Source organism: Triticum urartu, chromosome 7A, assembly GCF_056163025.1.
Source record: "Triticum urartu cultivar PI428250 chromosome 7A, HENAU_Tu73, whole genome shotgun sequence".
In the NCBI taxonomy this organism is placed as follows: domain Eukaryota; kingdom Viridiplantae; phylum Streptophyta; class Magnoliopsida; order Poales; family Poaceae; genus Triticum; species Triticum urartu.
This window is the reverse complement of record NC_141879.1, coordinates 15,223,941-15,296,029: the sequence shown is the minus strand read 5'-3', so window position 1 is coordinate 15,296,029 and position 72,089 is coordinate 15,223,941. Positions and strand designations below refer to the sequence as shown.

Sequence of the window (72,089 nt, the reverse complement as noted above, 5' to 3'; positions counted from 1 at the left end):
AGATGTTCTCTTCTTCTTTATTTTACATGTTAAAGCATGGACCTTCTTGCTCAGGTTTCAGATTTCTCAATCCATAATGCAAAACATAATTTTGTTCGCACGAGCTCACATTTTGGTAGTTGCAAAACATAAACCATGATACTTTCGGGTTTCAGATTTTGTATGCTGAACCATGATGCTAGGCTGAATAATTTACTATCTTTTGTTCGCACGAGCTCACATTTTGGTAGTTGCAAAACATAAGCCGTGATGCTTTCTTGCCGCTGTTGTCTCTAATTAATGGCATTGTGAGAGACCGTAATTAATTTAAGGTTCTTCTGTTTAAATAAAACAGGCTTTGGTAACTGCATAAGTTTAACCATGATGCTTTATTTTTTTAGGGAAAAACCATAATGCTTTCTTGCTGCTGCTGTAGTCTCTATGGGATTCTAAGATAATTTAGTTAAGCTAATCTCATCGGTTTGCATTCAAAAATCACAGGAGCCATACAGAAAAAAGTAGGGTACTATTAGAAATTGGTCGTGTGATGTTCATATTCAGAGAATAGCGCATCTGTTGATTAAACTGAAAATGTATATGGTGCATTTCATTTCTGCTCATCCTGATCTAACCAAACTGACCCCATAGATTTGAGATTGTCGTGCCTATCAGGTTTGGACATGTTCTTATTTGTACTAAATCACTAAACTAAACTGTATAAATAAAATAGCCCCCCCCCCCCCTCCTTTCCATCAACTTATTTTACTTTTAGAGTGAGCAACGACATGTTATCATACTCTGTTCCTTGTGAGCAGTACTTCAGTTTAGATTGACGTATACTCTTTGGTATATAGCATTTTTGCCTACCTCTTGCCTATTTCACATCGAATAGATGATTTTCTTTGGAGAGGGATTAGATAAGGCCTATGAGTCCTAAGTAAGCGTGATAAGCATGTCCTGCACTTCTATTTACTATTAAGCACCAACTGAATTTCTGATAATGGTGTTTCAGGAATGATAGAATCAATCCAGCTGTTACCTTTGGGGTGCTTTTTGGATGGACTAATCTGAAGATGTTGGCTAGCTTGCACCGCCATCATATATCTAGAAGCAAGGGCAAGGATTATAGGGAAAATAAAGGTAATGCTCCCAGTATATTTTACTTTTGGGCGAAGTTTTGGTGCTTGCACAAGAAAATAACACCATCATTATAGCTACTGCATTTTTATCCCAGGCAATTCGCCAACCGGAGGAAATGCCAACCAATACATTTTTGTACTTCCTCTGTTACAGAGGTAAAATTACTACTACTTTTCGAAAGCTTTTTCTGTTGCATGTTCCCCTTTCTTAATCATCTATTTGTTCAAATGTACATACACGAGCTTATAATCCTTAGTGCACAATGCATCTCACCATACTATTGTTTTCCTGAAAATTTATACTCACATAGTTCCATTTTCTCTTCGTTCATGCACTAATGCATAAATCTTTTGGTATTGCCCTTATTATTTAATCTAGAGCTATGCAATGACAACCATGGCTTTAGTGTTCAGGTGAGTTCCATCACTGTCCACCAACAAGTTCAACTCTGACAACGGTTCACCGATAATGTGGGCCGGTGCACCACGTCAGCAACGTCGACGGCCTGACAGGCCATTTTCCAACTGGGCCTATTGTAAATGACGAGACCATGAGTTTCTCCTTTTGGAGTTTACTTTTACGAGTGCTCACTCCCTGCATCTTGTTCTATTTTTTGTTCTATTTTTCAGAAAATGAAGATGTACATTGCCGTTCCACTAATCTCGGCAAAAGAGTAGATTATGGTGCCCCTCGTGCTACAGTGGAATTGAATCACAAAAAATTCTATAGATTCATGAAACAATGAAGGAGGTTAGTTTTTACCTGAGGGGCAACGGGTGCTGGAGCCTCCCTTGCAGTCGAAGGTCATCAGCTTCAGGGAGTGCCAACACAGCCAAAATAGACGCCACCTTCGACGGGGAGCAACAGTAGCAACTGCGAGGATTTGGCTCGCCAATACGAGCAACGGCGGCGACATACCCGCTTCCGCAGCTCCAAGCTGCTGGTCCGCCGAGATGCACATGGAGCCGGCGAGCCGTTGCGCCTCCAAGCTGCCGGGCCACCGAGATGCAGATGTAGCCGCAGCGCCTCCGAGCTGCGGCGAGAGCCGCTCCGCCGCCAAGCTGCAGAGTGAGCTGCGGTGAAGATGGAGCTGTGCTTTCTCTCCAGTACGAGTAGAGTGGGGAGAGGGGAACGAATCCAATGAACTAGTCGATGGAACCAAGACCAACAGTCAACCACGTGGTGACTCTATGCTATATGCGCCACGCGTGTGTATAGGTGTCCAGAATGTGTGGTTCTCTGTCACAGTGTCACAATTGTAATTTTATCTTGGTGCTAATTTGTAGCACTTGTATGATCTGTACTGTTTTGTTTGATTTGTTCCAACTACTATTCTTAGAATATAAGAGCATATACAGCCACAAGTATCAAAATCTGGCCCCAACCGCCTGTGGACGCGCTGCTCGTCCGCGGATAGTGATTAGTCAGCGCAAAAAATATATATTCATGACCATCATTTGCAAATCATCAAATCCATATAATTATATGCAACTAAACTATAAATTTTCGCCGGCGACAGTCCTTATTGTTTCGGTCGTGTCCACGTTTAGCAGCCGGCTGCGCCCCTCGGAGTGAAAGTGCGGTCGTCGGGAAGGAAGAGTAGAACATGCGACACGCGGGCTCGTGGCGCCAACGTCTCCCATGCCCTACTTTCATGGCTTGAAAACTTGTATGCTATCGCCCTTCGCGTCATCCATCTAGCGTGGAGAAAGGTCAAGCATATGCTTTCGCCTTCAAATGCACTTTTAAGGAATTGCGTCTGATCGTCTACTCAATATAAGCAAGTTGCAAGAGCCCCTTGTTATATAACTTAGTATTAATATAGGTATGCCTACCAAGACTTCTACGTTTATCATCCTTCTGAATCTTATGTAATCACCTAAGATCATGCTATGCGTTTAACTGTCGGTCATTTGCTGCTTAGACTGTTGTGTGGTATGCTTTTGAAAAGGCTATGATGAAAGAAATATATGCTTTTGCCTTCAAGTGCACATCCAAGGGCCTCTGCATAATTATCTATCACTATCACTTGCTTGCTGCATGCAGTATCGTGAGCTGTGCTTTGGCAGCAACAATACTTTAAAATATTGTTCCTTTGTCTATTGCTCTGCTCATTGCAGGTATGCAAGCTCTGCTTTCTGAAATTCTTGATGTAAAGAAAAATATTTTTGTTTGCTCTATCAAGAATATTAGCTCGAATAAGTCCAAACGTATGCTAACTGAAAATGCTCTTATGCGTTTATTTCCATATGTTTCATTTTATATCTATATATTACAATGCATACTCTTCCAATACTTGACTACCGCTTGGCCTTTGCGCCATGGACGCAACGGGTCATCTAGTACAACGAAAAAGTGCCATAGCACCCGGGAGCCCCAGACTCCCTCTTATCTGGTGCGTTAACCGATCGTAAGATTCATGCTGTGGCTCGGCCAGCAGCAGGCCATGTGCGGCTTCAGGTTAATTAAGCAGGCAATTTACAGAGAGGGGCCGGTCGTAGGGTCTAGCAGTTAGTGTAGGTGGCAGGAGGTCACGCACGGGTAGGTGGGCCACAGTTGAAAGGACATCCTATAGACTGGTCAAATCATGCGGCCTGGTGCTGTCCATGTGTGTGATGATGTTGCTTGTTTTTCTATTCTCTTGTTCGTCGTCTGCCGTGGACTCCTCTGCCGTTCCTTCTTTTTCTGTTTGAGGACGACGGCTGGCTGCAAGGCGAAAGACCTTTTCGTTTTGTTTTGAGAAACAGGCGAGACGTCTTTTCCTTCTTTTTGAGAGCAAGCCAACATGTCAATCCTGGTGCAGACTGGCCGGTAACAGGCGAGGTGAAATCTACCTACGATGGGCTATGATGAACAATGCGAGTATAGGCTCAGATTTGTTTTAAATATTTCCAGCCTGCGGCTTAGCGAACTCCCAGGCTTGCTAAACAAATTTGTGGTACAGGGTGATGGGTGCCTAGACACCGGGGTACTAAAAAAAGCCTATCTCTAAATACAAGGGAGGCAAATTTGGTTACACCGTCTAGAGATAACTATAAGTAACAATGAACATGATAAAACTTCCAGCTGAGCTTTATTTAAATGACGTAAACATGTCAAGCAGATTGCTTACTTCTCTTCTTTTTTGCGGCAAGATTCCTTACTCCTCCTGAGGACATCTCTTGAGGTTAACCGTGCCGAAGTCTCTGGAAGTCTGCTGCATTGTCCAAAAATAAATAAATTCAGAGGACAAACGATCTTCTTCTGTCATAATATTATTTCTCAAGGCAGTTGGGTGGTACCTAGAGTGTGCGATGCTCTCACCAGGAACCTGAAAAGAGGTGTTCCTCTGCCTGCCTGGCTTGTTGCCGCCTGCAACAAAATTGACATATATGACGGCAGTGTTCCTAGCTTCTATTCGTGTTGTTAAATATTTGCTGCCATTTCACGTAGGAAGGTCTTGTCTTCAGGATTCCGCTTCGGATCCAAGGAGCTGAGGAAATTACACTGGTAGAAAAAAAAAACAAAGACCACTAGGCCAAGATTATGTATGAATGCTACTAGTAGTTGGGATTTAATCCTCTGCTCCACTGCTCCAGCTCCCGCGGCTACCCTCGCCTCCCGCCGCACCGACCCACGACCTCGGCCCGCATCCGCGTCGGTCGCGACGGCGGCGACCACTCCTGCCGGGCCGAGCGCCGGCTCCCCGCCGCCCACCGCTCCAGCTCCCGCGTCCGCTCTCGCCGCGGCCGCCCTCGCCTCCCGCCGCTCCGACCCAGCCGTCCAAGGGCGAAGGGTGGCACATACGCTCCTCGAGAAGGAGGCGATGACATCGACTTCGACAGAGACCTCCGCTCCTGCTACAGCTGGTGCGGCCTCCGTCCTTCCACCGTCGTCTCCGGTAGCACTCGTCACCGACTCGTCCCCGACAGCGCCCGTCTCCGACGCGTCCCCGGCAGTGGCCCGTCTCCATCTGGAGCTCGACTCACCTCTGCTCCAGTGCGCACCATGTCCTTCAGATATGGCAACCGTCGCCTTAGACATGGGGTGGCCTGTGTCTTGGGCTCCCCTCGCTGACGAGGATGTCGAGGATGAGGAAGAGGAGTTGGCCCCGTTGACACCACCGGCTGCCAAAAGCTCTGTCCCGGCAGCTCCGACGACTGAGCCCTGTGTGATGCACGAGACAGAGGCGAGTGAAGGATGGCAAGAGGTGCTGCCTCGGCGCGGTCGGTGCTGTCCAGCCTCACCAACTCCGGCATTGCCCCCTCGTCCCATTCCGGCTTGGCTCTTTGGTAGGTGTTGCAGATGTCTTGTTCCTGGGCATCGTGCGGCTGTTTGCAGAGATCCCTTGAGGTGCTCCCGCTATTTGGAGAACGGCCACTGGGCGCGTGGGTGTCGCAATGCTTGGCGTCCATTCATCTCACTTGCATGCCTTGCCATGCCGCCACGGTCTCGCCTCAGCAGCGAGCATTGTGCAGCTCTAGCTACTTGTGAGGGTCCGATGAAATCCCAGCTCCCCTCCAAGGTGCTTCACCGCAGGTCCTGGGCATCGGTCGTTTCCGCTCACGTTGAGTCGGCAACCCCATCCGATGTACTGCTCCGGTCCACTATAGCAGCGCAGGCAGAGCTCCTGGTGCGCGTTGGGAGCTTTCTGGAGCGAGCAGAGGCTGCTCTGGGAAAGCTCTCTCTTGTCCCGGCTGTGTTGCAATCCGCTCCTATGCCACGTCCTCCTAGTGAGGTTGATGTTGATGGCTCAGTGGAGAACAGTGTTGCGGAGCTCTATGGTTGTTTCTCCCCTAGAGCTATGGACAACTCGTCACCTTCGTCTGCCTTGCCCACTGTGTTGTCTACCGCTGAGGGCGGAACCATTGCCGTGGTTGTGCCTCCGGTGCTTCAGGTGATGCCCGAGCTTCAAGTGGTATGTGCGAGCTCTGATTTTTCCCTATCAATGGAGCAAACGATGGTGGACACGCAAGCAACCATGAGTGAGGGACATGATTCAACCGTGACATGTGAGCAGAGTGAGGTGAACTCGCCTGGGCGCTCACATGTGATTTTGGCACCCGTTCCACCTCCGCCGACGGATAATTCGAATGCTCTCTTTGCAAAAGAACTTTGTGACTTGCTCGCTAGTGTGGAGGCTATTAGTCTTGTAACTGGAAGGGCGATTGCTTGCCTCCTGACGGGATCGACATTCAAGGGCAAATGCAAGAAGGCGAATGATTGCCCTCGGACCGGTTTAGTGCAGGAGAAGTCACTAAGGTGTAAAAGCAAGAAGAGTGGCGTCATATGTAAGGCGCCCGCAGCTGCTTAGTGGATGATTCTCGGTCCCTCGGCTCATCCTCACGATCGGCTCGTCCTCACGGGTTGGGTCGTCATTGTGGTTTTGGTGTGGTACACTATCTTTTGTTGAGATGTTCTTGTCGGGTTTGATTGTGGTGTACAAGCGTCCGGAGTTACGTTTGTAGTATGTTGGGAGGGTTTGGCGGGTTGCAGGTGTACTCATGGGGTCTCATGATTGGTGAGTAGTCCAATTATGATCTGATTGTATTGGTTTTAGCCCGGTTTTCCGTAAATTAACTGAGCAATTCTCTTCTTCTTAATTAATCGATGAGGCAATTTTTTTGCCTCCGTTTCGAAAAAAAAAATCCTCTGCTCACTATGGCAAGTGTGCATGCTGGCAAACGAATGGTCAGCTCTTTATGGATAAAAAACTGTTGCAGATATGGGTCACTTGTACAAACTTCTGTGATCCAAGTCAGATCATAAAAGCAAAATTTCAGTCTGTGAAAACCCCTATTCAACCGGGTTAACAGTTTCAGGAAATTGCATGTCCGCCAAGCAACCCTTCAACAGATATCATGATCCCTACAACACTCTAATTATCTCTGTCTATATCAAGAAGTCTGGTGTATTTGACTGCATGCTGTCCCAATCAGAAAACTATCGTGTACAACACCGAGTATCTTCACCAGTTTTGCTAGTCACCTTGAATGGAAAAAAAGGGGTGCGCTTTTGGACCATGAAGCTGGGATTCAATCCTCTGCCCTGGCTCTGGCTACCACGGCCGCGCGCTCTCCAGGGTCATCGGCGCCGTCGTGGCAGGGCGACGCCAAGCCAGCCAGCCAGTCGTTTGATATGAGGTGGATTACATAGGAAGCGGAGGATGTAGGTGATATGTGCTGCACGACTAGCTTTGAGGCTTAATCTTGCTAATTCCACTCTCCTCATGGATTCTCTGTCTTTAGCCTCTTTTGCTGCCTTAAGAAATATTTCGGCCACTCCTTGGAATATTAGGAATAATCTTGCTCATTTCTTCAAAGTCACATCTAATTTGAATGCCCAAGTGTTCCACATATTCAGGGATATAAATGGTATTGCTCACAATCTTGCACAACAGGTTTTTAGATCTAATACTACCACTCAAATCTGTTGCTTTGCTCATGCTCATTCCCATCAGTCTTGCCCTATGGTTTCTCTTCTGTCTAACTTTCAGATTCAGGGCATAAATCTGCATACTATTCACTGTTATTAGCTCTCATGCGCCTGTGGGCAGGTTTTTCTCTTTATCTTTTGCAGAAAGCGCTGGTCTTCTTCCTCTTTTAATGTTCCTTGCAGGTTTGCTTTCTGTACAGGATAAGCTATGGCCATAAGGATGTGATATGTAGGTTCAAGGAGCTTGCTGCCAAACTATATTTCTTCTTCAAAGCTTTCTTCAAGATTGTTGGGGCACCTTCACGCTACTTCTTACATTCAAGATAGATCTCCTAAGTGCATGTGGCTGTATCTTCACAACTTTTAGCTGCAGATCAACTGGTTGACTTGTTTTCAACCTATCGTTGCTATTCCATTCAGCTTCTTTTCCTGGCTGTTTCTTCTGCTCTGTATTCTCTGGCCTCTGAACATTGTAATGACTCTTTAAGCTGTCAATGGAAATTGGGCACCTTCTAGGTGCCTTGCTTTGTTCAAAAAAAAAAGACAGAGGAGCAGAACCAGCGGCTGGGTGATGAGGATAAGAAGCAGTGGGCTTGCTATTGCCGGTGGGTGGTGGGTGGACTCGATCGAGAAGAAAACGCGGATGGGCCGGGGGCGGTGGGTGGGTCCCATGAAGCACGTAACAGCCAGTTGACGTGTGCGCGAGTCGAGAGACGTCGTGATCCAGCGGGATGGGATGTGTCGCGGTGCAGTTGATGCAAAAGAAAAATCAGTTCGAACAAACACTATATGAAACGAAATCCCACCGAGTGGGAGCTGGTGGATGGCTATGCATGCACTGATTAAATAAAATCGGAAGAACACCAATTATAATTTGCTGTCGTAGTACTGTGTTACTTGTTGTTGTTTTTTACATTATTATAGATGTACTTCCTCTGTTTCTAAATATACGTCTTTAATTTGTAGAAATTTCACTATGAACCACATACGGATGTATATAGATGTATTTTGGAGTGTATTTCTTTATTTTGCTCCGTATGTAGTTTATAGTGTATAAAAAAATATATTTATGAACAGCAGGTAATTAAGAGTGAATGAAACGTTGAAAGCACTATTTGTTAAGGAAGAAGATATTTGATGCACACCAGTACTTGCTGGCTACGAAGATATCCCGAACTTTCAATTTTATTGATGTCGTTGGTGAGATAGGGAGGGATGAATAGTAGAGAAAGTGCAATAACGATACATCTTCCTCGCGTCCTGTTTCACCCCTCACAGCAATTGGGATTGCGAGATATAGAAATTAATATACTATGATCTATTTGAAGCTGCTACCGGTATGCAGATGATATATAATTACTTTCGCACCAAAGGAGTAGCCGCTAATGGATTAATGTTTAGATTTCTGTAATATTTTTAGACATGATTATTGAATATCAACATCTTATTACACATAATTCAAGTTCTTTAGAGCGAGTTGAAGTAGTATCTTTGATTAGCAGAGAAGAAATTACGAGCTTTCGGAATACAATGGGATCTTCATAAAGTGGATCCTTATGCGAATACCACACGAACTCTTAGATTTATGATTTAAAGTGGATCTTCGTAAATTATGAGTAAAAGTCAAACGGAGTGTCGAGGATTAGGGCAGCGACGGCGGCCAGTGAGGATTCGCTTATCACACGAACGAAGGAAGACTGGCGAAGGGTTTAGTTGAGTTGGCAAAAAACAAATACTCCCGACATATCTCTCTTTCCTGTAATGTTTTGGTCCTCACCAAAAACTCTCAACTCTCCCTATAATAATATCTCTACTGTATTAAAAAGGAGGATCTGCCCTCGTTTTCATTGGACCTCCCCTCCTACGTAAATTTCTCCCCTCAACAGATGGTTTATTTGCTTCCTATGGTTTGTAACAATGTCGAATAATTGTAAACACTAGATTTGCTTGTTATATCATGGAATGATAACCGCTGCATTTGTTTGATTGTAATAAGTTGTGAAGAAGTCTCTACCAATTCCACTCAATCACAATAAATCAGAGTACAAGCTTGGATTGCAAGAGGAGGAACCAGAAGAAGGCAGGAGACAGAGGAGGAAGACGAGCTACAGGGAGAAAGAGGAACTCGCACGCGCCAAGCCTAGGCCGAAGCCCATCCGTCCAAGCCGCATTCTGCGTAGATGATGCTTCCCCTCATATTGGGCTGGTCTGGATACTTGTTGGAGGCCCAGGTCGCTCACATAATTTTGGATGATGAACACTGAAGCTATCTGTTTATTTCCAATAAATGATGACCTATGGTATCATGGAACGATGTTTGTGTTGTTTCCAGATTCCACATGTCTGTAAAGCTAGTATTGCGGACTGATAGATGCTGGTTCTGTTTCTGGTTGTTGTGCTTCCATACACACAGCAGTTTTCTGATGATCTTGTTGCTCTGCGCCCAGATGTGTACTTCTTATAAATGTGTAGAACTTGTAGTCCTCTTTTTTTTTGAGCGGAATTGGCAGGTGTTCTGCCTTTTTCATTATAGTAGGGGGAAAACTGTACAGTGTTGCCAGTAGAGGATCGACAACCAGATAAGAGGGGGGGCATAACGAGATTAGAGCGTAATAACAAAAAAGCTAATATTGGTAGCCTAGTGCTGCTAACAGCCCCGCTACCCAATCAGCTACTACTCCCATGCCTCCATCAGGAGGCTCAACTCATCTTTCGCTCTAAGGAGTACAGCCGAACTGGATTGATTGATGGCCTTAAATATCCTTCTGTTTCGCTCAAGCCAAATATTCCAAGCAATATATGCAGCCGCTGTGCACTCATCAACCGGTTGGCCTTTTTTCTTTAGCTTCGCCACTTTGTTCCACCAGGAGGAAATAGAGGTGGCACTCATTGAAGCCTGGGCTGCTAGTGGATAAGTGTGGTTTGCCTCATGCCAAATCTGTTTTGCAAAAGGGCACTCGAGAACCAAATGATGTGCAGATTCCAAAATTTGATCACAGCCAACGCATAACTCAGTGTGATCCCAATTCTTTGCATTCAACCGATCAGCAGTCCAGAGCCTATTTTGAAGGAGTAACCAGATGAAGAATTTGACTTTCTTTTCCGCTCTGATTCTCCACGCGTTCTGAAGGTGTGGTTGAGGAATGCGAGTTAGGAACTGCACATGGTAAGCCGATTTTGCGGAGTACTCCCCATTGGCTGTCAGCTTCCACATAATCTTGTCGGGTGTAGGCAGCAACGAAATGGACTGCTCTTTTGTCCAGAGATCAATAAAGGAGTCCAGCATAACAGAAGAGCTGATAACCTGAAGGCCTCTCATCCAAGCACCTCCACTAAGGGCCTGATTAACAGAAAGTCTTTTGGACCTAGCCATCTGGAATAGTTCAGGGGCCAATTCCTTGGGTGCTCGGCCCTGTAACCATCTATGCTTCCAAAAATTCACTAGATTACCATCTCCGAGCGAAATCGAAGTGCAGGCCGCAAATAAATTCAGGTCCGTTTGATTGCAAGGAATCGGGGTCCCTTTCCATGGCCTGTCCAGATTGTCCCATTCATACGATGGCCATCGCAGTCTTAGCGCCCGACCAAAAGCGTGTATTTCCTTGATTCCCAGGCCACCCACGCTTAGTGGCGCGCAGATTCGCTTCCAGTTGACAAGGCACTTTCCTCCGTGTGCTTCCTCTTTTGTGCTCCATAGAAAATTTCTTCTCAACTTGTCAAATTTCTTGGTGAACCAGCTATTGGGAGAGAAAGCAGTGAGAAAATATGTGATGGTGGCTGTGAGGGCCGAATTGATCAGATCTAGTCTGCCTGTTCTGTTCATCAGCTTCCCTTTCCAGATAGCTAATCTGGATTTACCCTTGTCCAATAAAGGTTGCAGCTCTGTTTGTCTCAAGTTTCTCATGGACAGAGGTAGTCCCAGGTATTTGCAGGGAAAAGAACCCACTGAACCTCCAAAGTTGGTTATCAGATTTTGTACACTACTTTGCTAACACTGAATGGGGTAAATCACACATTTATTGGGGTTGATCGTAAGACCCGAGATGCTCCCAAATACATCAAGAATTCTGATAGTAGTCCTCTTAAATTGACACAGAAAAAATAAGCGACCATGTTTAAGACATACGGAGTATATAGCAAAACTTCAGAAAGATGTATGGCAATTTGGTCAGCAAATCAGTGCTGCAAAAGCATCAGCAGAAAGACCCCTGACACATTGCAAATGCATCAACATTCAGTCAGCAAACAGGGTTGCAGAAAACAATATGAAAACAAATATAGAGGATGATAAGTTGGAGCATTATTTCGGTCTGCCAAGCCTTCATGCTTCTTGCATCAGCATATTTCTCCCCTGGAACACACCAAGAGCCAGCTCGGCGGATGGAAAGTAAGAGTTCAGAAGGATCAAATAGTTACTTCAGGCATGCTAGGAACAGCCGAACAGTGGTGGTGGTGGTGGCGGCGGCGGTACTAGTAGTAGCAGCAGCAGGCTAATAGCCATAAACCAGAATGCTTCGACAGGGAAGTGCATAGTTAACTAGTCAACAGGGAAGCGCATCCAGATCTCAAACAATGATACTCTTGTAACCATGGCCAATTTTTTTCTGACAAAAGGTAATATATCCACTTGAATTCGTTCAGTTAATGCCTGGACAGCATCATAGGACAGGTGCAGAAACAATCAATTGATAAATAAAGTTGCATTTTCACTAATTTACACAAGTTCTGTCAAATGAGGTTGGAAAATTATAAGCTAACAGGGCTGACAAGTTAAGGTGCAAAACTGCAAATGCATGGGCAGTACTTCGGTGGCCGAAACAAGCAGAAATAAGGTTGCACTCATTCTCTTACTGTGAAATAAGATTGCAGACAAAGTTGTTATGCATGCAGAGAACGAAGCTGAAGTCGAAATGTTTTGGGCAAAAGGCAGGGTGGAACAACTTTTCAGTTCAGTTTACAAACAGGAGCGCCCATATAGTGCATTGGAGAGGCATTTGCTATCAACTAAAACAAAAGAACTGTCGAAAGGCACAGCCATTCGAAAGTTCAGAAACGAACTGGTCTGATCCCCCGCTCCCCCTCCCTCCCCTGACCCCGTGCCCGCGCTGCCTCCCCGGGGGGCGGCCGGGGCGTCTCCCCCCGCTCTCTTCTCCTCCCCCCTCCCCCGTGCCCCTCCCCCCCCTCCCCCCCCCCGCCGCCGCCAGCGGAGCCCCCGGATATGGGCGGGCGGGCTGGCGGCGGCGGGTCCTCCCTTACCCCGCGCGCGCTCCTCCTGACCCGGGATCAGGGCTGGCGGCGGGTGCCCCTCGGCTGACGGCGGCCCAGCGGTCTGTTGGCGGCTGGCGGCGGCTCGTCGCGGTGGTAGCGCCGTCCTTTGGCGGCGGGGCGGCCTGGTGGCGCAGGTTGGTCGGCGACGCGTCCACAACCTAGATCTGGGCCCTTAGGGCCCCATCTGGGTCCTAGCGGGCCGGTCCCCGGGCGTGGCCTCGTTGTCTGCGACGCGGTGAGGAGGAGGAGCGGCTTGGATTTGGGGCGACGGCACCGACGGCGTGCCGGCAGCAGCGCGAAGGCGGGAGCTTTACGGGCCCACAAGGGCTCGGCCGGGCCTGTGGGCCCACGGGCCTGGTGTGCTCCTGCTATTGCGTCCGGACGGCTACCGTCGCGGACGGTGGAGGTGGGGCCCTCCTGCGTGCCGACGGTGCTGATGCCCTTGTCCCGGCTCCGATTCTTCGCCGTGCTGTCCTCACTTCGCGGTGCCGTGGTGAGACAGCAGGGGGCCTCATGACCGCGTTGGCGCACGGTGGTGGTTGGTTTGGCGGCAAGCTCCAGGGCGCCCGAGGTGCGGGTTGGGATCGGGGGAAACCCCTGTCGGCATGGCCAACACCGGCGCGGTGGCGCCTGTGGGTGCCACCTGACCTTCCGGGAGGGCGTCGGGGCTACCCTTCCTCTCGCCTTGTCGTGCACCGGGGGAAACCCTTGGCAGCAGCGTCGTCATCGCTGCGATCCTTCTTGGAGGTGTTAATAGGTGCGGGCGCTTCGGAGTCTTGGAGTCTAGTTGAAGATCCTGGTGGGCGCTGCGATCGCGAGGCTTCTTCGTTTTTGTTGATCCGCCGTTGTCGGCATTTGTTTCTTTTGCTTTTCTCTTTCATTTCTTTTGGGAGTGATTGTGCTGCTTCCGCCCCAACACCTATGCATGTATGGTTCGGTTGGTTGCTTTGTATACAAAGCGGGGGAAACCCTTTTTCAGTAAAGGCACAGCCAATGGCAAATCATGGCCATGGTTGTTGCCTGTAGAAGTACTCCAACCACTGCTGAATTTTAGTTGATCATCTTCTAGGCCTGAAAAAACCATCTGAAAAGCCACGCACAACTTACTTTTTCAGTATATAAACATCATCAAATGCAACTAGAACAATAGAGCGAACCATGGGATCTGGGACTAGACATTAGTCGTACACCCCACGCATTCCACATGCAAAAAAGATCAAAGCTGGTCCAGGACCCCTCTGGCTTATGACACTAGCCGGGAGAGATGGTACGTATCAGTGATGGATATTACTGTATGTATTATTGTGTTAATTCATTTCAGAGCGAAGTGATTTTAATACTATCACAAGACTACCATGTTTCTTTTTCCAGCATTCCCCAGACAAATCAAACAATTAATCCTACACCCAACGCATGCCACATGCAAAAATGATTAAATCTGTTTCAGGGCCCCTCTTGCATATATGGCTCTAGCCAGGAGGGATGGTATGTATAGGGTGACGGATATTACTCTCGTCAGTGATATCGAATAGTATACACATTTATGATGTGAAAATATTGGAATACACAACCATGAATTGCTCAAATGAATGACTCCTAGCTAAAAGCAACATACCATGAACAGGAGTATCACACATTCAGGAAGACTCGCGATTAATGCACTGCAGCAAATTGAATCAACCTAATCCATCAGCTATTGATTTCTTGCCACCACCAACATGGACACCCAAGATGTTATCTTAGTGCTTGTGGACTATTATCCATTACTGCAACTTAATTAGAAAACACGACGAATGGAAGATAGTAAATGCTGCTATTTGTTACGAGTACGCCCGTACCTTGACAAGAGAGGAGCAGCTTCAGAAAGAGAAACTTGGACCGAAACCTCAGAAATAGTCAGATCTGCTTCTTCTACGCTGCTACTGCACCTGAAATTATAGCAGAAATGGAGATAATACAAGAGTATGTGGTTCTTCCTCTCTAAGTAAGGGATGAGCATTCCGTTGCACAAGCTCATATGATATGTACAAAATGCGCATACAACCAGAATGGGAACTTTTCATCAAAGCTTGCAATTTTATTTAATTTTGAGCTCTACTGAATTCATTAGATACAGCAGACATAAATAAACAGGCCTTGCTCAAATGCAGTACCCTACCAAAATACTGAATGAATAAGGTCAACTAGACATCGCGACAGTAACCAGCCTGATTGAATCATTTAGTACACTAGCAGGTTGACATCTGCACTAAGATTTAGGATTAGCACAATAACTGAGTACTATGGAAAAGAGGGCCGATTACAGTAGAATTTAGCCCAAGAACATGTCTGAAACAACATCGAATGCTAGGCAAATAAGAACAAGGGTAACATCCTTCTTTCAGAATGACATGATGCTTAATCTGTAGGTTTACCAGGGGTTGCTCTGAGCTGGAAATCAATCAATCAGGATTTTAAGCACCAGCAAACTGAGCAGCATGATTCAAATAGATTCCAAAGTACACAGACAAATTCTTCGGCCCACAGAAGAGCCATTTCTTCGAGGAAGCACAAGGGTGGTCTGAAGGTAAAAGAAACTACTGCCCATCTGCATCTGCTAATGGCTCTGAGAATAGAGGAACACATGGTAGAAATCATTGTATATTGTTTTTCTCAACATTAAGGATACAACCAACTCTCTGACGTTGCATATCATACTCTACCAAGGTATCACGTCGACGTGAAACCAGGAAAATGGTGTCGCAATCTGGATGAATCTCAGCAACCCTGTACTCCAGCCCCGTTGTGCTCATAAGCTTATCAATGCTGGCAGTGTGCTTCAGGACCAATTCTTTACTGTCGTGATCCTTGAGGCACCAGAATGATATCTCAGAATCCAGGATCTTATTGTTATCATCGACGGAAGCAATAGCATAGTGTAAGCAACCCTGCGATGATCCAATAGTACCAAATCTCGACCAATAGGGCACGCGAATAGTCTTCCACACTTTCCCCTCCGTGTCCACCCCTACCAGAACAAACTCCTCCAGGATGCCAAACACGTACTCCCTCCGTTTCCAAAGTAGATGACCCAACTTTGTACTAACTTTGTATTAAAGTTGGCTCATCTATTTTGGAACGGAGGGAGTACATCATACCGCCAACAAAGACAAACTTACCAGAGCAGAACAGGCCTACTTTCTCAGGCATCCCACTATCGCTGCGACTCCAGGCTCCTGTCCGCGACGAGTAGATGCTCACTGCTGTCATGGTTGACGTGTATGTCTCCTCGAAATGAATAACGTGGAAATGAGATGAGACTGCCGGATCAAAGGCCAGACCTGCAGTGCGGCTATATCTGTTTGACGGCGCCGGCGCCGGCCGAGGGGGCAGCTCTACCCACCTCCCAGTGGTGGGATCGCACACTGCAATACGGAAATAATCCCAATCCCAACTCGCCATCTTCTTCTTGAAGCCACGATAGAGAAGGAGGCCACTGCAGGCGTCCACCTGGGTGATGCACTCGTCCTTGTTTTCGTGAAGGTAAGGAAGGGAAGGGTTGAACGGGGTGGCGGCGCCGTAGAGGCTGGTGAAGTGGTGGTGGATCCTATTGTTGCTGACGGTTATGTAGAGGAAGCCGGCGACGGCCTGGGGCAGCTTCTTGCGGTTGGCGGGGTCAGCGATGAGGTGGCGCCAGGGCACGGAGACGCACTTGAAGCGGTGGACGGATCTTGCAGGGAGGCGGGAGAGGATATCCAGGATGAGGTCGTCGGTGAGCAGGCTGGCCACCTCCGCCGTCGCCCCCTGATGGCTACCCAGCCCCGACTTGGTCTTCTTCTCGAGGCTCCTCTCCGCCTCCGCCTCCATGGAGCTGAATCTGGAGGGCTTGGGCAGGGGGTCTGCAAAAGGAGAGAGGGACTCATCGATCTAGTTGGCAAAAATCTCCCCGGGTAGTCGGTGAGTCGGGATGGGATGGGTGCCTTGGATTCGTCTAGGGCGGCGACGGGCGGCGCGATTAACGGGGACGCCGGCGGTGGCGCTTCCCTTCTCGGAGGACAGTGGTTAGGGTAACACACGAAGGCCGCTGAACTTTATTCCTAGACTAGAGGAAGAGGAAATGGGGATGCGGCCGCTGAACCTTTTTCCAGGAAATGAGGAAAGGAAATGGAAAGTGTGCGTTGTTTTTGTTTTTCAGGGAAGTGTGCGTTGGTTGTCTCTAGATTTCAGGATTTATTGTTTTCCAAATACTATGATATTTTTTTCAGCGACGACACAATTTAAGACGGTGGTTTGCGAGCAAATAGTTCCAACATGATATCATAGTATTTGCACCTATCTTCTCTGATGAGGATTGAGGAGGCACCGAATCAATCCTCTAAGAGTCTAAGAGACACTATGCATCTAGGCATGGAAGAGGATTGGTGGCGAAGTCGCATGACACATCCATGCCCCACAATGATTTTGGATACACTACTTTTCTATTTTTATTTATCGCATTGTTTTCCCTGCATTTGTCAAAGGGATAAGATTAAATTTTGGTCAACAGAATAATCTATAGTGAAGTAATGACGGTATGATATAATAAGGCTTCCAAAGAGGCGGGGGGGGGGGGGGGGGGGATGTCAACCCCGAATCACTTTCTAGGGTTTGAGCGTAAAGTGGCATGTGGGAGATTCCTGATCACCTTGGCGTGAGCTTGCACTACCTCGCTCCGTTCACAGGCGACGACCGGTCCATGGATCGAGCTCTACTTCAACCAGGGGAGGAACCTTGCGTCTTTGTCTTCCCTTGGCGCGGGGAGATGGCAAACAAAGGCCGTGATGAGACAAATGTAAATTAGGCGGATGAGGCAAGGAAATATCTTGCTTTTGGTATCGTTGAGATGTTGTAGTCCCTCAATCTCAGAGAGGCGAAGAAGCACATCACAGTGATCAATGATCTGGATGATGCTGGTTAGGCGCACAAATTCTCTATTTTGCAAGGCGTTGTCAGACATCGACTTCCATGTCCAGACGATCAACGACACACACATGCTTGCCTGTTGTCAGAGCCAAATCCAGCAGATCCCTCGGTAAGTTATCCTGGCTAGACGATTTGGCTAGATGACAAGAGGAGGCACATATTTACCTAGGGTCTTGCTCTCATGATTGAGATAATACCTTAGTTTTACTCATGTATATTGCTATAGGAGTGTGTACAAAGTACATGTGAATACCAAGTGATTATATAACATAGCAAGACTGGTAGGGTTACATATCCTAGTCGGCTAAGTTCATGCCCTTTGAGATCCAGTTAGCAGAAAGTTCCTGTGCCTTTTCCAAAGTGACCCTGATTTATCGAACCCACGAAAGGATGTGCACTGCGACAAAACCTCTAACAAGTTATTGCTAACGAATTAAATTTTAAATTTTATCCGGACCTTTAACAACATTATGGGTGTAAACACTAGGCTATGAGGTTTTACTTTCACAACCTTATATTTGTTTCCGGGATCATAATGATATTAAACTATGCTCTGGAAGACAACAATATGATGTGCTTGCAACGCGAAGATGTAGGGGATGTGTTCAAAGTATGTCTTGACGGGTGTGCGGCCTAAATCAAGAGTCGGCTGTGCAAGGTACGCCTTGATCGGTGTACGTCTTATTTTAATTATGTTTTTTCCTTTTTATCATATTTATCGAAACCTTTGACAATGGAAATTCCGCGGTGACATGTTAGAAAAAACCTGCCTGAGGTGATCCCAACTATCACCCTCAGTATCAAGATCACTATTTTTATCATTAGTCAGCAAATCGTGTAAGGCATGTTCTCCTATTTCAATTACACTACTACTGCATTTAACAAATGTTGCATACTAACTTGTATCCCAAGATCAAGTCCAATTTGTTCTATAGGTTTAATAAGGTCTGTTTAGTATAATCAATCATGTCTGGAGAGCATCCCAAATTCACTCACACACATGAAGCCTTATAAGCAAGACTACTATTACTTGAGTATGTCACAATTTTAGGAATGTGAGACTCACAATAATCATATTCTTAGTTGGAACTATTTCCTTGGCAATATCTTCCACTATGTGGTCCTTTTTATCCTTCAATCGGCAGCATCTCCTGGGCTGTTCCTCCATATTATTCCTAGTGTCTAATTCCTCTGTCTCCAAAAAGTCACTTTGGAACCCGGGTGCATTGGAGCCCTATTTTCTGAACTGTGCCAAATACTATTTTGAAGTTTCAAAAAATTCTGAAAACAAATGAACATGTTTATATAAATGTATATTACACATGTGTAAATTTTGATGCTGAAATAAGTAACCATGTGAGTTACATAAAAATGACAAAATCGTGATTTTGGAAAGATGAACAGTGCATGCATTTATTCACTATTTGGAAATCACCATTTTGTCATTTTTGTATAGGTCGCATATTTACTCATTTCATCACCAAACTTTACACATGTGTAAAATACATCCATATGATCATGTAGAAATTTTTTCAGAATTTTTTGAAACCTTAAATGTGATTTTTAAAGTATTTAAAATATGGTCCTCCAATACACCTGGGTTTCAAAAATCCACTCTCCTTTGTCTCGTCCTTCCCTTGATCTCCATTACTTTCCTTTAGATTATTTCTAACTGCAGTCAGTTTGAAGCCTAAACAGTTTACCTTTTTTTTCAGGTGGATGGTTCGCTCTGCTCCGCTTGTCGCAGATAATGTCTTTGATATTCAGGAAGGCGGCGGAAGGGACTCTCATGGCGGTAGGTAGGGTTTCTAGCGCATGTGCCCGAGAGAAAACTACTGGCAAACCCTAGATGATTATGTTAAGGCGAGAACTATCATCTAGTTGTGAACTAGCTAGTGGAGTACTTTTCCTTCATACATATGTAGACCTAAAATAATTTCTTTGATATTCTCCGTTCTGTCTCTTCCAGACGGATCGTTCGCTCTGCTCCCCCTGTCGCAGATAATGTCTTTGATATTCAGGAAGGCGGCGGAAGGGACACTCCTGGCGGCAGGTAGGGTTTCTAGCGCATGTGCCTGAGAGAAAACTACTCACGAACCCTAGACGATTACTTCAAGCCGAGAGCTATCATCTAGTTGTGAACTGGTGGAGTACTTTTCCTTCATACATATATGACTTAAAGTAATGTCTTTGAAATTCTCCGTTCTGTCTCTTCCGGGCGGATCGTTCGCTCTATTCCCCCTATCACACATAATGTCTTTGATAATGTCTTTGATATTTAGGAAGGCGGCGGAAGGAACTCTCTTGTGGCAGGTAGGGTTTCTAGCACATGTGCCCGAGAGAAAACTACTGGCGCACCCTAGACGATTACTTTAAGCCATGAGCTATCATCTAGTTATGAACTGGTGGAGTACTTTTCCTTCATATATATGTATGTAGACATAAAGTAATGTCTTTCCGAGCAGATCGTTCGTCACAGATAATGTTCCGTTCTACTTCCTCTGTCCCATAATATAAGTATTTTTTATACTAATATAGTGTTAAAAACGTTTTTATATTATAAGACGGAGGGAGTATGTCGCAGTGCTATGCTCACTATGGAATACCATCGCCCCAGCGGCTGTGATTCCGCCGTGCGCGCTATCAGGCGAGGGTACGAGACACGAGATTTGATGGCAACAGGTACATATCCTATTCCTAGTCGTTGACCAGTTGCTCTCCAAGCTGGTTGCTTCCAACACACATGTGCACGGTTTATTGACCTCATCTTTTTTTCGTACTAACTAACGAACACTGCCAACTTAAAAAAAAACGAACACTGGCCAGGCGCACCTGACCGGCCTCAGTCGATCGACAGGCGCACCTGACCTGCCTCCCTCTACCGACACATGCACGGTCGTCGATCGACCCACCCCACCCCACCGATGATTAACAATGCATTAATCTCGACGGTAGACATATTTTCTTTTTAGAACGAAGGCTCTAGAGGAGTCTGGCTTTGAATTAACAAAGACATCAACCGGCCAGGAATAGTAATACAAACGCGAAACCAACATAAGAAAACAGAAAAACGATAAGGTACAAAGACGCTGGACAGCAGCTCACAAGCCTCACACACACCAAGCTAAATAAGATCGAACATGGAGACACGCAGCTCGGAGATGTGTAGGTCCTCAATCGCGTACGGGTCACCAAGGAAGTAGGAGAATGTTAGCACAGGAGTAGCACTTACGACGGTGAGGAAGGGCACGCCGTCGCCAAATCGCCAGCGGCCCCGACATGCCATGTCCTCCCAGCTCCACTGTCAAAGAAAGCCCCTGCCTCCTCGCCTGGATCGAAGGCGCCGAACCGTTGACAGTGACGCGGTTTACCCTAGAACCTGGGAGGAAGGACACCGGCAGGCTGCATATGGAAAAGGAACCGAGCGCACCCGACAAGCCATGGAGTGCTCATCTGGAGCAGAGCACCACCAAATCCACGGACTGGACATGAATGAGAAAGAGATGCCGGAACGGGCGAAGAAGAGCAGTAGCGGCCAACTACCTCCGCCGCTGCACACCCACCACATCACCGAGCAAACCCAATGCCCACCTAGCTCCCAAAGACGGCGCCTTCAGGAAGGAACGCGACGCCAAGGGCGCCGCCACCGCCCAATAGAGTTGTGGTTTTCACCCGGGAGACTAGAGGGGAAGGGGGCGGCGGATCTGACCTGAACGGCGCCTCCAAGGAGGGGAGCGGCGCCCTCGAGCGTCGCCGCCGCCAAGACCGGCGAGGCCGTCCTGGGATTTCTCCCGGTCTTCGAATCCCCGCCACCCTTACCCCAACGGCGCGAGACCTGGCGGCCCGCAGAGGAGCAGGCCGGATCCGGCCGGGGAGGAGCTCGCCAAACAGGGGAGGCAGGGGCGGCCAGATCTGGCGCTGCCAATCTGCCGCTGCACCACGCCACCCGTCCCCCGGTTCACCCGCCGTCCACACGGCCAGGTTCGCCGGCCCACGCCCCCGCCACCGCCTGTCGCAGGGCCGGTGACGTCTCTCCGACAGGGCCGCTGCCCCGGGGACCTCGGCCCCCCCGCAGAAGAGGCAGGGCAGCCAGGGCCCCGCCGCCACCTTCCTCGGCGGCGCCCCGGGCTTGCCTGGCGGCAGCCTCAGGCGGCGACGAGGGGGGAAGGGAGGGGAAATGGAGGCGGCGGCGCTAGGGTTTGGACCCCCGAGTCGCCCGAGCAGGGGCGACGTGAGGGGAGGGCGCCAGAGGTTGAATTGAATCCTACAGAATCTGAACCCCCGGTGGACATATTATGCCCAGTCACTCCTCAACATCTCATCAGTTAAGCACGTGTCTGTGTCTGTCGACTGTACGGTACATGTCTAGCTGCTGTGCACCTAAAGCTATTCTACATTATTTCTCTGTCCATGTCTAGTTGCTCGCTCTGCTTCTCCTTATAAAGGCCAGAGCAATCTTTGTGTACCACTGACATGCATCTCTCTCTAGCTCGGTTGCACGATCGAGACCAGCTAGCTAATGGGTTTCCCTCCGGCGGTGCCGAGGCTGCTGCCCAACCTCCTCTTCCTGCTTGCCCACCTCCGCCGCCTCTCCTCCTGGCTGCTCGGCCCCGGCATCGACCACCCAAACAACTCTGACTTCGCCAACCACCACCACCAGGGGCAGTACCACGATGACCACGACCTCAATGAGCTGGAGGAGCACTGCCCGGCCGTGCGCTTCGACGAGCTCTCCGTATCCAACGCCAGCACCAACACCCTCCCAGAGGAATGCGTGGCACTAGTAGAAAAAGGGTCAAATGTCAAGCACATTAGTGCCGGTTTGCTTTTGAGCCGGCACTAATGTGTGCATTAGTGCCGATTCCAACGGCTAGCCGGCCGCTTTCATTAGTACCGGTTCGTGGCCGACCTTTAGCACCGGTTCGTGCCACGTACCGGTACTAAAGTGAGTGGTGGCAGGATGTTGTCAGTCCGGGGCCCCTCCAGCATCTTTAGTACCGGTTCGTGGCATGAACCGGTGCTAAAGGTCGTCCTACATAAACCCTTTGTCCACCCGAGCTTGCTCTGTTCTTCCCCTTTCCCCTCTCCTCTCTGTTCTTCCCCTCTTCCTCTCGAGCTCATCACACATTTTGCCCAAAATTTATCAAGATTTGAAGGCCCCCATCCATTCAAATGATCATAAAGGCTAGCAACTTTGTCCTTTCATCTCTCATTTCTAGATTAGCTCTTGCAATGCTTTGTATAGTGATTAATTTATGAGTTTAGTAATTTGGGAGGAAATATATGTGCTAGTATTTGATTTATATGCAATTTGATGTCAAAAATAACACTTAGTTTGCATATGTAGGTGTGGTTTACTTAGTGCCTTCTAAATCTCCGTCATAATAACAGTCGATCGCCGGCACCGTTCCGTCGCCGGCACCACCTTGTGGTGAGCCTCTTATTCATGAATGTTTTACATTACCAAATTGATGTTTGTGTGATTTGGATATATAGTTACTCGTATAATTATCTTATCCGTACGTTGTTTGTTATACATAGTGCCATGGTTTTGATATCCGTCCCCGTCAGCCCTCGTCCTTGTTATGATTCGGATGTGGTATATTCTCTTTTAAAACTAGTTGCTGCATTTCGTGTTTATGACAAATTATGCCCATCAAGTTGACATAGATATTTTTGTCTAGGAGGTTTGTCAACCGGAAATTCCAACCGACCCTATTGTCGAGAGGTTAAATTTAGTTGAAAGAGAAAACGAGTATTTGAAATAAAAATTGAAAAGAATTGAGGGGGAGAAGATGGAATTGGAGTTGCATGTTGCCGATGTCGTTGATGATCACAAGATCAAGATGGAGAAAATGCGCTTAAAGATTAGAAAGATTAGAAAATATGCCATTGATAGTGAGGCTTGGTATCATTATGCTGTTGGATCAATTGTTACCTTAGTTCCGATCTTGATCGCATTTGTTTCTGCATTTAAATGCTTTAGTTAGAGAGTTATTTATTTGTTGCATTTAAGTCTTGTATGAACTTTATGTATGAACTTGTATTAATTTGGTCTTTTCGGTGTTGTGTAATGAAGATGAGCCGACAATGGATGTACAATGACCGATGCTCTCCCGAGTTCATTAATGGAATGAAAACTTTTCTGCTTGCGACTGAGGCAAACAAGCGAGCGGATGGTTTTATGCCTTGTCCATGTTTAGTCTGTAAGAATGATCACAATTACTCTACGTCAAGAACCATTCACGTCCATCTGTTTAAGTCCAGTTTCATGCCCCACTATAATGTTTGGACCAAGCACGGAGAAAGAGGGGTTATATATGATGGAAGACAATGAAGAAGAAGAGGACGACGACAGCTAGCCTGGCCATGGGTTCCCTGAATATGATGATACAATAATAGGGGAAGAAGCTGAGCCGGCAATGCGGGAAGAAGCTGAAGAAGAGGCATCAGATGAGCCCGCTGATGATCTAGGTCGGGCCATTGCCGATGCAAAGAGAAACTGCGCAAGTGATTTGGAGAAGAAGAAGTTGCAGCGCATGTTAGAGGATCACTAGAAATTGTTGTACCCGAATTGCGAAGCTCAAAAGAAAAAGTTGGGCACCACACTGGAATTGCTGCAATGGAAGGCAGAGAATGGTGTATCTGACAAGGGATTTGGAAAGTTGCTGGTAATGATAAAGAATATGCTTCCATTAGGGTTAGAGGCAAAGAAGGCTGTCTGCCCTCTAGGGTTAGAGGTGCAGAAGATACATGCATGCCCTAATGACTGCATCCTCTACCGCGGTGAGTACGAGGATTTGGACGCTTGCCCGGTATGCGGTGCATTGCGCTATAAGACTAGGCGCGATGACCCTGGTGATGTCGAGGGCGAGCGCCCTAGGAAGAAGATTCCTGCCAAGGTGATGTGGTATGCTCCTATAATACCACAGTTGAAACGTTTGTTCCAAAACAAAGAGCATGCCAAGGCGATGCAATGGCACAGAGAAGACCGTAAGAAAGACGGAAAGTGGAGAGTACCCGCTGATGGGTCGCAGTGGAGAAAAACCGAGAGAAAGTACGGGAAGGAGTTTACAGATGACGCAAGGAACATATGGTTTGGTCTAAGCGTAGATGGCATTAATCCTTTTGGGGAGCAGAGCAGCAACCATAACACCTGGCCTGTGACTCTATGTTTGTATAACCTTCCTCCTTGGTTGTGCATGAAGCGGAAGTTCATTATGATGTCAGTGCTCATCCAAGGCCCTAAGCAACCCGGCAACAACATTGATGTGTACCTAAGGCCATTAGTTGAAGAACTCTTACAGCTGTGGAATGGAACAGGTGTACGTGCGTGGGATGAGCACATGGGGGAAGAATTTGACCTAAAGGCCTTGGTGTCCGTGACCATCAATGATTGGCCTGCTCTCAGTAACCTTTCAGGACAGACAAACAAGGGATACCGTGCATGCACACACTGTTTGGATGATACCGACAGTATATATTTGGACAAATGTAGGAAGAATGTGTACCTAGGACATCGTCGATTTCTTTCGAGCAGGCATCCCGGAAGAAAGAAAGGCAATCATTTCAAAGGTGAGACGGATCACCGGACGAAGCCTCGCCACCGTACTGGTGCTGATGTACATGATATGGTCAAGGATTTGAAGGTAGCCTTTGGAAAGGGTCCTAACGGACAACCTATTCCGAATGACGCTGACGGACGCGCACCCATATGGAAGAAGAAATCTATATTTTGGGACCTGCCCTATTGGAAAGACCTAGAGGTCCGCTCTGCAATCGACATGATGCACGTGATGAAGAATCTTTGCGTGACCCTGCTTGGCTTCTTGGGCGTGTATGGGAAAACAAAAGATACACCTGAGGCACAGGAGGACCAGCAACGTATGCATGGAAAAGACGGCATACATCAGGGTCATGCCAGCTACGCTCTTACCAAAGAAGAGAAGGAAATATTCTTTCAATGCCTGCTCAGTATTAAGGTACCGTCTGACTTCTCGTCGAATATAAAGGGAATAATAAACATGGCAGAGAAAAAGTTCCAGAATCTAAAGTCTCATGACTGCCACGTGATTATGACGCAACTACTTTCGGTTGCATTGAGGGGGCTTCTACCGGATAACGTTCGATTAGCCATTGTGAAGCTATGTGCATTCCTCAATGCAATCTCTCAGAAGGTAATCGATCCAGAAATCATACCAAGGTTAGAGAATGATTTGATGCAATGTCTTGTCAGCTTCGAGTTGGTGTTCCCACCATCCTTCTTCAACATCATGACACACGTCCTAGTTCACCTATGCGAAGAGATTAATGTTTTGGGTCCTATATTTCTACACAATACGTTCCCCTTTGAGAGGTTCATGGGAGTCTTAAAGAAATATGTTCATAACCGTGCTAGGCCAGAAGGAAGCATCTCCAAGGGCCATGAAAATGAGGAGGTCATTGAGTTTTGTATTGACTTTATTCCTAACCTTAAGCCGATTGGTGTTCCTGAATCGCGGCATAAGGACAGACTGGATGGAAAAGGCACGCTAGGAGGGAATCAAATAATATGTATGGACGGACATTCTCTCACTGAAGCACACTACGCAGTTCTACAAAATTCCGCCTTGGTGGCTCCGTATATGGACGAACACAAGAATTTTCTATGCTCCAAACACCCGGAGCGGTCTGATGACTGGATTACACGTGAACAAACCAGGAGTTTCGCCGGCTGGTTGCAGACACGTACCATGCATGACGCCTCTATTGAAGATGACATGTACTCGCTGTCCCAGTTACCACCTTCGAATATAATGACTTTCAAAGGGTACGAGATAAATGGTAATACATTTTACACGGTCGCCCAAGATAAGAAGAGCACCAACCAAAACAGTGGTGTCCGCTTTGATGCAACAACCAAGATGGGAAAGGAAACATAATATGGTTACATAGAGGAGATATGGGAACTTGACTATGGACGTGATTCGAAGGTCCCTTTGTTTCGGTGCAAATGGGTCAATATGACACGAGGCGGGGTAACGGAAGACCCGAAGTATGGAATGACAACAGTGGATCTCAACAATCTTGCGTATGCAGACGAACCATTCGTCCTAGCTAATGATGTGGCACAGGTTTTCTATGTGAAGGATATGTCTACAAAGCCGAGAAAAAGAAAAGATAAGGAAGTGAATGCATCATACGATGAGCCAAAGCGCCACATAGTTCTTTCTGGGAATAGAAACATCGTGGGAGTGGATGACAAGACAGACATGTCAGAAGATTATGAAAAGTTTGATGAAATTGCTCCATTCACAGCGAATATTGACCCGAGCATCCAGTTAAATGATGAAAATTTTCCATGGCTACAGCGCAAAGGGACACACACGAAGAAAAAGTTTCACACCCAAAGATCTGGGATGTGATCGGCTTCACTATCATTATTTTCTTCTGTGTTTCACACCCAGGAGGGAATCTCTGTAATAGTTAGGGTAGTTATGTGTTTTGGCATTTGAAACACGAAGAAATTTTATGTGCAAACAAATTCTTTCATGCATTTACTGATTCTTTCAGCTAAATGGCCCTGAAATTGAAAAGCATTTCAAATGAACTCAGAAAAGATTGAAAGTTGGCATGGTATCATAATTTCACCCACATAGCATGTGCAAAAAAGTAGAGAGGATTACCGCAAAAACGGGATGCACTTCATGTACAAAATGGACAATCTCTTTCGAAGTATCAGGGTTTCGGACGAAAACTCATCCGTTACAAAGGCATTTCATTTTTTAAATAACCTAAGCATTACCAAATTGAATATAATGATAAAACACACTAATATTAAACATAAAAAAAAGAATCACTGAAAAATCTATTTTCAAAGTTAAGTTATTCACAAACTAGTGATTCACACAAATTTCAAATAATTCAAAATGTAAACTATTCAAATTTGTAAACTACCGGCACTAACAAAAAGTTTGTAATTTTTTGTACCTAAAGCAAAAATATTCCCAAAGAAACTCTAAATACAGTAAAAAAACAACTCAAAAATAAATTAACCAAAAATAAATAAAGCAAAAAAATAAGAAAATAAAAAAGCCCACCTACTGGGCCAGAGCGGCCCGCATACGACTAGAAACCCAACCTGTAGTTGGGCCAGGATGCAGGCCCGCAAGCCTAGTAGGCCCACAGGTAGAGTAGGAGAGGTAGGCCCAGAAGGCCTGCTATTGAGAGGAGCTCAATGCAGTGCCCGCGCCGGGGCTTATAAACTGGTCCTGGCGCTCCTCAACTAGCAAGGTGGGACTAAACTTCTGTGCCCCTCGCCTGGCAGCGCACACCCTTTAGTACCGCGTCGTGGCTCCAACCAGTACTAAAGGGGGGAGGTCTTTAGTACCGCTAGGTGCCACCACCTGGTACTAAAGGTGGGCGCTTCCCGCCACTTGGCCTTGCCAAAACAGACCTTTAATACCGGTTGGTGGCTTCAACCGGTATTAAAGGTTATTCTATATAAGAAAACACTTCAAAAAAATTCAGTTTCTCATCTCTCCCTCTGCTTATTTCTCCTCTACCCCGTCGCCGCTGCCCCCGTCGCCGTCCCCGTCCCCGTCGTCCCCGTTGCCGCACCCCGCCCGTCGTCCCCGCCCGACCCGTCCCTGTCCCCGTCGTCGCCGCCCCGTCCCCATCCCCGTCGTCACCGCCCGTCTCCATCCCCGTCGCCGCCTCCCGTCACCGCGCCTCGCCGGTGAGCTCCTGCCCCGGCCGCCATGTCCACACACACACACATTGTTATAGAAATGTTAGCAATTTTTCTGTTTTTTAGTTATAGAAATATTAGAAATGTTAGTTATATAGAAATGTTATAAATTTTTCTGTTTTTTAGTTATAGAAATATTTATAGAAATTTTAGCAATTTTTCTGTTTTTTAGTTATAGAAATATTAGAAATGTTAGTTATATATATAGAAATGTTAGAAATTTTAGAGTTAGTTTTAGCTAGATGAATTAGATTAATGTCAAATTGTTAGAATTTGCATATAGAATTTTAGTTATCACAATCCAATCATTTTAAAAAAGTTACTTTTTGCGGGCATATAGTATTTGTTCTTGACGATGCCCGGCCTGCATCCTCGCCGTGGACCCGTTCGCTACGACGTCTGGCTGACCCATGTCTGGGACTGGGCTCCGCCGGGCTGGCACTGGGAGGTGCTACCTGGAGGGGCGCGCCGCTTGGTGAGGAACCCGGCCTCGGGTCCCGTCGTCGACCCTGATCTCCTTTGGTGGCCCTCGTGTGGGCCACATTCAGTGCAGAGCGAGCCAGCCCCCTCCGAAGGTGGTGCGTCGTCGTGTCAGGGAGGAGGACGAGCACGTCCATCGCTACATGGCTGCTATGGACGTCAGGTTCTCCAATACCTGGCAGGTTCTTTGGGTAGATGACCGGAGATATGGTCCTGTGATGGTTCCTTTGTTGGAAATATGCCCTAGAGGCAATAATAAAAGGATTATTATTATATTTCCTTGTTCATGATAATTGTCTTTTATTCATCCTATAATTGTGTTATCCGGAAATCGTAATACATGTGTGAATACATAGACACCAATATGTCCCTAGTAAGCCTCTAGTTGACTAGCTCGTTGATCAACAGATAGTCATGGTTTCCTGACTATAGACATTGGATGTCACTGATAACGAGATCAAATCATTAGGAGAATGATGTGATGGACAAGACCCAGTACTAAACATAGCACAAGATCGTATAGTTCGTTTGCTAGAGTTTTTCCAATGTCAAGTATCTTTTCCTTAGACCATGAGATCGTGTAACTCCCGGATACCGAAGGAGTGCTTTGGGTGTGCCAAACGTCACAACGTAACTGGGTGACTATAAAGGTATACTACCGGTATCTCCGAAAATGTCTGTTGGGTTGACATGGATCGAGACTGGGATTTGTCACTCCGTATGACGGAGAGGTATCACTGGGCCCACTCGGTAATGCATCATCATAATGAGCTCAATGTGATCAAGTGGTTGGTCACGGGATCATGCATTACGGTACGAGTAAAGTGACTTGCCGGTAACGAGATTGAACGAGGTATTGGGATACCGACGATCGAATCTCGGGCAAGTATAATACCGATTGACAAAGGGAATTGTATACGGGATTGATTGAATCCTCGACATCGTGGTTCATCCGATGAGATCATCGTGGAGCATGTGGGAGCCAACATGGGTATCCAGATCCCGCCGTTGGTTATTGGCCGGAGAGCCATCTCGGTCATGTCTACGTGTCTCCCGAACCCGTAGGGTCTACACACTTAAGGTTCGGTGACGCTAGGGTTGTAGAGATATGAGTATGCAGTAACCCGAAAGTTGTTCGGAGTCCCGGATGAGATCCCGGACGTCAGGAGGAGTTCTGGAATGGTCCGGAGGTAAAGAATTATATATAGGAAGTGCAGTTTCGGCCATCGGGAAAGATTCAGGGGTCACCGGTATTGTACCGGGACCACCAGATGGGTCCCGGGGGTCCACCCGGTGGGGCCACCCATCTCGGAGGGTCCCATGGGCTGAAGTGGGAAGGGGAACCAGCCCATAGTGGGCTGGTGCGCCCCCCTAGGCCCACCCCTTGCGCCTAGGGTTGAAACCCTAGGGTGGGGGGGGGGGGGCTCCCCACTTGCCTTGGGGGGTACTCCACCCCCCTTGGCCGCCCCCCCCCCTAGGATATTGGATCTCCTAGGGCCGGCGCCCCCCTAGGCCCCCTATATATAGTGGGGGGGAGGGAGGGCTGCACATCCATGCCTTTGGTGCCTCCGTCTCCCTCTCCAACACCTCCTCCTCCTCCATAGAGCTTGGCGAAGCCCTACCGGAGTACTGCTGCGCCCACCACCACGCCGTCGTGCTGCTGGATCTTCATCAACCTCTCCTTCCCCCTTGCTGGATCAAGAAGGAGGAGACGTCATCCACTCCGTACATGTGTTAAACGCGGAGGTGCCGTCCGTTCGGCGCTAGGATCTCCGGTGATTTGGATCACAACGAGTACGACTCCCTCATCCCCGTTCTTTGAACGCTTCCGCTCGCGATCTACAAGGGTATGTAGATGCACTCCCGTCTCGTTGCTAGATGACTCCATAGATAGATCTTGGTGAAACGTAGAGAAATTTTTTTGTTTTCTGCAACGTTCCCCAACAGTGGTATCAGAGCTAGGTCTATGCATAGTTCTCTTTGCACGAGTAGAACACAATTTGTTGTGGGCGTAAATGTTGTCAACTTTCTTGCCGCTACTAGTCTTATTTTGCTTCAGCGGTATTGTGGGATGAAGCGGCCCGGACCGACCTTACACGTACACTTACGTGAGACAGGTTCCACCGACTGACATGCACTAGTTGCATAAGGTGGCTAGCGGGTGTCTGTCTCTCCCACTTTAGTTGGAGCGGATTCGACGAAAAGGGTCCTTATGAAGGGTAAATAGAAGTTGACAAATCACGTTGTGGATTTAACGTAGGTAAGAAAATATTCTTGCTAGAACCCTATTGCAGCCACGTAAAACTTGCAACAACAATTAGAGGACGTCTAACTTGTTTTTGCAGCAAGTGTTTTGTGATGTGATATGACCAAAGTTGTGATGAATGATGAATGATATATATGTGATGTATGAGATCATGTTCTTGTAATAGGAATCACGACTTGCATGTCGATGAGTATGACAACCGGCAGGAGCCATAGGAGTTGTCTTTATTTTTTGTATGACCTGCGTGTCATTGAGAAACGCCATATAAATTACTTTACTTTATTGCTAAACGCGTTAGCCATAGTGGTAGAAGTAATAGTTGGCGAGCAACTTCATGGAGACACGATGATGGAGATCATGATGATGGAGATCATGGTGTCATGCCGGTGACAAGATGATCATGGAGCCCCAAGATGGAGATCAAAGGAGCTTTATGATATTGGCCATATCATGTCACTATTATTATTTGATTGCATGTGATGTTTATCATGTTTTTGCATCTTGTTTACTTAGAACGACGGTAGTAAATAAGATGATCCCTCATAATAATTTCAAGAAAGTGTTCCCCCTAACTGTGCGCCGTTGCGACAGTTCGTTGTTTCGAAGCACCACGTGATGATCAGGTGTTAGATTCCAACGTTCACATACAACGGGTGTAAGACAGATTTACACATGCAAACACTTAGGTTGACTTGACGAGCCTAGCATGTACAGACATGGCCTTGGAACACAGAAGACCGAAAGGTCAAACATGAGTCGTATAGAAGATACGATCAACATGAAGATGTTCACCGATGTTGACTAGTCCGTCTCACGTGATGATCAGACACGGCCTAGCTAACTCGGATCATGTTATACTTAGATGACTGGAGGGATGTCTATCTGAGTGGGAGTTCATTGAATAATTTGATTAGATGAACTTAATTATCATGAACTTAGTCTAAAATCTTTACAATATGTCTTGTAGATCAAATGGCCAACGTTGTCCTCAACTTCAACGCGTTCCTAGAGAAAACCAAGCTGAAAAACGATGGCAGCAATTATACGGACTGGGTCCGGAACCTGAGGATCATCATCATAGCTGCAAAGAGAGATTATGTCCTAGAAGCACCGCTAGGTGATGCACCCGTCCCACAGAACCAAGACGTTATGAACGCTTGGCAGACACGTGCTGATGATTACTCCCTCGTTCAGTGTGGTATGCTTTACAGCTTAGAACCGGGGCTCCAAAAGCGTTTTGAGAGACACGGAGCATATGAGATGTTCGAAGAGCTGAAAATGGTTTTTCAAGCTCATGCCCGGGTCGAGAGATATGAGGTCTCCGACAAGTTCTTCAGCTGTAAGATGGAGGAAAATAGTTCTGTCAGTGAGCACATACTCACTATGTCTGGGTTACATAACCGCTTGACTCAGGTGGGAGTTAATCTCTCGGATGACGCGGTCATTGACAGAATCCTTCAGTCGCTTCCACCGAGCTACAAGAGCTTTGTGATGAACTTCAATACGCAGGGGATGGAAAAGACCATACCTGAGGTATATTCAATGCTGAAATCAGCAGAGGTAGAAGTCAAAAAGGAACATCAAGTGTTGATGGTGAATAAAACCACTAAGTTCAAGAAAGGCAAGGGTAAAAAGAACTTCAAGAAGGACGGCAAGGGAGTTGCCGCGCCCGGTAAGCAAGCTGCCGGGAAGAAGCCAAAGAATGGACCCAAGCCCGAGACTGAGTGCTTTTATTGCAAGGGAAGTGGTCACTGGAAGCGGAACTGCCCCAAATACTTAGCGGACAAGAAGGCCGGCAACACGAAAGGTACATGTGATATACATGTAATTGATGTGTACCTTAGCAGTACTCGTAGTAGCTCCTGGGTATTTGATACCAGTGCCGTTGCTCATATTTGTAACTCAAAGCAGGAGCTGCGGAATAAGCGGAGGCTGGCGAAGGACGAGGTGACGATGCGCGTCGGGAATGGTTCCAAGGTCTATGTGATCTCCGTCGGCACGCTACCTCTACATTTACCTACGGGATTAGTTTTAAATCTCAATAATTGTTATTTAGTGCTAGCTTTGAGCATGAACATTGTATCAGGATCTCGTTTAATTCGAGATGGCTACTCATTTAAATCCGAGAATAATGGTTGTTCTATTTATATGAGAGATATGTTTTATGGTCATGCTCCGATGGTGAATGGTTTATTCTTAATGAATCTCGAGCGTAATGCTACACATATTCATAGTGTGAATACCAAAAGATGTAAGGTTGATAATGATAGTCCCACATACTTGTGGCACTGCCGCCTTGGTCACATAGGTGTCAAACGCATGAAGAAGCTCCATGCAGATGGACTTTTAGAGTCTCTTCATTACGAATCATTTGACACATGCGAACCATGCCTCATGGGTAAGATGACCAAGACTCCGTTCTCAGGAACAATGGAGCGAGCAACCAACTTATTAGAAATCATACATACTGATGTGTGCGGTCCAATGAGTGTTGAGGCTCGCGGTGGCTATCGTTATGTTCTCACTCTCACTGATGACTTGAGTAGATATGGGTATGTCTACTTAATGAAACACAAGTCTGAGACCTTTGAAAAGTTTAAGGAATTTCAGAGTGAGGTTGAGAATCAACGTGACAGGAAAATCAAGTTCTTGCGATCAGATCGTGGGGGAGAATACTTGAGTCACGAATTTGGCACACACTTAAGAAAATGTGGAATAGTTTCACAACTCACGCCGCCTGGAACACCTCAGCGTAATGGTGTGTCCGAACGTCGTAATCGCACTCTATTAGATATGGTGTGATCTATGACGTCTCTTGCCGATTTACCGCTATCATTTTAGGGCTATGCTTTAGGGACTGCCGCATTCACTTTAAATAGGGCTCCGTCGAAATCCGTTGAGATGACACCGTATGAATTATGGTTTGGGAAGAAACCTAAGCTGTCATTTCTAAAAGTTTGGGGATGTGATGCTTATGTCAAGAAACTTCAACCTGAAAAGCTCGAACCCAAGTCGGAAAAATGCGTCTTCGTAGGATACCCTAAAGAAACTATTGGGTATACCTTCTACCTCAGATCTGAAGGCAAGATCTTTGTTGCCAAGAATGGATCCTTTCTAGAGAAAGAGTTTCTCTCGAAAGAAATAAGTGGGAGGAAAGTAGAACTTGATGAAGTATTACCTCTTGAACCGGTAAGTAGCGTAGCTCAAGAAAATGTTCCTGAGGTGCCTGCACCGACTAGAGAGGAAGTTAATGATGATGATCATGAAACTTCAGATCAAGTTGCTACTGAACTTCGTAGGTCCACAAGGACACGTTCCGCACCAGAGTGGTACGGCAACCCTGTCTTGGAAATCATGTTGTTGGACAACGGTGAACCTTCGAACTATGAAGAAGCGATGGCGGGCCCGGATTCCGACAAATGGCTGGAAGCCATGAAATCCGAGATAGGATCCATGTATGGAAACGAAGTATGGACTTTGACTGACTTGCCCAATGATCGGCGAGCCATAGAAAATAAATGGATCTTTAAGAAGAAGACAGACGCGGATGGTAATGTGACCATCTATAAAGCTAGGCTTGTCGCTAAGGATTATCGACAAGTTCAAGGGGTTGACTACGATGAGACTTTCTCTCCCGTAGCGAAGCTGAAGTCCGTCCGAATCATGTTAGCAATTGCCGCATACTATGATTATGAGATATGGCAAATGGAAGTCAAAACGGCATTCCTTAACGGTTATCTTAAGGAAGAACTGTATATGATGCAGCCGGAAGGTTTTGTCGACCCTAAGAATGCTAACAAGGTATGCAAGCTCCAGCGATCCATTTATGGGCTGGTGCAAGCATCTCGGAGTTGGAACATTCGCTTTGATGAGATGATCAAAGCGTTTGGGTTTATGCAGACTTATGGAGAAGCCTGCGTTTACAAGAAAGTGAGTGGGAGCTCTGTAGCATTTCTCATATTATATGTAGATGACATACTTTTGATGGGAAATGATATAGAACTTTTGGACAGCATTAAGGCCTATTTGAATAAGATTTTTTCAATGAAGGACCTTGGAGAAGCTGCTTATATATTAGGCATCAAGATCTATAGAGATAGATCAAGACGCCTCATAGGTCTTTCACAAAGCACATACCTTGATAAGATATTGAATAAGTTCAATATGGATCAGTCTAAGAAGGGGTTCTTGCCTGTGTTGCAAGGTGTGAAATTGAGCTCAGCTCAATGTCCGACCACGGCAGAAGATATAGAAGAGATGAGTGTCATCCCCCATGCCTCAGCCATAGGGTTTATTATGTATGCCATGTTGTGTACCAGACCTGATGTAAACCTTGCCGTGAGTTTGGTAGGAAGGTACCAAAGTAATCCCGGCAAGGAACGCTGGACAGCGGTCAAGAATATCCTGAAGTACCTGAAAAGGACTAAGGACATGTTTCTCATTTATGAAGGTGACGAAGAGCTTGTCATAAAGGGTTACGTCAACGCTAGCTTCGACACAGATCTGGATGACTCTAAGTCACAAACCAGATACATGTATATGTTGAATGGTGGAGCAGTAAGCTGGTGCAGCTGCAAGCAGAGCCTCGTGGCAGGATCTACATGTGAAGCGGAGTACATGGCAGCCTCGGAGGCAGCGCATGAAGCAATTTGGGTGAAGGAGTTCATCACCGACCTAGGAGTCATACTAAATGCGTCGGGGCCGATCAAACTCTTCTGTGACAACACTGGAGCTATTGCACTTGCCAAGGAGCCCAGGTTTCACAAGAAGACCAGGCACATCAAGCGTCGCTTCAACTCCATTCGTGAAAATGTTCAAGATGAAGACATAGAAATTTGTAAAGTGCATACGGATCTGAATGTCACAGGTCCATTGACTAAACCTCTTCCGCGAGCAAAACATGATCAACATCAGAACTCTATGGGTGTTCGATTCATCACAATGTAACTAGATTATTGACTCTAGTGCAAGTGGGAGACTGTTGGAAATATGCCCTAGAGGCAATAATAAAAGGATTATTATTATATTTCCTTGTTCATGATAATTGTCTTTTATTCATGCTATAATTGTGTTATCCGGAAATCGTAATACATGTGTGAATACATAGACACCAATATGTCCCTAGTAAGCCTCTAGTTGACTAGCTCGTTGATCAACAGATAATCATGGTTTCCTGACTATAGACATTGGATGTCACTGATAACGAGATCACATCATTAGGAGAATGATGTGATGGACAAGACCCAATACTAAACATAGCACAAGATCGTATAGTTCGTTTGCTAGAGTTTTTCCAATGTCAAGTATCTTTTCCTTAGACCATGAGATCGTGTAACTCCCGGATACCGTAGGAGTGCTTTGGGTGTGCCAAACGTCACAACGTAACTGGGCGACTATAAAGGTATACTACGGGTATCTCCGAAAGTGTCTGTTGGGTTGACACGGATCGAGACTGGGATTTGTCACTCCGTATGACGGAGAGGTATCACTGGGCCCACTCGGTAATGCATCATCATAATGAGCTCAATGTGATCAAGTGGTTTGTCACGGGATCATGCATTACGGTACAAGTAAAGTGACTTGCCGGTAATAAGATTGAACGAGGTATTCGGATACCGACGATCGAATCTCGGGCAAGTATAATACCGATTGACAAAGGGAATTGTATACGGGATTGATTGAATCCTCGACATCATGGTTCATCCGATGAGATCATCATGGAGCATGTGGGAGCCAACATGGGTATCCAGATCCCGCTGTTGGTTATTGGCCGGAGAGCCGTCTCGGTCATGTCTACGTGTCTCCCGAACCCGTAGGGTCTACACACTTAAGGTTCGGTGATGCTAGGGTTGTAGAGATATGAGTATGCAGTAACCCGAAAGTTGTTCGGAGTCCCCGATGAGATCCCGGACATCACGGGGAGTTCCGGAATGGTCCGGAGGTAAAGAATTATATATAGGAAGTGCAGTTTCGGCCATCGGGAAAGATTCGGGGGTCACCGGTATTGTACCGGGACCACCGGATGGGTCCCGGGGGTCCACCGGGTGGGGCCACCCATCCCGGAGGGCCCCATGGGCTGAAGTGGGGAGGGGAACCAGCCCATAGTGAGCTGGTGCGCCCCCCTAGGCCCACCCCTTGCGCCTAGGGTTGAAACCCTAGGGTGGGGGGGCTCCCCACTTGCCTTGGGGGGTACTCCACCCCCCTTGGCCGCCGCCCCCCTAGGAGATTGGATCTCCTAGGGCCAACGCCCCCTAGGCCCCCTATATATAGTGGGGGGGAGAGGGAGGGCTGCACATCCATGCCTTTGGTGCCTCCCTCTCCCTCTCCAACACCTCCTCCTCCTCCATAGAGCTTGGCGAAGCCTTGCCGGAGTACTGCTGCATCCACCACCACGCCGTCGTGCTGCTGGATCTTCATCAACCTCTCCTTCCTCCTTGCTGGATCAAGAAGGAGGAGACGTCATCCGCTCCGTACGTGTGTTGAACGCGGAGGTGCCGTCCATTCGGCGCTAGGATCTCCGGTGATTTGGATCACGACGAGTACGACTCCCTCATCCTCGTTCTTTGAACGCTTCCGCTCGCGATCTACAAGGGTATGTAGATGCACTCCCCTCTCGTTGCTAGATGACTCCATAGATAGATCTTGGTGAAACGTAGAGAATTTTTTTTCTGCAACGTTCCCCAACATCCTTGTCTTTGGGTGTCCACCGCCCGCGCCCCAGGAACCGCGAGTGGCCTAGATTCTTCTGTAGTATTCGATCTTTGTTAGCAACCTAGCCAGTGATGTATTCGAGATTATATATTATTCGAGACGATGTATTCGAGATCATATATTATTCGAGACGATGCATATTATGTACTATATGATTCAGTTTTTCCTTATTGATTGCATCCATGCATTGTAATTTGATTACTAAATTGTTTTATATTTCTTCTGTATTAGTTAAATAAAAGCTATGGCGGACAATACCAGCAGAGAGGGAGAAGATGCCCTGTTCAATATCATACGCAGCCCTAAAGTTGACAAAGGAAAAGTTGAAGTACTGGACTCACTACTTAAAAAAGAAAGTGACTACACCATCTTGTTTGGGATAGTCAACAGGTAATTTCAATCATTATTAACTATATCTCGGCCTATTTAGTTCGTCATTTTCCTGATATGAACTATTTAATAACCCCTTTATTAATTTTCTTTGCCGGCGGGCAGGGCTTGGGCAAAGTTCATCAAGGTGACTCCAGGCAAATGGCCAAAAAAGATGTTTGGCATCGACCCAAGGTAAGTAATTAGTACTAGCTAGCTAGCTACCATCTCTTTAATTCTTGTTTCAATAGCATTAATTAATTATATCATGCTTGATTAATCATTATATGATTCAATTCCATTCTCGTAAAGGCCCTGAAGCAGGCCTCGGGGACTGATCTGTGTGCATACTACGTTTGCGAGAACATTCGCATGATGGCGTCCGAAAGGAGCAGATCTGATAGACAGCAATGGATACGTTTCACAAAACACTATTCACAATTTTTACATGATTATCGATATTGATCTCCTTCTTAACAGTTCCATGACGTGCGGGAGAAGCTCCTAACAACGGAGCGCATACAAGCACTTCAAGAGGAAATAGCCGGATTTTTGCTCGACCAGGTCATAGATCCCAAAGAAGAATACTATTACTCGCTACCGCCTCCATGAACCACTTGTCATCGTGCTCCGAAGGCACCAAGGCAACATGTAGGAGAAATTGTATATATATACATGTGTAGTATGTGTGAATAATTAATGGTGGTGGTTGTGAGACATTCGATGATATATATTATATATATGCGGTTCTACGAGAAAATCTATTTATATATATGCATAACGTGTACAATATGTAGTATCGTAAAATACCAGCAAACAAAAAAGAGTTAAATGGAAAACACAAAATTAATGGAAAAATAAAAAATAAAACCAACCCCCCCAAACATTTAGTACCGGTTGATGTTACCAACCGGTACTAATGGTCTACCAGCACCCGGGCATAGCTCGTGCCACGTGGTGGCACTTTAGCGCCGGTTCGTGCCGAACCAGTAATAAAAGGGTGGGACCTTCAATCTCCACTCTTTAGTGCCGGTTGTAGAACCGGCACTAAAGGGCCTTACGAACCGGCGTTAAAGCCCGGTTCTGCACTAGTGTGGTGTGCCTAAGTGACTTCCACGGCGCTGCGCCGGCCGCGGGGGTGCCAGCACATCTTCCACTTTGGCTGCCTTGACCACTGGGCCGCTCACGGCCACCGCACCTGTCCGCTCTGCCGGGCTCCGTTCCTCCCGCCCTTCCTCCTGCCCATGTCGTTCCCGACGTCGTGATTCACGCCGGGTGTTATTTGCGTAATTTGGCGACTGTCCTCCTGGATGACAAGCTCTGAATTTTCGCTTCCTGTTAGGCTTTTATGAATCAAACCCAACCCACAACATAGGCTAAGGAGGCCATGGCAGAGAGGTGTTGAAATATTTTCTCGGGGGGCCCTCCTTTGGAGAGATTATCACTATGCCGTCTCCAGGGATGGGAATTAGTTCCTTGTTCAAGATTTAGTTAATTTGGATTTCACTATAATGGATTTGGTCCCCACGGTAAAATCCATACACCATAAGAATAAGAGGATATATACACAACTGGAAATAGGTTAGATTATAGGAAGTAGGTACATGGGTGAATCTGTATATATGCATTGAGAAAGGCTTTTGCTCTGCTCCAATGCTTCAGCATGGACAGATGCTCCAGCATGCCAGGTAGGTTCGGATGACTGAGCTTAGCAAAAGGTGTAGCTTGCAGAGATAGATGGGATCCTGCAAAAGAGGCCGTCTCTCCCTTGACAAAAGTGCAGACGCTGCCAATGAGGGATAGTTGGACATCACCGGGTTTAACTTTAACAGGACAAGCCTACTCTATGGTGAATAGAAAAAGGCTGCCAACCATGAGGACAATACCGCTGCTTTCGTTGGACCAAGGTAGAATTAGACAGTGGCTTTAGTTACTTTTATCTACATGAAACGTTGGGGCAGTGGTGTGGTGCTTCCCCCATTGTACATGCCCTTAGTTCTTCCCCCGACTTTAGCAGTACCATTTATTTCATCTTTTATACTACCACCAGCAGTTTAGGGCTAACTCTTCTTTAGAGTTTGATACATATTTTCTGTATTTACATGCTCTCTTGGAACTGCATTTGGATTCGACTAGATTGCCTTATTTAATCCCATATGTCAACTCTAAAGTCTAAAGTCCGATGTAATGGTGGCCGCATACCTACCAAGACATGCCAATTTTTGATCTTGTATACAGAAGAGCATGTCCACTAATATCTGCTTCACTGGCAGATGTATACATTAGAATGTAAGTAGATGTCAATGAAACATCACCAAACATCCTCCCGGTTCAAGAATAGAAGTGAAGATAACCAAACTAATAAATAGGCTAATATTGAAATTGGTGACGAAATAATCACAACATATTTCTTATACTCATGCATTGTATAGGATCCTCCATCAAGATATTTATAGATAACACATGTACAAACGCACTATAATATATATAGAAACGTCAGGCACACTGCGTGTGCAGGCCATCAAAACTAGATCCAACATATGTCCTGCTGCTCTTATGTCTAAACAAATAGAATAAAATACTCCACTGACGAATGCATGAGATTTTTTCTGTTTGGTTTCTTTAGATTTAGATTGATACAATTTATTTCAACAAAACAACATGGAATACTTTTTGGAAATTATAATATAATTTTCATAATGGAAGTTTGTGTTGTTTCCTAGAAATGTTAGATTTTTCGTATTTCCATGTGAACATGTGTTAAATATTGTCAAATGTAATGAAAATACTAATTAAATTTTCTGATAATGAGATGTAAAAAATAAAAAAGTTTAGTATAAGAGTCCTGCTTCTAATATAACCCCCCTCACTAAAATATATAAAGTGAAATATAGACCATTCAAATATTATATGTATTTTCATTCAAAAAGTATAAATCGAATTCCATTCTCGCCATGCATGCTACCGATGCTAGCCAACGAAGTTAGGAACGGATCACGACTTAAACGCAATGCTGAACTTAAAGAACTAATTAATGTTAAATCTTCGTTTTTTTCAATATTTGTTGAAAAACAAATGTGAACAAATTTCTTAAAATACGAATAATATTTCGAAATCTTAAATAAATTTAAAATATTTTTTACTGTAAGCATTTCTTTTTAGTCGTGAACAAATATCGAAATCTGAACAAGTTTTATAAAAATGAATGTAATGTACACACTGAACATTTTCTTAGTCTATAGTGAACTTGATTCAAATACACACTGAATATACAGTGAAACATTTGCTAATGCGTGCTGACCAATATTAACTTTCTTATACAGTGAACATTTTTTCAGGGAAAAAAAGAAAAAAAGCTTTTATGCTAGTTTGTGATGACCTGTTGGAGGCTACGCGCCGGTTGCCGGAGATGGGGGGAGTTTCTTACAGGAAGTGGGATGCAATAGCCGGACCAGAGTCTGGAGCAGCATCAGCGAAGGTAGAATGGTAGCTTTGTGGTCGCGGGTATGTAGTAGGCTTGGTCCTCAAAATTTCTTTTCCAAAGCAGCGGGTTAGCACCAAATAAAAAACACAAACTAACTACTAATCAACGAGAAGACTTGACACGGTTGGACTAAGAATATCGATATATGGAGCCTAATAGCAAACAATAAGATGGATTGTACGAGGCTTCTGACACGATTGGTCTAAGATTGGTCCTCTGAATTATTGTCCAGCCCAGTGGTGGATGATGGTTGATGGTACAAATTTTTGGTAGGAACTAGTCAAAAGCACAAATTTAATAAGGAGTGCTAATCAGTGTGAAGCCTTGACATTGAGCACCATCGATGGGGACAGCCCGAGCCTGGTGGAAATTCCCATGACCAGCAGCAGTGTGTGTGTTGCTTGAGGATGACGCAGACGGCAGATTTGTACAGACATTAACCTTGTCCGTGGAATGGAAGCTCACACTCTACTTCATGCACTGCTTCTTACGAAGATTAGGTGTTCATTGTTCGAGATCTGACTCACACTATTCACCGTGATATTTTCCAAGGCCGCCAACAAGAAAAGCAATGAAACCAACTGGCTGCTGATTGCTGAATGTACTACTCGCACAACATAAATGACGAACAGAGTGCGCCAAGAACAGAGTATAATGCTAAAAAGATTCAGACAGAAAATCACGTGCAGCGCATGTCGTGCATTCAACCCGTCTCGGCACATCATAGTCCAAAATTTGAAAGTACCACCGGAATCAAATAATTCGGGACATCGGACGAAAAACCTTTAGAATAATTTTACCTCTATAATTGCCAACTAAATCGAATAAAACTATGAGAAAAAATATCAAATAGTTTGAAAATTTTACATCATGGTATACTAATTAATTAGACCTTGTACGTAGTCCTCCAATTAATCAAGACTAGTAGATTGATATCCAGATGAAATAAGACTTGTATGTATAGCAGTTACCTTTAGATTGGCGTGCTCAAGGACCAAAAGCGGATTAGAGTATTTGATTGATTAAATATGATCACCGGGGGACTCCAATGGACAATACTTCGGCAAAATTAAAACAGGAGAGGCTGGATAGCACCGCGGCAGTATCCTGGTCCGCTCGCGGCTGCCGTGGCGGCAAGCAGAGGCGCAGCGGCGAAATCAATCGATCATCAATCGATCGATTAGCGTCTAACTAGGTTAGTGGTAATTAGCGTCTAGGTTACGCAGAACGGGCTTTCTAGGCTTACACGAGACCATAATGAGCTATTTTTGGGCTGGGTGTACACGGCGCAAAGGATCTATGGGCCTGGGCCTTAAGTACATACTGATTAGCAGTTAACTACCCATTAGTACACTACGAATATAACAGATCGCTTGGGGGGTGCGAACGATTGGGGGGTCTAGCCCCCGCTCGCCCCCCCCCCCCCCCCCCCCACCCCCCGCGTCTCCGCCCCTGGCGCTTGTGGGAAGCGCCTTCGCCGGCGGCACATGGTGCTCGGCTGGTACGTGGTGGCTGGACTATTACTCAACTAGTCGCCAACCCGTGCATTCGCACGGCCTAGTTATTTAATATTACATTAGTCTATATAACATAAAGGCGTCTATATAAGATAAAGCCATGTGTTGTGTATATGAATCACATGGCAAAATATTACATGCACATGAATCACATGGAATCTATATCTACATATATATATATATATATATATATATATATATATATATATATATATATATATATCAATCTATACCTCTATACCTAATAATAAAGTAAGATGCGTTTCACAAATTTTTTCATCCGTTCACCTCTATTTTTTTCTATACCTAATAATAAAGTAAGATGTGTTTCATCAATTTTTTCATCTATTCACCTCTGTTTTTTTTGAGATCTTCTACTATCCGAGATGGTACTAATTTGGTGTGCCCTACGATCGCAGAAAATATTGCAGGATGAAGATTGTTATGTACAAGCCCGTCCTGGGCTGGGAACCCTCGTGGATGGGCTTTCCTCCCCAGGAAAAAAATCTGGGCTAATAGCGACGCGAGGGGTCTTTCTTCTATACCGCAAAAAATAAGTTGTAATATAGGAATCGAACCAAAGACATTTCCTGGGACTCTAGCTACAACAGCCAGCTAAGCTAAGCATGTTTGATGTTTAATAGTTCCACCCCGCTTTTGTTAACTAACTCCAACCGGTTAATATACCAACCACCACAGAAATCAACAAACAATAGGTGAAAACGAGCATCATGACAGGTACGAGATTGTAGATAATAAAAGTAAGTAAAGGAAGGATCTGTGGGTTGTTGAACCGCAGCCCTCTAGCTACCTCTCCTCTCACTCGAACGGAGGTGGAAGAGAAGAACAGTGGACACAAGATTTTCCGGCCGGCGCACGAACACCGCCACGGGCGCATGAACGCCCCAATCTTTTTCTTGCTTACAGTGACTACATGGCTACACACGGCTTGGCTTGATCAATACATCAAGGGGCCTTTTATACCCGGCTGCACACACACCATCTGGCCACCACACCGGCCACTAACTCCACGCACGCACGCACTAGTCTAGCTAACAAACTCACTAAGCCAGCTACATGCACGGCGTCCATATCCATGCGTGCATCAGTTACTCAACAACCGGCCACACGACCTGGTAGCTAGCATGCATCTAACTAACTAACCACATGCATCAAGATTAGTACTAACACTGTCGATACAAAAAAAATGCATGTGTACCTCTAATCGATGGCAAGAGTACGGCAAGGAGGAAGAGGATCAACACAAGGCTGCGGGGCAACATGTCCAAGCTCAAACAGCAATTGACCCCTCTCAAAATTAGGCCACTCGGCGGCGGGCGAGCATCATGACATGTACGAGCCCTTCACCCAGATTCTGACATGGCACACCGTTGTGCTGCTCAATCTCGCGTGCATGAATATGAAGGACGAGCTGCACCCCGCCCATGCCCTCGGGCCCTGATGGTCGCAGGAGCTTCTGGTGCAGCAGGTCAGGGCTGAAGCGCTGGCAGAGCACATGGAGCTTCCCGGCGACAAAGCGCTGGAGTAGTATGATGAGCATGCATGTGTTCGTGCAGGTGCGACCACCACTGAAGCTACTGGGCTGTGTACATGCATGCACATGAACTGGAACCTATTCGATGATGACAACAGGCGGTAGTTCGTCGTCATGGCTGCCGACAGCAACGACGAGGTACGACACTGGGCACTCAGGCCTGTACGTGAGGGCACCGAGTCCGAGGCTGCCGCGAGTCTCATACGTTCATGTATTTATATGATGTGAAGGTATCTTTGCGGTCGGGGCTTGCAGGTTATAGAATTTTGTACATGTAGTCGATTATCTATGCTTTGGTCAACTCTCCTTTTTCTATTCTATTCAAGAATATTGTTTGCAATGTGGAGAATTTCATAAAAGATGTACTAGCACTTAATGGAGAAAGACACGTCAAAAGGCACAAACCATCTTGATCACGAAAATCCTAAGCCATCTAGAATGAGGTAGACAAAGACGAGGAGGAGGATAAGAGGTTCAGGATGATAAGAGAAGCATCAAAATCTCATGCAGAATTAATATCCGAAACATCTTGTTCAAAATTTATTTGAGGGAACCTGTCGTTCAATCTAGCAAATTCCTACAACCCACGTAAGTATACGCCCTGGTTTTTGACCGATTCCATGCCAGTTTCGGTCAACTTTGGATTTATCACCAACCAAATATTTTCATTGGATAGAAATCGGCCGGTCGATGTGTATTTCATGGTTATGTTCTTTTGTTGATCTGATAGCTTGATCGTTGAAGGAACAAAGGTTGATCGACTAAGAAGAGCCCTTTCAAGCTGGAGCACCAGCTCGTTTCGTCTAATGGTCTCATAATTTCCTCTGTTCTTTTGTTTGGGTGGAATTTGCTATTTGTTGTATTATGATTTTTCCCATCAAAACGAAGTATTATGGGGTGGGTTGGGTGATTGGCTGTATTTTTTTAGGATTAACCGTAAAGATTTATAGGAATTCTAGGATTAATTGCAAATATATATTTCCAGGATTAACTACAAGGAATATTATGTAATAGTATATTCATTTTCTTACGGGTAAGTAAGACAACCTACGCCTCTAGTTTATGCTTTTAGTGAAACAGTTTACCAAAGCACAACGAGCTTTCAGAATATGGTAATTTCCGATGTTGGTATTGGTCGTCTAAATTCTTGGGTAGTTGATAGCGGCTAAACTGAAGATTGCACCGTGTTACAATTGCAAGGCGTCCAACTAAGTCTTCGTTTTGTTTGTATCATTTTCAATTGTTCTAACTTCTAAGCAATGTAAGTATTAATGTGACATCATTGACTGTTGAGTTATTTAAGTCCATTAAGGTTCAATGAGAGGTGTCTCATGCGGCGGCAAAGCTCATCGCCTTGGGATTTACCACATTCTGACAAGTTATGATTAGATTGACACCACGACGAGGGTGGAAAAGAAGGACAAGCGGTAATATTGATGGGACGTTGTTTTACAAAAGAAGGCGTGAACTTTTTTGTTCTACCGTTGCAATGCGCATGTTTGCTAGTTCATATTAAAATCTCTAAAAAGACTTATATTTAAAAACAGAGAAAGTACATAATACACATGTAGGTTCGGGATACATCCACTCACGAAAACCACAAATGTCTTGAATTTATTCGAAAGAAAGGCTACTGCTGCAGCAGATGCAAAATTAAGCTAGAGACGGGAGGAACTGAAAATAACACCAACGGATGAAAACGGAACGCGTGCCTGTTCTGTTCACTTCCATCGGCCAGGAACAGACACACACACCACAGGCTTTGCACGTATCTGAGCACACTTGCCTTGCGCGCATCCAGCCTTCCTCGCACGACCTCGCCGCCGGGCGGCAGGAAGCCGGTTGTCCCCATCGAGGCCGCCGACAGCGCCAACTAGGTCGCTAACGTTGGAAGGAATGTTGCCGACGACGCCGGACAAGTCCCCGCCGACGTCCTCGGCACCTGCAGGCAGGCCCACCGAGGCCGCCGACGGCGCCGGACAGGGCCCCACTGAGGTCAGACAGCGTGTCGCCCCCCTGTGCGGCCATTGTCTGCAGCTGCCCGGCGAACAGGACCATCATGCAGCAGATGGCGGCCATCTTCTTAAGCGTTGCACCGGTGGCCATGAGAACGTATCCTGTGCTCCAATTCATGAAGTGCTCCGGCTGCTCCAACCACGTAACAACCATTGGATGGAACACGTAGGTACAGGATAGAGTGTGGAAGCCCCCATCCTGCGAAATTTGCAGAAACCCCCTATAGAAGTACAGAATAACTGCAACAGTCCCATAATGTAGCTTCAAAATATGTGTTGCCCCAGGTTTGGAACAGAAAGAACAAGCATATCATGTACCTCGTTAGCTGGTCGTTTCATGTTAAACTGATAGAACACACACACACATATATATACATGACAGCAGCTCTATGGTACAGATAGTATCATGGATTTTGCGACATGATATACAAAGTATTCAACAAATTGATTTAAGAAGGTGAAGGTAATTCAAAGAATATAAAGAATTAGTCAGTCCATGAACCAAGATTTGAACTGATAAAATCAGAAATGGAAAAGACAGCAGCACCAGCTATATTAACCACCTTTTTCAAATTAGAAGGTAACACGTCATTCAACTGTTCTCTTCCAAATCTGAAATATATGAATCATCTCAGAACAAATGTGGGACTTCAGAGGCATAATGCTTCTCGATGGAGTAAAATGCCCATAGTACAGACCACAAATTTACGGAATAACCTACACCCTAGTAAAAAATAGCAAAATGTTGAAAAACTAAAGTGGACATCATCATGATAAACTAATTGTATCAAATAATTTTAGCATAACAGGCATTATGATGGAACCTCACTGATAGCAAATATATAGGTCCAGGTTCCACTTCATAAAGGAATTAGTGGACATGCCCAGTAACACATAGTTACACAGTATCACATTCAAACAGAGCACTTCTAGTTTTGCATAATATAAGCACCAAGGTAGATAATTGTTCCATATTGTTCTGAAGCAAGGAAACACACTTGGCACACATGCCATAAAAGTAAGCATCATCTTCAAGTCCCGTCGCTGTAGTCGATTCGGCACTCGGAGCCATACTTGACAGTGACTCCATCATTCCCTATTCGGTGCAGATAAACTTATTAGATATAAAATGCATGAGCAACTAAGAGTTAGATTCTCGTTAGAGCTGTAGACATTGTAGACTAAAAAACAACAATTCCATAGTCAAGTGGTGAAGAGAGAAAATATTTAAGTGCACTGGAACATAGGTGTGCTAAGGAAAAAAAGTGTTTTGAAAATAGTGATAACCAAAAACATTCTGAGTACAACAACATTAATTAAGCATGGCATCTTGCCATTATGTCATTGACACATAGCACTTCAGGAATGTAATACCTTTTTATTAAATCAGAATGAATGAGGAAGGCTAAAGAGTTAAGATAGTTCATTTACTAAACCAGAACAACTATGTTTAGTTCAATGGAATACTGGACAAATAGATAGTGAAATCTCAGAAATTAATTCGTGAAGTCGCACACATTGTACATGCAAAATGAATCTCGGTCTTGTGCTAATAAGCACTTCACCTCCAGGTATTTGAACATGCAGATGAAATTAGTCTGTACTCATGTACAGTATCAGGCAATGAGTTGCTGAAGTTGTACTATACGTAATTGTTGGAATATCTAGTCCGAGTAATAGCATTTTTTTCAGTGATTAATTTCCTGCGATTGACATAATACAAAGAGATATCGCCACTTTTTCCCAAGATAGAATTGGCTACAAAATCAGCATAAAGGGAACGACGGATTGCAATCAAATGCACAAAATAACACATGGTTCTAACATCTAGCAACATACCTGAACAGCGGAGTTCTATTCTCCGGCGTCGATGGATGGCACAGGTAGGAGCCAGATCGGGTGGGGAAGGGGGTGAGGTGGAGAATGGCGGGGCGGGGTGGGGCGAGTTGCTCACCGGACGTCGGAACCCAGTATGTCAGCACTGCGGCGACCACGTTCGCCCGGCGTCACAGGTCAGCCGCAGGAGGCCCGAAGCCCTACTCTGTTCGCGTTGCTTCTGTTCTAATTTGGGAACAACCGGCTTGGAGGTAGGTGACGGGGAAGTACTACTAATTCTGTATGCATGCAGGGTGTTGTTTGAAAATTTCTGAGGACGAGCGCTCTGGTTGCATCGTGTGCCTAAATTATGTATCTGACGGCTGTGGTTCACAGGGAGCAGCCGGAGCACACAATGAATTGGAGCACAATAAAAATTATGTATCTGACGGCTGTGGTTCACAGGGAGCAGCCGGAGCACACAAAATTCATTGTGTGCTCCGGCTGCTCCCTATGAACCACAGCCGTCAGATACATAATTTAGGCATACGATGCAACCAGAGCGCTCGTCCTCAGAAATACGTTCTCTAGTTTGGCAAGCACAAGTGGCCGCTAGCTACGTACTCCCTCCGTTTTAAAATAGATAACTCCACTTTGTACTAACTATAGTATAAAATTAGTATAAAGTGAAGTCATTTATTTTGGGACGGAGGAAGTAGCTGCTTAGAGCATTACTAGTAGAACCTCTAAACCCTCAAACCCTTGTAGCAGTTTTAAGGGTTGAGAAGTGCCACTTTTTGACCCTTTTAAGGGTTGAAAAACAGGGGCAAAGACTAGAACCCTCAAACCCAACCCTTAAACTGCTTTAAGGGTTGGATTTGAGGGTTCTAGTCTTTGTCTCAACCCCAACCTTTAAAACTATCATTTCACATATCACACATTTCATTACATTTCATCATATGACATATCACAAATTCCATCACATTTGACATAAAACAATAATCATTCTAGTTATTATTACAACACCGAATAAAACAATAATCATTCAAATTATTACAACAATGTTTGAGAAAATTACACGAACTGTTCGAATCAAATAGGACATAGAAAAGTAAAACAAAGATACATCATGGGCCAATGCGCCGCCCATCCAACTACCAGTGGTGCTCTATTAGATCATCCCGGAGCCGACCATGAGTGGTTGCATCCTCAATCTCACGATGTGCTTGAAGAAAAGCGTGTATGCGAGAAGGATTTCTTTCCGGTTGCACACGGGTACCAACATTGTCATAGAAACAAGGGAGGTTTAACCCTCTTTCATCCTCTAGGATCATGTTGTGTAGAATCACACAACATTTCATGATGTCCATCAAGATATTTTTTGTCCCAAAACCGAGCTGGACCACGAACTATGGCAAACCTTGCTTGCAAAACACCGAAAGCTCTCTCAATATCCTTGCGGGCTGCCTCTTGTGCCTTGGTGAAATGAGCCTCTTTTCTTGTTAAGGGCACCCCATTTTTCTCCTTGATGGACTTCACAAGAGTTGCCCATTCGGGATAGATGCCATCGGTGAGATAGTATCCCATTGAGTACTCATTGTCCATGATTTTGTAGTTGCAAGCTGGAGCATCCCCAGAAATTAATCTTTTGAACAAAGGAGATCTATTGAGGATATTGATATCATTGAGTGTTCCCGGCAACCCAAAGAATGCATGCCAAATCCATGTGTCCTGAGATGCTACAGCCTCAAGCACAATGGTAGCATCACGGCTTTTACCGCAATACATTCCGTGCCATGCCTTTGGGCAATTTTTCCACCTCCAATGCATGCAGTCAAGACTACCTAGCATCCCCGGCCATCCCCTTTTTTCATTCATTTCCATTAATCTCTTTGTATCTTCCTCGTTTGGTGCCGGAAGATACTGCTCACCGTACAGCCGAATGACCAACTTGGCAAACCTACGGACTGACTCCGTGGTTGTATCTTGCCAATGCGAAGATACTCGTCGGTATAATCCGCGGGTATGCCATAAGCGAGTACCCGCATTGCTGCCAATATCTTTTGATATGCACTAAACCCCATGATACCGGCGGCGGATCTACGACGTTTAAAGTAATAGGAGGCGGCCTCACAATCGTTGACAATCTTCACAAACAAACTACGCCGCATTCGGTACCTTCTGCGGAAGAGACGAGGAGGGTATGTAGGTACCTCCGTGAAGTAGTCTTCCATCAAATGCTCGTGTCCGAGAGCGCGGTTCCGGTAGATGGTGACTCGCCCCATCTTCGACCCTCTCCTCTGATCCATCAGCCTCACGCGGTTTTCAAAGGATTGCACGTCGATGAGGAGTCTCATCATCTCGATGTCGTCGTCTTGCAACAACTCGTCGATGTTCGAATCGTTGGATGACGACCAACCCGATGAATCGGACAACGAGTCCATGACAATCTCCTCATTGTTCATCTCCATATGCAAAGGACAATCACTAATTAGTGCTAAAATGAAACAATAAAGAAAATGAAACAAAATGAAAAAAAGCACATACCTCACCTCTCGGAGGAGGCGGCGTCGGCGGCCGGCAGGAGGGCGGCCAGGGCGCGGCTTGGACGGCGGGAGGGCGGCCGGGGCAGGGCGGGAGGGGCGGCCGGCAGGAGGGCAGGGCGGCGGCGCGGCTTGGACGGCCTGGGCGACCAGGGCGCGGCTCCTCGATGCGGCTCCTCGAGGGATGGCTGGCGGGAGGGCAGGGCGGGAGGGGAGGCGGGAGGGGAGGCGGGAGGGCGGCCGGGCCGCGGCGGCGCAGGGGAGGCGAGAGGGGACGCCGGGGCGGGGAGGAGGAGGCGCGGCCGGGGCGGGGAGGCGACGGGGCGGTGCGTGACGGGGCGGGGAGGCGGAGGGGCGGCCGGGCAGGGCGGCCGGATCCGGGGAGGGGGAGCTGGGATCCGGGGAGGGGGAGCTGAAAACTCCCTCCCGCGTGAAACTGGCGAGGGAACCGGGTCGGGGAGGGGTTGGGCTGCCAACCCCTGTTTCTACAGGCTGGGAAGGAGAATAGGTGTTGAGCCTCTAAAAAAATTTAAGGGTTTAAGGGTTAAGGGGTTCTATTCTTTACGATTTTTTCGTCTCAACCCGTAAAAAAAACGGTTAGTTTTGAGGGTTTAAGGATTTAGGGGTACTACTAGTAATGCTCTTAGTTAGATAGCAGATGGATGTGTCTGGTTTTATTTGACGCTGGGATGAGCCCAGTCCTATTTATATATACTTCGTTAGGTTTAGCACGACCAACCTCATGTGCAATGGTGTAATTAACTGTATCATCAATCGATGTAATAGTATCTCTATGCGTGCAAGATCAGATATATAGTTGACTCTATGAGTTGATAAACTCATTCGTACACAAAGTAATTAAGCGAGTGGCGCAAATCTCAAGCTAAATACACACCATACTATGATATATGTGATACGATCTGATCGATGTAATTTTTTTTCTTTTTTTTTTGAAAAGGGGATTCCCGGTCCTCTGCATCAGAACGATGCATACAGCCATCTTATTAAGCCAAATAAGTTTCAACAAGGTCTCAAAGTCTCCTACTGAAAAGTGAAAAAAGTTCACATACAGCTAAAATGGGCTAGAAACACAGTCTAGCCATATAAAAGACGCCACAACCGGCTGGCTGAAAAAGAGATAGGTAAACTAATTGCCTATCCTATTACATGATCGCCATCCAAACCAGTTGAAGATATCCCGAGCTACCATCTCCCAGCGGATAGATCCAGTAACCAAACGCTCCCTGGCCTCCGCCGGAGTGAGTAGCGACCACGAACGGATCAACACCGTGGCTCTGAAAATAACCTGCAAAAAATGAATATGTGTTGTCCTGTTAAAAACGAAATCATTTCTGCAATTCCAGAGCGCCCACACCAAGGCACAGACTCCTACACGAATATGTCTCGCTAACTCGGGCTCTACCCCTTAAGCCACGTTCCAAATAACGTGTTGACTGAACTCGGTGGAGTAATATTAAAAGCAATATGGACCGTCCTCCATAAAACTTTAGCTAGCGGGCAATCAAGAAAAAGGTGTTTGATCGTCTCATCTCGATCACAGAAGCTACACCTAGTAGATCATGTTCAATTACGCTTTATCAAGTTGTCCTGGGTTAAAATAACTTGTTTATGGAGAAACCACATAAACACTTTGATTTTCAAAGGGACTTTGACAGCCCAAACATATTTGGAACTAGGGATCGAGCTTGAATTGATAACATCAACATATATTGATTTAACAGTAAAAACTCCAGACCTAGTAAGCTTCCAGCGTAATTCATCTGGTTGTTGGGAAAGCTGAATGTCCATCAGTCTCCTTACTAGATGCAGCCATTCTTCCCAACGATTACCCACTAATGCCCTTCTGAACTGAATATTAAGGGGGATCGATTGTAATACCGTGGCAACAAAAGTCTCACGTCTTTGAACTATACGATACAAAGACGAGTATTGGATTGCTAAGGGTGCCTCTCCGAGCCAAGTATCCTCCCAGAATCGCGTATTGGCACCGTCACCAACAATAAACTTTGTCCTATTAAACAAGGAAAGCTTTACTTTCATAAGCCCTTTCCAAAAGGGTGAATCAGTCGGTCTTACTGTCACCTGAGAATCTGATCGATGTAATAGAAATAATTGATTCTCGCATGGCCTGTGAGGTTTGCCAATTTAGGGGATGCGATCGATTCTGATTCACTGTCGTGGAAGTGAATAATTAATTTGGGCATGCCAAGAGGTTTAAGAATATCAATTTTTGTGCTGAGTTTATGTTTAAGACTAGTCACAATGGGAGTAACTTAACTAGTAACATCACACATTTCAATACAAAATCGCTTATGTGACAGCTAATTAATGAGGAGAGAGGGGTTTGTGGCAACTTAGGTAGTTACTGTAACATCACACATTTCAAGGCATAATGAGTCTATATCCTAATAAATGAACTCTTTCATGATACCACTCATATGTTACTACCCACTATGGAGGTAGTAACATAGACTAGTAACATCGGCAAGTTACTACTCCATGTTACTCTCCACTGTGAGCAGTCTAAGAGTACCCTCAGTCGGAGTAACATAGATAGTAACATCACACATATCTAGATAAAATAGATGATGTGGCAAGCAATAAATGAAGAAAGAGAGGCATGTGGTAACATGGCTAGTTACTACTAGTATGAGTAACATCACACAGATCAAGGCAAGATGAGTCTATAGCCTAATAAATAAAGTGTTGCATGTTACCACACATATGTTACTCCCCACTATAGAGGTACTCCCTCCTTTCCGGTTGATAGGGCTCAATTCAAAAATTTCACCAACCAAGGTAGATGGTGAGTGGTGGAATCCTTTTTGTAATTTGCAAAAGCACCCAATTAATGCTCTTGTTTTCTTCAAAAATGTATGTTTACCAATGTACTAATTGCAATGCATGCATGCATAAAGTACATGCATTGATCAATTTTCTCTTAATACTTGCATGCAATTATTTAATGCACCTTGGAATCTGAACTTGTGATGGGGAACGACCAAATTGAGCCTTAGAAAATGAAAAAACTAAGATTTTGAGATAAGCCCTATAAACCGGAAAGAAGGGAGTAGTAATATAGAGTAGTAGGACATGTTACTACTCTATGTTACTACCCATTGTGGCTAGTCTAACATGAAGGCATACATCACGAGTCCGACCTCATGTGCAATGGACGAGTATCATTAATTGCTAGATATACTGATGTAGTACTATGTAGTATTTGAATGAGTGCAAGGTAAGATGTATAGTTGACTCGTTCAATTGACTAGCATAGGTGCCAACTTAGGTTCGTACAGGAAGTAAGTGTGCGGCACGCATTTCAAGCCAAATACACGCTAAACCATTATACTATGAGATACAATCTGATTCTCTGCCATACAAGATAATTAATTCTCACATGCCAAGAGGTTTGATCTACATACACTTTGTTTACTTTTAAGATGTCGTATAGTTGACTATGAATTGATTAGACCTTCACGTGTTCAATCATTTTGTGAGTCATCCTATAAACTCATTGCTATAAGACACATTGAATAAATTCAGTGCTATAAGGACACGTTGAATGAAATCGGATAGGAAACCAAATTAAAGCCCAAGCAAGACATTTGAGTTCCAAGGCTAAAAGATAGAAACTGATTACGGGGAAATGTTGATTGGGATGCAGAGGAACCAAAAACTTCATAGAATTATTTGTATCAGCCTAATGTAAAGACTATTTGAGGCAATGAGCAGCAGCCAACAAATGCAAGGAAGCATATTAATGTATTCCTCCAGATTCACCATTCAGCAAAGCGGTACATAGATGGACCATGGGTAAGCATTATTTCAGATACAAAGAGGGTGAAAAGTAAAATCCAATGAATAAAAATGCATGAGAAATGACCTATGGTTATTATTTATAAATCGTACTAGTGAAAACTGTAAAGAATGAGCTAGCCGAGAACATTATGATGTTACCAACAAATGAGCTCGTCCTCCATAAAAAAACATGAACACAATAGCTACAACTATGTAACACCAGGACATTTGAAACACCTAGTATGTTGCAGTAAGGAAAAAAATGCCGTGATTTGTATCAAAATCTAACTATATTACTTGGAAACATTTGCCGTAAGGTTAAATCGAAAAATGCTATGGCTATATAAGTTTCCTTCATACCATCCCTTTGTCTTTTAAGTTGCTCAATCTATCTTGTGAAGTGTGTAATAAAATCCATGTTATCTACCCAAACAATCATTTAAGAGTTAGGGGTCATCCCAACGTGTATCCACCTTTTGTTCCCTTCCAAATCTATTGGTATCAAAGAAGGGCCATGGCAATCGGAAATCCTCGTCTAAGGCCAGACTAAGCTACACTTGATGAATAATAAATTCGAAATAAATAGTAAAACATTCAAAAATTCTGATTCTTTTGGCATGCAAGATGCTTTGGTGCCTGCAAAGTTTCATGGGGTTCCTCTGCATCACTACAGCACTCCTTATGTCCCATAAGGATCTTTGTGATTATAACACCCAAACTATATATGTCTGTCTTGAAGGTGATTTCTCCACTAACTAAGGATTCTGGTTCCATATATCACTTGCACAAAATTTGGTGTAGTTTGTTCGATTAGTGAAAAAGTATATGCAAAAAAATTGGTAGATGACTTGTAAAAAATTAAATTCTCAAAGAGACTTGCTAGCCTACATTGTCCCAAGCTTGTGATCAGTAATAGCCTAATTTTGGCTTCCACTTAAGCGCCGTTATAGACCGAAATCTGCAATTCTGGGTACCATGTTATCATCAAATAGTACATTTGGAGGTTTGAGGTCCATGTGAATAATATGCTGTTGGTGAAGATAATGTATGCCCTCATGGATCCCTCTGATTATTTGGTAAAGTAAAGTTCACAAGATGCATCTCTGGAGAGTATATATAATACAACAAATAGTTAGTACTGTATGCAGTGCGATAAGCAGTCAAATGAAACGAAAAAGGGCCTTTGTGAATGATTGTCTGATTCCAAAGCCAATATGCTAACTAGTTCAAAGGAACTTCTGGAAGCAAGGTTGTAAGACTAATCTGATTTTACCGGGAAGATATTCAGCAAGGCACCCTTTCGGCATGTACTCGAAGTAGAGCAGCCTATGCCTCACATATGCCAAGACATGCTTCCCGTCGTATGGCACCAGTACTTGTTGCGTCTCATAGCAGTACCCGAGAAATCGCACACTATTCTTGTGCTTGACCCCCGCGAGACAGGTGACCTCGCTTTCGATATTCTTGTCCAGGATCTCGTATCTCTCAAAGAGCTGCTTCACGGCGACACTGCGACCACTTGGAAGCACTCCCTGCATCTCACAGAGAATCGTGTCAGCTAGATTGTCTCTGGTTAGTTCATTTTAGGGTGGAGGGGTCTGCTTCCTTACCTTGTAAACCGCTCAGAACCCGCCCCTACATATTTCCTGAGCTTCAGAGCAATTTCCTGTGATGGACCTAGCAGCGAGAAGGGTTGATTGACTGGATTTCGCTGTCTTGGCCGCCATCTGTCACCAGACAGATTGCCCTGTCATAGGTCACAGTCTGGGCCGTCACCAAAAATGGCCACAGTGATATATTTGGGTTCGTCACCTTAGACATGATCTTGCGTGACGGGGGAAGTTGTACTGTCGAGATTTTATTTTCTGTGACGGCGCTTCAGTGATGGTGGGGATGACAGCTGGAAAACATCACCAGGATATTTTCTGTGACGGTGGGGATGACAGCTGGAAAACATCACCATGATATTATCGGTGATCACAGAAATCAAACTCTGATCTTCTAGTTTTATTTGTAATTTTATCTTTGAAAGTCGAGCCATTAATTGTGAGGCTCATAGTTAAGCTAAACATTCTCCTTGGACGACTTTAAGAACCTTAGCTCTCAAAGCCCATTTCATTTCTTTTTCTCTAAGAAAAGCGCGTAGTTTCTGCTCGGCCTCAGTTTTAGCGGCCTATTTGGTCACATGAAGCAGGTTAGATTCCACTTTCAGATCTAAATTTTCAATCAACCAGATTAGTCTCTCTTTTTCTTGTTTATATATACCGCTTTCATTTCTGGCCCAACGCCTAAAAAATTGACGCAAGTGTCTAATCTTATTTTGCCACCTTTCGACACTCGAATTCCCACCAACATCCTTGGCCCATTCCCTTGCAACAAGATCTAAGAATTCCTCTCTCTCGAACCAGCTTAGTTGAAAAGAAAAGGTATTCTTGTTGCCTATATGGGTCACCTCTCTTGAGTCGACCATCAAGGGTGTATGGCCAGAGACTGCCCTTTGTAAGGCCTGCACCGCTACAAGTGTGAATTTTTGTTCCCATTCGGCACAACTTCTCATATGTTGGATTGGGTAACGTGTTCGCCCACGTGAACTGTCTACCATAAGGTCAATCTCCCTCAGACTAAGGCTCTCAATAATTGTATTAAACATAAATGACCATCTTCCATTGAAGTTGTCATTATTCTTTTCTTCTCTTCTCCTAATAATGTTAAAATCTCCTCCCACAAGGATCGGTAACCTTTCATCCCCACAGGCCCTCACAAGGTCGGCTAGGAAATCTGGTTTAAACTCAGATTGAGCTGCTCCATAAACAGCTACCAAAGCCCATTTGAAACCATCAAACTTTGATCTCACACGAAACTTGATGGCATAGTCACCTCGAATGATATTCATCACCTCTAACATTTCACACTTGACCCCGAGTAAAATCCCTCCGGATCGTGTCCTTGGGGGTAGGCAGTGCCAGTCGAAATCTACTCCACCAGATAAGGTATACCGAGGAACTGCGAAGTGAAGTTACCCCTACTCGTTTTTAGTAGGGCAATAAAATCTAGTTTATGCTCTAGTGATGCTTCCACAAGAAACCTTCTTTTAGCCAAGTCTGATAGACCTCTGCTATTCAAAAAGATTACTTTTATTAATCATGGTAAAAAATCTTGGATTTGACTCTCGCACTTCTACGGACTGCCGATGTAGGATAAACCTTCCTCTTCCAGGAACGTTTTGGTTTATCCAGCACCCCCTCTGCATCCATATGACCGGGGAGAGTCCATGTAGTACATTCTGGCGGTAGAGGAGCCATATACCCCTCTGACCCCGTTTCATCTATCTCGGGCTCAGCCCCGAATTATGTATAAGGTCTTCGCACAAAGTGTCTAGTGATGTAATCCCCAATTTATTAATCTCAGCAGACGCCATGATCTCAGCAACACTCTGGTTATCTATGTCTATACAAAGAAATCTGGTGTGTTTGACTTCTTCATCTCCATGCTGCCCCAATCAGAAAAGTATGGTGTACAACACTGGATATCTTCAACTGTTTTGTTAGTAAAGAGGGGGGGGGGGGGCTGCACTTCCGGGCCATGTTTGAAATGAACCGGGCTGTGGTTGAGATCACAACAAGGACAAGAAGAGAAGAAGAGATCACAACAAAAATACAAATAGAGCGATGAACTTAAATATGCAGAGAAAACCGAGAAAATAAATTCTGCTTTGGTTGTTTTCTTTTTATTACCACCATTTCCCCTTCTTTGTAAGTCTAAAGGGCCTACTAATATCTACGTTGAGTTTGAAACTTTCTTGGACTTGATTGGTTTGGACTGTATAACGGGTAACTAATCTGCCGTAACTTGTCAATTATTTTTCTAAAATAAAACATCTCAATTCTTTCTCAATTCACAAAGGAGCTTCTGCCTCGATGATGACAAGGCAGAGCTGCTCCCTGCTCAAAGGTTCGCGACATTGCAATGTTCAGAGACATAGTAATGCAAAATTGCTTCATCCAAGATGGGCCACACATTTTGCACAAGTATTACATGGTCTACCAATGTTGGTGATAAAATAAAACCACGAGGACAACCCAACCAAACAGATACATTAGAGATCTTTTATCCTTCACAAGCAAGACCATGTGTTACTGCATTAACTTCCTTAAGTTATCTTCAGAAACTCCTTGCCCATCTAGTAACATTCCTCCTATATAGTTGCAGCGCCGGTAATACAGTATAGTTGGGATGACCACAGCCCAATCAGAATTGATCATCACTATATCACATCTCAACCGAAAGAGTCTGGTGCTTTCTTCCTAGTATTCGAAAATGACACCGGTTGCCCCCCAAAATGGGATATTCGCCAAAGACTGACCGAGTCAATTTTAAGTTTTAACCATATGCCTGTAGCTGGCCTTGAGTCCAGCAATATCTTTTGATGCCACTCTTCTTTTTCTACACAACTCAGAGATATTTGCAAGTTGATAGCCATCCGCGAGATTGCCCCGCTGCTACACGCGCGCATTCCTAAGAGTCATAGGAAGAATAGGACGGTCGCTGAGGGACTGCTAAATCACCACTGGGCGCGCGAGATCCACGGCATCTTGGGCATCCATGAGATCGGCCAATACTTACTCTTATGGCACCTAACCGAGAGCACTAGTCTCTCCACAGCACCTAACAAACTGGTCTGGAAGTGGAACAAGGCAGAGACCTACACTGCCAAATCTGCCTACCTCGCCTCCTTCCACGAATCGATGACCTGCAGCGACTGGAAGCTCACCTGGAAGAGTTGGGCGCCACCGAAGGTGAAATTTTTTCACTGGTTAGCCAGCTTGGTTCGCTTCTGGATGGTGGATCGCCTTGCTCGGCCTGGGCTGCAGCAGCACTCTGCATGCCCCTTATGCGCAGTGGCGGAGCATAGTGTAGTATTGGGGGGGGGGGGCACCCCCCCCCCCCCCCCCAAGCCATGCACAATTCATTGAAGAAAAAATTAATAGAGGGCTTAGTTGGAAGGAAAAATTAGCTCCGCCACTGCTTATGTGACCAAGCACAAGAGACTATGCATCATCTCCTGCTAGACTTCCCCTTCTCACGGCAGGTCTGGCACAAAATTCTCTCTTGGATGTGCATGACTTGTACGCCACCGCACAATGACTGATCCCTACTCGATTGGTGGCACACCGCTAGGCATGACACACCAGCACCAATGCACAAGGGCCTGGCCTCAGCAACACTCCTCACATCCTGGATGATCTGGAAGCACAGAAATGATTGCATCTTCGACCGTGCACGCCCGTCCGTTCAGTCCCTTGTAGGCAGCATAAAGGACGAGGCCCGGCTCTGGGCCAAGGCAGGAGCCATTGGACTTAGAGTAGTCCTCCCAGCAACCTGGGATCTTATCTTATATATTTACTAATCGGAGGCACCATACAAGGTTTCACATTAATCCTTGAAAACTAAGAAAATTAGCCGTATGATCTTTGAATTAATTATCTACCACCGTTGGATGCATGCCTCAAGGAGTCCTGAACTCCTATCCCACGTTCTATAAAACAAAAACTACTGTCCCACGTTAACATGCCTCAAGGAGTCCTCAACTCCTGCCCCACGTTCTATTAAAAAAAAACTCATGTCCCATGTTAACTCATGCATCTTCATCAGCAAAAATAAAAAAAGAACCCATGTCCCGCAGTCTCCTTCCTCCCTCGATCTTCCTCCCTCAATCGAACATCTTCCATGCACCACCTAAAGAACCCCACCAATGCACAAACCCTAGCGCTGCTCCTCCTCATCCGTTCCTCCTCTCCTCACAAAGCAGGCCAGGAAACGAGGGCCGCCAGTAGCGGTGGTTTCACTAGTAGAAAACAGAGCTTTGGTCACAGCTCAATATACACATTAGTCCCGGTTGCATTACGAACCGAGACTAATGTGAGCATTAGTCCCGGTTCGAGCGGCTAGGGCGTCGGGAAGGCATTAGTTCCGGTTTAAATGGGACCTTTAATCCCGGTTTGAGACACGAACCGGAACTAAAGGGTGCGATGCCCTTTAGTCCCGGTTCTTATCTCAAAACGGGACTAAATATTAGACCTTTAGTCCCGGTTTGAGACATGAATCGGGACTAAAGGGTGTGCCCCTTAGTCGACTGGCGGTCGATGCCACTGTTGGTCCGTGGTGATGCTACTAAGTGAAAAACTGCTGCTAGTCGACTAGCGACAAAGTTTTTCACCTCCTCGACACCATTAATCATAGATGGGAATTACAGAGATCCATCATATGTTTACTAACCAAGAAATATAATTCATTAGATTGCATATTACTTATACAGAGTCCAGAACGATCAATCCACGTACGTAATGCGACAACTCTTCTTCCTTTGCCAAGCCCGTCCCAGCTTCTGCTCTCCTTGGCATGTCCCCGAGCTGCAGTCCTCTCTTCTTCCCTCGCCCAGCACACCACCAAGAGTTCCACATTCTTCTTACAAATTCTTCCACGTGTCTATGACCTGTATCTTGTGGTACCAGAAATATTCTATGCATTGTATGCAGGATGATTAAGAAAATGACCTGATAGATCAGTTATGGCGGCAACAGTACTTTGATCTCCCTGCTCTATGGTGTGGGTTTGCCCTTTCCTACTCCACGTAGATAGCTCTCTGAATAACCAATGAAGATAGCTTGGTGCCGGTTAGTTATTAGTCAATATACGTTGACATGGACTTATTAGCCAGACCCACGCTGGATGTGAAAACCAGGGGCTGATGACAGGAGGCTGGGTGTCGATGGCACACGTTATTCGTTCTGCAGAATTCTCATGCATCTTCTCAAGTTTTACTAATTCATTCTTTCTCTGCAACTGGCAAGTCATTGTGCTGTGAATAATTGATCCCATCTATGATGATACAAACCATAGAATTAACTTATGTTTCCTAAATATCCCCAACCACGGTGAAGATCAGGATTGACTAATAAAGTAAATAACAAGAGATTTGTCTTCTGTCGTTATTTATGTTTGCTAGCGACAGTGGTTCTAGCTATGCTGGTCCTCTAACATACATTTTGCGTTCATTTTACTAAAGGTGTAGGTGTACTGAAAGAATAACACGGGTTACTCTTCTTTCAAGGAGTATACCACATGTATATTAGCTTAAGTAAATTAATATTCATTGCCTATTCCTGTTCCGTATTTGTCATTGTTTATGTGATCGACCCGGAGGGTAAATTCCAACAGGTACATGTCTGCTTTCTACTTACGTAAACACATATCTTTATTTGTGTAGCACAAACACTTAACAATAAGTGAGATGTATGCTCTAAAAATGAGATGTCATGATATGTTATCATGATATTGGTGTAATTTTTATAACAGATTAAATGTTCCAGTGATCTTTTATTATGATTCAACTGCTACAAATAAAGTATATTAGCTGTGTTTTGCATCTTGTATATTGATTCTTTTCACACCATTGTAAGATGCTCTACTGTACATTGTGTGAGAAGTTTTTCGTTTTTTGCATCACTAATGGGGTTAAGTAACTAACGACTAAATTTGAGGCTCTTGCAGCACACTACGGTGCAAGATTTAACATAATAACTGAGATGGTATAATTCTTCATTGATTTATTTATGCTATTTTCTGATCTTCATAGATAGAAAGTCATTTTCTATAATCTTAGAGTTGGATATTTTTTCCTTTTGAATTTGGGTATATAACTTAGTTATCTTCTTTGTGAGGTACTGGAAATGTACGTCACATGCTCTATTATAATGGTTCCACGCTGTGCATTCAATCGGTAGATTTGGCCTGTAGTATCCTCATGATAACAAAATATGCCATGCCATCAGTACTAATATTCATTAGGTGACTATCTACATCTTCTATATTTTGGACAAATGACTATTCGTAGTATATAGTCAGGGATGCTTCCTTTTCGAAAAAAAACATCAATACTTTTGTATTTATGTGTTCCAAAATGACTAGCCCGTGCATCTGCATGGGTTGATGACTAGTGTACACTAATGACTGTTGCCTGATTGTAAACTACCTCCTCGGAGGACTGTAACTTTAAACCCCTCTTTTCAATGAAATGAAACGCAAGCCCCTTTGCGTTTTCCGAAAAAAAATTTGACAGCCATGGCAGATCTAGCATGAACATGCACCGCATCATCACTTACATGCTAGCTATGGTCCCGCACCAAATATATGTGCCAACTTTCTCTCTTTTTATTTCCAAGAAATCTTCAATCTATTCATCTTCAATCATGGCAGTACAAAGAACAACAGAGGTAATAAAAATTACAACCATGTCCGTGGACCACCTAGCGACGACTACAAGCACTGAAGCGAACCGATGGCAATGCCGCCGTCATCGCCCCTCCCTCACCGGAGCCGGGCAAACCTTGTCGTAGTAGACAGTTGGGAAGTCATCGTGCTAAGGCCCCATAGGAACAGCGCCGCCGGAGACGCTGGCGATGCAGGCAAGGGTCAAACGGGGCTGCGCCGCCGGAGACGCTGGCGAAGTGGTGGCGATGCCCGCTGTCGTCGGTGGTAAAGTAGAGGAAGCCAGCGAGGGTTTGGGGCTGCTTGTTGCGGTTGGCGGGGTCGGCAATGAGGTCACGCCAGGGCATGGACACAGACTTGAAGCGGTGAAGGGATCTGGCGGGGAGACACGAGAGGATCTCTAGGATGAGGTCATCGGTGAAGAGGCTGGCTGTCGCCCCCGGATGGCTGTCAAGCCTCGGCTTGGTGTTCCCCTCCATGCTCTCCAACTCCATGGAGCAGGGTACAGGGGCAGGATCAGGGGCAGGTCGGATCGATCTATAAATGGGGACGAGAGGAGATCATCAATCTGGCAGAGGAAATTCGACCTGAGTGATCGGTGGTAATCTCTGCCGTGAGGAGTCAGATCGGAAAAGGTAGAGTACCTCGGTTTTGGGAGCCGATGACGATGGCTAACGGAGACGCCGGCGGTTGGCTTCTCGGAGGCAGACGCTGGCCCTGACCAACGTGTTTTTATTAGAGGAAAAAAAATGCCCTTCGCATCAAAATTCTCAGGCCCACTTAAACGGGCCATTGGTTCAGTACAAGCATGCCCCATGTGCTAATAGTCCAGCAACTGGAATCACCACCGCCGCCATCACGGTGTTGTCCATTGAAGCTAGAGGTCGTAAATGCAATAGTCACGCCGAAAATGATGCGTGGCAGGACCTGCTTGATTGCATCGCCTTGCACGAGCCGGATCTAGAGATTGGAGAGGACCGCACCAGGTAGCGGCTAGAGCCATCTGGACAATTCTCCTCTAAATTTCGCTACCAGGCCATAGCCCCTTCACCGGGCCCTGAGGCTCTCACCACCATCTGGGCGATTCGGCTCCCCTTGAAGATTAGGATTTTCTTGTGGCAATGGATTCGCGGTCGCCTTCCGTCCGTCGTTGAGGTCCTCAAGCGCAACGGCCCTGGTGATGGGCGGTGCCCGCTCTGCGGGCCTGAAGAGGATACGAACCATATCATCTTCACCTATACGTTCGCGCAGTTCCTTTGGAGCTGTTTCTGCGAGGTTGTGGGTGGAAGATGGGATCACACCAACTTCCCCGCCCTCTTCGCCGAACTTCAGGCATTACCACCCGCGTTGCGCCACATTAGGTGGCTGACCATCGGGGTGCTAGCCTGGACTCTGTGGACTATTAGGAATAAACTTGTGATTCGGCATGTCCCTCTTCATCGCGCTACTGACGCTTTGTTCAAATGGTCTGGTTACTTGCAGTTTTGGCGGCCGCTTAGCCGCCCCAGGGAGAGAGACGCTATCACCTGCATCATCACCCAGCTTCACGCGATGGCTCTCCGGATGGCTCCACCGCTCCCCCCACCACCACCAGAGCCGGATTAGATCCTCTACATTGCCGCCGCCAACGCCATTTATGTGTTGTGCGTGCTCTTTTCTTTGTTGGGCTTGTTGTGTTGTGCCCACAGCTGAACCTTGGGTAGGGTTCGTGTGCGTGTTTGTTGGACCTTGTCTGCGGTGGCGTTGTGTTTGTGTGTAACTTGTTGACTTTGTGCTCGGTGGTTTTCTTTATTTATAAAACGGGGCGAAAGCCTTTTTCGGTAATGCAATAGTCACCACTAGCACTCCAACCACCGCCGCTGCTATCTAGTCGCGCTCCATGTCAGGGTGGGCATTTGGGTTTAATCGAAAATTCATATTAGGTAATTCGAGTTTTCAACCATTCCGCTTTCCAAAACTAATACCCGAGAATGGCCAAAAAGAGAGAAACTCAAAAATTTGGGTCCAAAATCTTGGGCTTGGGTTTGGGTAATTCCAAATTCCCCGAATTAGAACGAAATGGCAGTGGTGGCCTGCGGGATAAGAGGGTGGTGGCGGCCGGTGCAGCATTGCTCCTTGCTTCCCCTCGGACTCGACGGCTGTGGCATTTCGTGCCTAACAGGCTTCAGGGCATTGTGACGATACAAAATCTTGAAATGTTGAAAGCAAGAAGGAAGCACAAGAAGGCAGGCTAGCTGATAAAAAAGAACTGACCGAATTACGACGATTCTGAGTTAATGACAGAGCTTGCACACCAGAAGTTCAAGCAGAGATACTTGAGGGTCTTTGCCACCAAGGATCTTAAAAGTCTAGAAATCTGGAGTTGCCCAAGTTGGATTCTGAGTGAGCAGAACGGCGGCCCAAAGTACCTACATGAACTTATATTCCACGACTTTTTGAGCATTTCATTCACCTTCACGGGCTCTTAATTGCTGAATACTGCTTGGACAACTTGCCAGACAATGTGAAGGATCTCAGGTTTCTCAAGAGCCTAACAATTCGGCTTTGCTAGTGTCTTCCAGAACTTCCCGTCTCTTCAGAAGTTTGAAGTTTCTTACTGTAATTCCAAATCCCAATTGTCTGTAATATTGTGGAATGATAGACGCTGGTTCTGCTTATTGCTGGTTCTTGTGCTAACACACACAGCCTGATCGGGATGATTTGCTGACACTGCTGTCATTTCAATTGGGAACACTGATGATCTTGTTGGTATATGCCCAGATATATAGTTCTTATACATGTGTTAAATATATCTGCTTCTGTCAAATGAACTTCGAAAATTCTTCAGAAGTTTGTTTCACAGGTACATAGTGTTCATTCCATTATAAAATAAAATCAAGATGACAATCCAACCAAATAAACAGTGCAGATCTTTTATTTACAAGAAAGAAGGTGTTTACACATCATCTCCTTCGCAAACATTCTTGCCGATTATCCTGCGGTACCCAGTCTGGAACTCTGGATAATCTCGCCCAAAGAGCACCTACCTTGCGGTAGATAGTTGCGGCAAGGACACATTGCCCTGCGTCCTCAGCACTCTCACTGGGCACCTGCCTTGCCTTCTTCCTTTCTCTGGGTTGCTTGTCTGAAATTTAAGATCACTACAAGTTGTCAATACGCAGTTTTAGTTCGCCATCTATCGACATGAATCTTTGCTTCTCTGATCGCTCCCTTCTTCAAGTTACAGGCAGTAAATGCACGTGTACGAATGGTGGAGCCATCAAATGCCTACAAAATCACGCATTTTTAATTGCCCCGATTGAATTAACACAAGGAATAAGAGGCCATGTTTAATAATACATCTTATTATCTCAACATGCACGACAAAAATACGGACCGGTTGCAAAACTTCAGAAAGACTTTTTCGTGGCTTTATATATAAAACGGGGCGAAAGCCTTTTTCGGTAACTTCAGAAAGACCCATGAACATCCAGCAATCAATCAAGGCTGCAAAAATAAACATCGCATATATAGAAAAAGTTCAGAAAGATGTATGGCAATTTGGTCAGCAAATCACGGCTGAAAAAGCATCAGCAGAAAGACTCATGACACATTGCAAAAGCATCAGCATTCAGTCAGTAATCGGAGTTGCGGAAAACAATATGCAAACGTAGCTGAATATACAAGATGACAAGTCGGAGCATTGTTTCGATCTGCCAAGCCTTGATAGTTCTTGCATCAGCATATTTGTCCTCTGGAGCACACTTAGCCAGCTCGGCGGATGGCATGGAAATGAAGAGTTCAGGAGGGTCGAATAGTTCAGGCATGCCAGGAACAGCGGAACAGTGTTGGTGGTGGTGGCTGTACTAGTAGTAGCAGCAGCAGGCTAATAGCCGTACACCAGCAAAACGATGGTAATCATCAGGCAGCTAGAACAGAACAGGCAGCTAGATCAGAATGACCCAATGACTAAGCCAATTTTTTTCTGACAAAAGGTAATATATCCACTTGAATTCGTTCAGTTGATACGTAGACAGCATCATAGGACATTTGCAGAAATAATAAATTGATAGCTAAAGTTGCATTTTCACTAACTTACACAAGTTCTGCCAAAATGAGGTCAGCGTTGGGACAAACGGACTCACGACATGCCGGCGGTCACCGGAGACCCGAAATCACGCCAAGGGAGGAGACGGAGACGATATGGTGGCGTACAAACACCCTGCCGCATGAACGGCGTTTTCTGTTTTTCTGCTCGAGCTCGAACTCGATCTGGCAGCCACATTACACAGGGGCGAGTGGGCTTTATATGCGCACGCACTGATGCGCACTTCACGCCCCCGAGGCACCCCACTCGCACACTTGCCACGTCCCGCGCTCGCACATGCCCTACACAGCCGAGTCCAACACCCGACGCGGTCCCTCGTGCGCAGTTCTCGCCAACTGACCCACACACGCACGCACACACCCGTGGACACACCCACACACGCACCCGTGACCTGCTCGGACCGCACCAGGCACGTTTGCACGCCACTCGCCACCGTGCCTTTCACGGCTTATTCGTAACAGTCAGAAAATTATAAGCTGGCAGAGCTCGCAAGTTAAGAAAAATGCATGGACTGTACTTCGGTGGCTGAAACAAGGAGTAATAAGGTTGCACTCATTCTCTTACTGTGAAATAAGATGGCAAACAGAGTTGTTAATTGTTACGCATTACAGAGAATGAAGCTAAGTTTCATGGAAAGCAAATGAAACTTCACACTGCATGTGTTTTGGACAAAAGGCAGGGTGAAACAACTTTGTCAGTTTTAGTTTACAAACAAGAGCACCCCTATAGTGCTTTGGAGAAGACATTTGCTATCAACCGAAACAAAAAGAACTGTCAAATGGCACAGCAAATGGCAAATCGTGGCCTCGTGGCCATGGTTGTTGCCTGTAGAAGTACTCCAACCACTTCTGAATTTTAGTTGAGCATCATCTAGGCCCGAAAAACCCATATGAAAGGCCACACATCACTTACTTTTTTGTTTTATCATTTATGCCACTAGTTGTGTCCCACTACTCAGTTTTGCCATTAAAAATTACAACTGCTCAAGAATGCCATTGTTCCGTGAGATGCTTGCTCAAAAATGCCATTACATATCTCAAAAATGTCATCGTTCCATTAGATGTTTGCTAAAAAACTCCATTAGACATTGTTATTGTCACGTCAAACTCGTTGACTATGTTATATGACAAAATGTTCCCTAAGCAAGCGAATACTTTTAGAGGAAAATAAGAACGCTGTTGGGATCAAGTGGGACCCAAACTTATTGTAGTGAGATAGAAAGAGAGCTGAGATGTTGGTCTATATGCATTTTAGTCATTATAACATGGCAAACAAGATTTGAGATGACAGTAATGGTGTCCAGTAGCATTTTTTAGCATGCGCCTAACAAAGCAATGACATTTTTGAGCAGTTGAAATCTTAGTGGCAAAACTGAGTAGTGAGATGTAATCAGTGGCATAAATGATAAAAATCATCAAATGCAACTAAAACAATAGAGCTAACCACGGGGTCAGGGCATGACATTAGTCCTACACCCCACGCATTCCACATGCAAAAACAATTAAATTTGATCTAGGACACTCTGGCGTATATGAATCTAGCAAAGTGATATGGTATGCAATGCATCAGTGATGGATATTACTGCATGTATTATTGTGTTAATTCATTTCAGAGTGAAGTGATTATAATACTATCACAAGACCACCATGTTTCTTTTTCCAGCATTCCACAGACAGATCAAACGATTAATCCTACACCGCACACATTCCACATGAAAAACTAATTAAAGCGGGTTCATGACCCCTCTTGCATATATGGCTCTAGCCGGGAGAGATGGTATATATGGGTGACGTATATTACTCCAGTCAGTGACATCGAATAATATATACATGCATGAAGTGAAAATATTGGCATACACAACCATGAATTGCTCAACTGAATGACTCCTAGCTAAAAGTGACATACCATGAACAGGAGTATCACACATTTAGGAAGACTTGCGATTAATGCACTGCAGCAAATTGAATCAACTTTTTTTTTGCGGGGGACAAATTGAATCAACTTAACCCATCAGCTATTGATTTCTTGCCAGCAACATGCTATCTTTGTGCTTGTCCACTGCTAACAATTAGTGCTACTATTTGTTACTAGTACGCACGTACCTTGACAGGAGAGGAGCACCTTCAGAAACAGAAACTTGGACTGAAAACTCTGAAATAGTCGGATCTGCTTCTTCTATGCTGCAACTGCACCTGAAATTATTGCAGAAATGGAGATAATACAAGAGTATGCAGTTCCTCCTCTCTAACATTCTAGTGCCTGCAAAGCTGCATATCAACAACATTGAAGTTATCTCTGTCGGTAAAACTTGTGCATTTTATTAATTCACCTGCTTCGTGCTATTTGTACAGGAGACCCCAATCAGAAACTCTGGTGCTATTTATCTCTGCCTGCTTGAACTATGTTTGTCAGCCTTCTTGAATGGAAAACCGGAGATATTCAATTCTAATTAACCACTTTTATTGATTTATTTATTTACGGAGCATAGAATTCCATATTTATTTCTTAATTTTAGTCCATATTTGAACCTGACTCCAGCCGTGAGATGACAGCAGTGACAAGAAAAGAAGAACAGATCACAGTGAAGTGCAAGCAGAGAGATGGTACCTTTTTCCCTTTGTTGCGGTTAAAACATTGTACTCCGTCCGTTTTTAAATATAAGCCTTTTGAGAGATTTCAATATATGGACTACATACGGATGTATATAGACGTGTTTTGGAGTGTAGATTCACTCATTTTGCTACGTATGTAGTCCGCATTGGAATCTCTAAAAAGACCTATATTTAGGAACGGAGGGAGCACACTCATGGAATTTATTGGATTGCCTTGATTTATCTATTCTAACATGTCAATTCGTAATCTCTGATGCTCTTAGATGTCTCGTTCATTTCTCTGATTCTTCCGAAGGACTCGGAAAATTCTCCAGTAGTTTATCTGAGATAAACATAACTCTTATTCCATCACAACAGGGAAGTGCATCCAGATCTTTCTTCTTAATACAAACGATGGTAATCATCGGGCAGCTAGATCAGAATGGCCGAATGGGAAAGCCACAATATTCAAGCACATATCTCAACATGAAAACAAAACATCACAACTGCTCGAAAAAATCGTCAATCTGAGAGAGTTTGCCAATTTCTTCTGACAATAGGTAATATATCTACTTGAATTCATTCAGTTGATACCTAGACAACATTGTAAGAAAGGTGCAGAAATAATCGATTGTAACTAAAGTTGCATTTTTACTAACTTTCACAAGTTGTGTCAAAACAAGGTCAGAAAATTATAAGCTAATAGGGCTGACAACTTAAGGTGTAAATGCGTGGACAGTAGTTCGGTCGGTTGCTGAACAAGCAGAAATAAGGTTGCATTCATTCTATTTTGTGAAATAAGATTGCAAACAAGGCTGTTATGCATTGAAGAGAATGAAGCTTCACACTACATATGTTTTAGACAAAAGGCAGGGTGGACCAACTTTGGAGTTCAGTTTACAAACAAGAGCACCCTTGTAGTGCTTTGGAGAAAACATTTGCTATCAACCAAAACAAAAGAACTGCCAGAGCGAACAGCCAATGGCAAATCGTGGCTATGTTTGTTGCCTGTAGAAGTACTCCAGTACAATCACTTCTGAATTTGAATTGAGCCTCTTGTAGGCCTGAAAAACCACGCACCACCGGGTTTTTTTCATTATAAGCATCATCAAATTAATGCGACTATAACAATAGACTCCCCCCCTTCCCCCCCCCTCTCCCCCCCCCCCCCCGCACGCGTCGTCCGCTCTCGGGCGACCCGGGGGCGAAACCCTAGGCGCCGCCAGTCCCCCGCCTCCCCTTCTCCTCCTTCCCCGCCGCCGCCGGCAGCCGTCGTCGGGCTTGCCCGCGCGGCGGTAGGCGGCGGCGGGGGCTTCCCCGCGCACCCGCCTCGACCTCTGGAGAGCCGGGCCCCCACCCCGCATCGGGCGCCGCCGTCCGCTTTTCCCTGGTGGCCGCCGAGGCCGGCCCTCTGCGGCGGCTGCCGCCGGCGTTGTCGCCCCGCGCCTGTCGCTGGGGATGGCTCCGCCCATCAGATCCGGCCGCCTTGGCCCTGGGATCGGAGCCATACTCCGATCTGGCGGCTGGTGGGCCGGGGTTCGCCGGATCCGCCCGGATCTGGCCGGCGTGGCCTTGCCTCGTCCTGCCCGGCTTGGATGTTCGCGGTGTGGTGCTCCCTGGTGGCGGTGGTGTGGGTCGTTCTCCATGTTTCGACAGGATGTGTGCGGTGGGTGGATGCCGGGGCGGCGGCCTCGGGCGGTGTGGACGGCGTTGCCTCTTCGGCGGGCGATGGTCGTGGGTGCTGGTGGTCCGCGACTTCGGCCGTGCGGGCGGCGAGGTCTCGGTGGACGTCTACTACAGTGGGTTGGGGTGCCCCGTCACCCGCGCATGCCTGCTTCGATGAAGTCCAACGCTTTCTCCGGCTGCGTGCGCTCCCCTGGCCAGGTCTTTGGCTGGGTGGATGGGATGGGGGCGGAACCGGGGGAAACCCTTGGCCGTCGGCGGAGGCCACAACAATGGCGGCGCCTTTGCTGGGCGTCGGTCCCCTTCTTGGAGGCCTTGTCGAGTTCCTCTCCCGTCTTTCACCGTGATCTTCCTTTGGGCGAAAGCTCTAGTTCCCCTTGCGGGCGACGGCGTCGTACCCTCGTCGCGCTCC

General features: G+C 45.5%; 2 protein-coding genes across 2 annotated transcripts; one reads left to right on the top strand and one right to left on the bottom strand.

Annotated features, from left to right (window-relative positions):
- Positions 1-15,434: 15,434 nt before the first annotated feature.
- Positions 15,435-16,647, bottom strand: LOC147956962 (uncharacterized). The gene is made up of 2 exons (XM_087531522.1): positions 15,932-16,647; positions 15,435-15,882 (listed from the first exon to the last, which is right to left on the bottom strand). The coding sequence occupies exons 1-2, from the start codon at positions 16,645-16,647 to the stop codon at positions 15,435-15,437; spliced, it is 1,164 nt and encodes a 387-aa protein (XP_087387648.1).
- Positions 16,648-22,261: 5,614 nt separating this feature from the next.
- Positions 22,262-46,730, top strand: LOC147956961 (uncharacterized). The gene is made up of 2 exons (XM_087531521.1): positions 22,262-22,536; positions 46,655-46,730. The coding sequence occupies exons 1-2, from the start codon at positions 22,262-22,264 to the stop codon at positions 46,728-46,730; spliced, it is 351 nt and encodes a 116-aa protein (XP_087387647.1).
- The last annotated feature ends 25,359 nt before the right edge of the window (positions 46,731-72,089 follow it).

What these genes read in the sequence shown, in the direction of transcription:
- LOC147956962 (XM_087531522.1), bottom strand. Translation starts at nt 16,647, where the DNA reads ATGGAGGCGGAGGCGGAGAGGAGCCTCGAGAAGAAGACCAAGTCGGGG. An exon ending in GTCTTTGTTGGCGGTATGAT is followed by an intron (nt 15,883 to 15,931) that starts GTACTCCCTCCG and finishes ATACAAAGTTAG; the next exon opens with TACAAAGTTGGGTCATCTAC.
- LOC147956961 (XM_087531521.1), top strand. Translation starts at nt 22,262, where the DNA reads ATGGGTTTCCCTCCGGCGGTGCCGAGGCTGCTGCCCAACCTCCTCTTC. An exon ending in GTGGCACTAGTAGAAAAAGG is followed by an intron (nt 22,537 to 46,654) that starts GTCAAATGTCAA and finishes GCGCGCATCCAG; the next exon opens with CCTTCCTCGCACGACCTCGC.